The sequence below is a fragment of the Dunckerocampus dactyliophorus genome, chromosome 1 (assembly GCF_027744805.1).
Source record: "Dunckerocampus dactyliophorus isolate RoL2022-P2 chromosome 1, RoL_Ddac_1.1, whole genome shotgun sequence".
NCBI classification, from domain to species: domain Eukaryota; kingdom Metazoa; phylum Chordata; class Actinopteri; order Syngnathiformes; family Syngnathidae; genus Dunckerocampus; species Dunckerocampus dactyliophorus.
The window spans coordinates 9,628,736-9,689,683 of record NC_072819.1 but is presented as its reverse complement, the minus strand read 5'-3'; the positions used below and the strand labels follow the sequence as shown (position 1 = coordinate 9,689,683).

The following is a 60,948-nucleotide window of genomic DNA, read 5'->3' as shown; positions in this document are numbered from 1 at the left end:
CCATTGCCAAACCACTGTGTCTCATATGCTCTAAAACTGTAGTGTTGCTCCAAAGTGGGAATGAGACGCACCATTACGAGACAAAACACAGATAATTCAAGTGTCCACTGAAGTCTGACGTGAGAGCGTGGAAAATAACATTGCTTATAGCCCAGTATGAAAAATAAAAGTCATAAGACATTCATTTACAGCACAGCAACATGCAAATGAGTGTTCACTAGTTTAGTTTACTTTATTTCAAACATGCATTCAACGTTACATTCATGACAGCTAGCGACGTCAGTTGTTTTTACACATAACTTTGATTTTTTTTTTATCATTATTCATAGTTCTTATTGTGTTCTCTGAAATCCTGTCAAGTTTGTACTCTTTGTGAATCACTGACCACACACTCAACATGATTTGTTTTTTCATCAGTGTGTGTTCTTGTGTGTACTTTCCAATGCGACTTCTGAGCGAATCTTTTATCACAAACTGTGCAGGCAAAAGGTTTCTCTCCAGTGTGTATTCTTGTGTGTTGTATCAAATGAGACCGCCGAGAGAATCTTTTACCGCACACCGTGCAAGGAAAAGGTTTCTCTCTAGTGTGTGTTCTTGTGTGTTCTATCAAATATCTCTTCTGAGAAAAACTTTTACCACAGACAATGCAAGGAAACGGCTTCTCTCCAGTGTGTGTTCTTGTGTGTTTTTTTAAAACACATTTTTCAGAGAACCTTTTATCGCACATCGTGCAAGGAAATGGTTTCTCTCCAGTGTGCATTCTTGTGTGTTCAATCAAATGCGACCGCCGAGAGAATCTTTTACCACACACCGTGCAAGGAAAAGGTTTCTCTCTGGTGTGTGTCCTTGTGTGTTCGATCAAAGATATCTTCTGAGAGAAACTTTTACCACACACTATGCAAGGAAAAGGTTTCTCGCCGGTGTGTGTTCTTGTGTGTATTTTTAAAACACTTTTTTGAGAGAATCTTTTACCACATACGGTGCAAGGAAAAGGTTTATCGCCAGTGTGTATTCTTGTGTGTTCTTTCAAATATGACTGCCGGGAGAATCTTTTCCCACATGTCGCGCAAGGAAAAGCTTTCTCTCCACTGTGTATTCTTGCGTGTTCTTTCAAATGTGACGGCTGAGAGAATCTTTTACTGCACACTCTGCAAGGAAAAGGTTTCTCTCCAGTGTGTATTCTTGTGTGTTTCTTAAAATAATCTTTTTGAGAGAATGTTTTACCACACACCGTGCAAGGAAAGGGTTTCTCTCCAGTGTGTATTCTTGTGTGTTTTTTAAAATAATCTTTTTGAGAAAATCTTTTCCCACACACCGTGCAAAGAAAAGGCTTTTCTCCAGTGTGTTTTTTTGCGTGCATTTTCATGCTCCTCTTGTGAACAAAAGTTTTGTCACACTGAGAGCATTTCCAGCGTGTGTTGTCAGTGTGACATGTCACATCAGCTTCAGAGTCTTCATCATCAGTGTCAGAAGAGTGTGACGTTGTGTCGTCACTATCTGATAGTGGAGCTAAGAGGTTGTCTGCTTGTGATCCTCCACAGTGGTCTCCATCAGCTTCTGTTGTCATGTGATGAGTGGAGCTGCTGCTTGGAGGCTCCACCTCTCTCTTCTCCTCACTTTCACCTTTGTCTTCATCATCTTCACTTGTCACAGGGACACCAATCACTGGGAACTCCTCCAGTCCTTCAAGGTGCTCTCCTTCCTGACTGATGCTGTGACCATCTTCTTCCTCTTTAATGTAGGGTGGGTGTGGGTCCTCCTCTTCCTCTTTAATGTTGTGAGGCTGTGGCTCCTCCTTTTCTTCTTTAATGTGGGTGGGCTGTGGCTCCTCCTCTTCCTCTTTAATGTAGTGAGGCTGTGGCTCCTCCTTTTCTTCTTTAATGTAGTGAGGCTGTGGCTCTTCCTCTTCCTCTTTAATGTTGTGATGCTGTGGCTCCTCCTCTTCCTCTTTAATGTTGTGAGGCTGTGGCTCCTCCTTTTCTTCTTTAACGTGGGTGGGCTGTGGCTCCTCCTGCTCCATCCTGGAGTTCCACTCCTGCTGCTCGGGGGGAGATCTTCAATGACGTCTGCAGGACACAAGACGACAAAAACATGCATTAGAAAAAACACCTCATGTGGTGTCCTAAGTCTTTTACATGACTACATGTATTAGTTTGGCTAAGCAAACTATTCTACTCCAACACAGAAAAGGGTGAAAATGTTTCTGAGTGGCTTGTCTTACAACGTTCAGTAGGTGGCATCGTACCTCTAAATAGTCAGAAGCACTTGACAACACAGTGCAAAGGTCATCAAAAGAACGACAATCTTACTCAGGATGCGAACCAAAAAGTAAACAACATGGAACATCAAAATGATCACACATGAACAACGAACTGCCTTTGTAAATGGGTAACGACAACTCAGCGCTAACATCAAACACATAACTTGAAATGTTAGTTTCAAAGAGCTAGCAAGGCATGCCGAGCACTCCAGCAGGAACTTGACGCGACAATATAGTGAAATATTTGCGTTGCCCTTAAGGCATTTTTCTCAATGAATATGTATATGAGTTGAAATAATTAACGCTGAACATATTTCTATGCTGCTAAAAGTGGTTAGAAGTTGTTTAGATGAATAAGTCATGGTTTATTTAAGTCTGTATAAAAAAATATCGCTAAAACTTCATTTTGGTGCCCGATTACATACTTCTGGGTTGCTTCCGGTTTCGCTAGTAGAAAAGATCGCTTGTAAGAGAGCGACAGTATGACAAATAATTAGATGCCATCCACGTTGACTTATCACACAGGGATGCTGTAAGATTAATTATATTCACGTTTATTCACGTAAGTTTGAATATTAAGGCTTACTTGGCCAAAATGTGATTGAATATGCTTGATGCACTGATCTTTGTGTCGTAATGTCTCCAGGTGTTCAGATGGAGTTTATTTGTTTATTTTCTGTCATTACAATTTTCACCGCACAGGTTGAAAAACTGAAAGAATTTACATTTTGCATTGTTGGATGTCAAGGCGGTTCCAAGCAGAGCTCCAAAATGCAAAAAAGAAGAAATGAGCGAGACGATTTTGAGTAAGCATTCAAGTGAAAAAGGCTGTTCAAAAGTTGAAGACCACAGCCTTTAAAAAGCCGAAACCTTGGCGAAAATGTGGATTCAATGTCATTTTCTGTCAGGTATTCACATTGTCGTGATCTCTTGATGGCAAAGGCAAAAAAGCTTTCTCTTTTTGAATGCGGTCGGTAGGCCTGTCACAATTATTTCAAATTATTGCTGATAAAAAAGTATTACTGTCAACATTATTTTTAGACCATTTTTTGATTAATATAATGATAATATGTGGCATAATAATGCAGTTTCACCGTCTCAAAAGCAATAAACTTTAATTTCTCAAGAGTATTTAACATTGTAGTTGGAATGTCAAGAGCTTTTAAATAAAATACATTAAACAAACATGATAAAATAAACAAACAAAAAAAAAACAATGAAAATGAAATGGACTCAGTGTCTTTTAGCTAAAATTGCACTTAAATGAAAATCATAATCAACCACAATATTTCCGATTTTGAATCAGAAATCAAATACCACTTTTGTTATTGTGTCAATACGGACAAAAAAATTGAAAAAGAACCCGGAAATACTCTGAAGTTCACATTTTGTGCCAACGCAGAAGTCAGCTCATTTGCATATACACTTCCTTGATTTGCTTTTAGCAACATTGTGTGTGGAATACGCTGTTTAGGTTTAATGAGGTGTGACGTTTTGGCGGAGTTTGGTCAAAGTACATCTTTGGGAGGCAGCAAAATGCATTTGTTGCACAATGAGCTGTTACTCATACTTGGGAATTATTGAAGCATAAGTTCCAACGTTTTGTATTATTTATTTAATTGTCTTTATCGCAAACTTTTTCATGTTACAAAATGACGACGTGCAACCGGGCTGAAATTGACATCAGATCATGTTTTTTTACACAACAAGCACGAAGAAAGAATTTAACTGTGCAGCACACGGCACACGCAGCTAGCAAGAAGTGTACTTTGCTCGCGCGTAGCGCGCCTCTCACTGGGACAGAGACTGAATGAATGACAGGAGGGTTCACTCATTCTGTTCATTCCACAATAGAACCAACGCACACTGATGTTGAGGCAGATGCACGGAGTGAACGCTCTTGTCTTCCAGCCTGTTTGGTAGAGAGAGGAGGAAAACAATCATGCATGTACATGTCAATATATCGAGGCCGGCAAAATGATCAAATTTGTTTTTATTTATCATGTGGCTAATTGATTTATTGTTTATATCGTGAAAGGCCTAGCGCCCGCGAGCCTAGTGAGGATAGGCGGCAGAGAAGATGGATGGATGGAGACAGGCCTAGTGGTCGGATTGTTGAGCGGCATAAACAAGGCCCCTCGCAGCGCACCATTGCTGCTGAGATTGGATGCAGTAAGACAGTCATTTGAAACTTCTGCAAAGATCCTGAGGGTTATGGAACAAAAAGTCAAGTGAGTCAGTCTTGTATGTAAAGTTTACTACGTTTACTTCCTGACTGACTGAAGGAGTTAGTGAACTTGTAAAGTGACTAAGACAGCTAAATAATTTCGAATTAAAATATTAGGAATTTGATAAATTACAAACTACAGTATGATTTGTTTTCATCTTAGATGGGAATAGCTGCCATAGCTTGCGCAGTGAAGTTGCGCAATGCACATGGGTGCATAGAATAAAGATGGCTACCACGTAAACTGTGTAGTGTCATATCCATTATTCACGGTCTGGAGATCGGGAAGCCGTGGGTTCGAATCTTCGTTGTGCATTTTCTGTGTGGGTTTTCTCCGGGTACTCCGGTTTCCTCCCACATTCCAAAACATGCATGTTAGGTTAATTGGCGACTCTAAATTGTCCATAGGTGTGAATGTGAGTGTGAGTGTGAATGGTTGTTTGTCTATATGCGCTGGCGACCAGTCCAGGGTGTACCCGCGACCATAATGAGGAGAAGAAGCATAGAAAATGGATGGATGGAGTATGAATGAAACTAACCTGCTCTGTGGAACACAACTAGAGGCTTCTTGAAAACAGCGTCCAGTAGTTCACGTTTTCGCTCGTTCTCCTCTTTTGTTCGACAAAGTTCCGCCTCGTACTCCGCTATCGTTCTTTCTCACGCTACAAATATTACAGCTGCAGTTAGTTTCTGACTCACCAACGCTCAGTATTTTGTATTATACACACTTTCACACAATCACAACACTTTGCACTCACACTTGAGCTCTGCTTAGCGACGTCTTGATAACTTCCGGGTCTCTTTGTTCGCAGCTAGCAAGCTAAACTAGCTTTAGAAGCTTCGAAGTTCACCGAGACGAGTTTATCCTGACATGAATTCAACTGTCTCTCTCTGTCACTTAATCTATTTGTCGTTCGCAATGAATATTTTTTTAACAATTAGCAATTAGCAAGTTTTTCTCCGAAGACTACCCGGAAAAAGCTGTGCGCATGCGTTATGGAACGTCCCCGCAACGTCACTTCCTGAATGATTTCTTTTTACTTTAATCAACTTTAAATTATGTGTACAACAGAAAATGGCACTCTGGAAATTTATCAAAATGTATTTATCCTGCTTGTTTTCATGCCACACTACTACAATCCTTAAATATATAAACCAACTCAAATTTCATTGAAATAAAAAACAAAGGCAATATAATCAAAGAATATAAAGAACTGAAGGTAATTGGAGTTTGATTGTTAAAATGATACATTGAAAATGAACTATAAATTATACATGTATTCGTTATAAATTACGAGGCTTAGCTCCAAATATGCAGTACTATGAAACTGGTTAACTTCTTAGCAGGATATGTCACCACGGTAACTCCACTCCTTAGTCAGGTTATATTCAGCAATGAGAAATATTTGATACAAGGTCCGCTCACTGACCAATCACTTGTCTCTGAAAATGACATCAGTGTTTTCCACAGGTCTGCAGTTTGTGTGGCAGAGGGGTGGGGCTCAATGACACCACCTTCTAACTTGTGTGTGGATGGGTAAATGGAGCTTTTTGGCTCTTGTCATAATACGTGTGTGCGACATCATTTCATGTTTTTAAACCTTATTCAAGAACAGAATATGAAATTCTTACTGGTGTTGGCTTCATTTTGTGCAGTGGACGTGCGTGTGCACGCCTTATATTACGGGCACATGCGATGAAAAAACACACCAGCTGTTTCCTGGGCTCCGTGTCAGTGTGCAATGATTTTTAAGAATGAACCTAATATAGTTACCACTGCTGGGAAAAAGCAATGATATAAAACATTTTGGTTAGGACAAATGTATTCACTCATTTTTACTTAATTCTGACTTACATGAAGAGCAATCACACTGTATGACAAATTTATTCAGAAAACCAGAAAATTCCAAAAAGGTAGATACTTTTTCTTACCACAGTGTTATATCAATATAACTGATTGATTTGAGATTTTTACACCGGATGCCCTTCCTGGCACAATCCTGGCTAGGAATCAAACAAATGCAAACCCTTTTGTGTGTGTTTCTTTCATTAAAAGGAAAACTGCACTGTTTTTTTTTTTTTGGAATATTGCCCATCATCCACAATCATCATGTGAGACATGAACGCATGTCTTTCTCTTTACTGTGCATTCTAAAAGATATAAAGACAGATAAAATGAGACAGCTGATTACTGCACATAATGGGACACACTTATTCCGCCTATAAAGCCTTGTCAAAAAGACTCCAAAAAGCTCCAAAAAAGCTCCATTTACAAATAATATGACATGCCTATTAATCAAGCTACATATACTTTATTATTATTATTATTATTAACATTACGCCGATGGAACTAGGTTAGTGCATTGACACTTCGCCACAACACATCGGCTAGCTACTAGCCGGCTAGAGACCAGCTTCACCACACACGCCCGCTCACACAGTGCCTCAGACCACTACCAAAAAGGTAAGGCTACATATTGGAACTGCCGCCACTGCTGCTGTGTTTTTATTTTTGAGTTTGGAAAAGTTCACGCAAGGGTTAGCCGTTCATTTCTATGTTGCTATGTGAAATCAATGTGGATGATTAAATAATTCCAAAAAAGTGCAGTTTTCCTTTCAGGGTAAAAAGTACAATTGTCAAGTCTAAAAGAAGAAGCGTGTTCATTCGTTTTCTATGCTGCTTAATCCTCAAAAGGGTCTATCTCAGCTGACTTTGGGCAACAGGCGGGGTACACCCTGGACTGGTCGCCAGTCAATCGCAGGGCACATATAGACAAACAAACATTCACACTCACATTCATACCTATGGACAATTTAGAGTCGCCAATCAACCTAACATGCATGGTTTTCGAATTTTTTTTAAGAGTAATACTCTTGCTTATTCGTACTTCCCTTTTTGTGTTCAGTCAAGTTTGTACTTTGTTTGTTCTTGGATGTACTTTCCAATAAGACGTCTCAGAAAATCTTTTACCACACACAGTGCAAGGAAATGGTTACTCTCCCGTGTGTACTCTAGTGTGTCTTTTTAAATCACATTTTTTATGGAAACCTTTACCACACACCTTGCAAGGAAAAGGTTTCTCTCCAGTGTGTATTCTTGTGTGTACTTTCAAATGTGACTGGTCAGAAAATCTTTTACTACACACTGTGCAAGGAAATGGTTTCTCTCCAGTGTGTATTCTTGTGTGTTTTCTTAAATCGCCTTTTTGATTGAATCTTTTACCGCACAACGTGCAAGAAAAAGGTTTCTCCCCAGTGTGTGTTCTTGTGTGTTTTCTTAAATCACCATTTTGAGTGAATCTCTTACCACACAGCGTGCAAAGAAAAGCTTTCTCTCCAGTGTGCACGGTTATGTGTAATTTCAAATTTGACATAGCAATGAAGCTTTTACCACAAAACGAGCAGGTGAAAGGTTTCTCTCCTGTGTGCTGTTTCATGTGTCTGTTCAGATTTCCCTTGTTAACAAAAGTTTGTTCACATTGAGAGCATTTCCAGCATGTGTTGTCAGTGTGACATGTCATATCAGCTTCAGAGTCTTCATCATCAGTGTCAGGAGAGTGTGACGTTATGTCGTCACTATCTGATAGTGGAGCTAAGAGGTTGTCTGCTTGTGATCCTCCACAGTGGTCTCCATCAGCTTCTGTTGTCATGTGATGAGTGGAGCTGCTGCTTGGAGGCTCCACCTCTCTCTCCACCTCACTTTGATTTTTGTCTTCATCATCTTCACTCTTCACAGGGACAACATTCACTGGGAACTCCTCCGGTCCTGCAAGATGCTCTCCTTCCTGACTGATGCTGTGATCCTCCTCTTCCTCTTTAATGTTGGGGGGCTGTGGCGCCTCCTCTTCCATCCTGGACTTCCACTCCTGTTGCTCAAGGAGAAGACGTTCTTCACTCGCACCTACAGGACACAACAGGACAAAGACACGCTTTAGAAAAGCCCAGCTTTGCTCCATCATGTGAGGAGGCACTGTCCCGCACAAGCATATTCAGTATTCTGACAATGTCTCTGGGGATCTCAACAATGTCCCTCACAGCAGTCAGTGTACCTCCAGCTGACACGTGGAGTAGCGTAGTATACAGATATGAAAAAACACCTGATGGTGTGTTCTCATGCTTTTATATGACTACACGTGTTTGTCTGGCTAAGTTAACTCTTTCTACTCCTGAACCATTGCACACAAAAAGGTGAAAATGTATGCTGCCTGTGCTATTGCTTTCCTTATTCACATTTCGATGGTCTTTCTGAGTGGCTTGTCTTTACAACTCCGTCCAGTAGATGGCATCATAACTTGGTCAGCATCACTTCAGGTTGCACATGGAAGACACCCTTCAATTTCAAAGCGATAGCTTGACAACACAGTGCAAACAGACAGTCATCACACACTATGACAGTCTTCCTCACGATGAGAACCAAAAACTAAACAATATGTAAATTGGCACACATAAACAATGAACTCCTGTTCTAAATGGGTAACGACAATTAAGGGCTATCAACAAACATAACTTTAAATGTTATTTAAAAAAGACTGCACAAGGCATGCTGGGTCCTCCAGCTGGAACTGGCAGCTACAATATCGTGCCATATTAGATATACAATGATGTGTATATCAGAGCACACTTGCATGGGGCCTGGAAACAACACATGCGTTTTTTTTAATTCCCTGTGCTTGTTATAGGGTGCGCGCACGTGTACCTCCGCACGAAATGAAACCAGCACCTTTCAGTCAATAACTTCTTTAATATTAATTTAACTTTAATATTAACTATAATTTCCCCAGAGACAACTGATTAGTCAGTGGATGGGGCTTCATCAACTTCAAATTTAAGCTGTGACGAAGCAGATTGGCTCGATTAGCTCCAGCTCCAAGTTACCATAGCAACGTATCCTTCTAAAATGTTAAACAGCTTCATAGTACTGCATATTCTGAGCTAATCCTCAAACTTATCCTGGACAAGAAGAAATCCTGCTTTTTGTAGTACAGGCCTCTGACGACTTCATGTTCTGGAACTGTGGTTGATTTATATTGCAACTCGAGCTGCAACAATTAATGAATTAATTGATGGTTAATCGACAACCCAAATAATCGACAACTATTCTGGTAATCGATTTATCGTTTTTTAAAATTTAAATATCCTCTGATTTCAGCGTCTCAAATGTGATTTTTTTAAAAATTGACTTAGTCATCCATGAAAGCAGACCTATTATTAAGTCTGGGCGATATATTAATATTATTAAAATATCAATATTTCTTTTCAGCATGATAGAAAAAAAAACAAACATACAGTATTGTTCATGTGGATATAGACTAGATTTGCGCTGTTCTCTTGTGTGTTGATGCACATATCTCAATCCTGTGAGTGTCAGCGCTCTTGAGCGGGGTGTCCTGCCCCGCCTTCCTCCATGCATAAATCAAGCTACTTTTTCCTGGTGTCGTTGGAGAGTTTTCTGTATTTGGGTAATTTGGGGACTTAAAAGTGCAAGTACATATTCTTGTGCAGTTTGTGTGTTGTCACTGAGCAGCAACGGTTGCTCCTGAGGCATCCACCTCGCCCCCAAAGCAGCAACGAGCCGTCCGTGCAGCCATCAGCTCCGACTGCATAGTGGAGCTCCACGCATCCTCGATGCCACCGGGGTGGATCTCGCCCTGTTTAAATGTTTCTTAATCTTGATTAAATGACTACTCATTACTCTCAAACCTCATTCGGATTCGGTCACTTACCTGTCAGTGTGTCAGAACGTGTAATGGAAGAACATTGTGTGATAAATATACAAGTAGTCCTAACTAGAAGATAAAAGGTAGAGGCTGGAGGTGAGTCTGGATGTAATTATTACGCTGTCTAGACTTTGAGAGGCGCTAGCCAAGATAAAATATTAATATTATTTGATTTTGATGAAGTGATGGCCAATTTTATATAAACAAAGTAAGAATCAAGTGTATTTGTAGTTCCAAACATAGTGGTGTTTTTACTTACTTTTTTGTCTCTCCTATGAGGTCCTGCTTTCCAAAAAAAAAATTGTTCAAAGTGAAGTACAGTCAAACCTGTCTTAGCGGCCACCATTATAGAACGGCCACCTGCCTATAGCAGCCACTGAAAAATCCCCAGCAGCAAATTTACATGTTATAGACCCTGTGTATAGCATTCACCTGTCTAACGCGGCCAGCGGCCACCCATTTTGTCTTCCTTGGTCAATATCTGACTGCATATAGCGGCCAAATTACCAACTCAAGTAGAAGCTTCATGCACGAAAAAGTTTCGTTTTTCAATCAATGAAGCCGTCGTGTGTAGACTTTAATTACTGAGTCCTAGCTCAGTCACAATCATTCACAAGATCCACACAAACTGTCGGTTGTTCCACATAAAAAAAGCCGTCTTCTTTTGAGCTTGCTATTTCCTGGTCAAACATGTAACTTTAAGAGCATTTGCACCAAAACATTACCGCAAAGTAGGCTGGGAACAGGACGTATTCCCAGCGACGCTACAATAAAAAAAAACATACGCTATCATGCATGCGGCAGTGGGAGCAAAACTGAGTTCGGTTGTACTTAATTGAAGTATTTTAGAATGTACTCATGTTATTTTTCATCAATCCTCATCCACAAATCCATCAAAGTCCTCATCTTCTGTATTCGACACAAACAAAGCCGTCTTCTTTTCTGTTCGCTACTAGTCTGTTAACTTCTCAGTGTTATTCAGCTTCGAAGCAAAGAAGGAAACTTCTCCTGTTGCTTCTGCCAACTTTATTTCTTGAACGCGGCCACCAGACAGCAGCTCAGAACACACACACATCTCTCAGCATCGTCTCTCCTTACTGCTTGCCCACAAGGCAAAGGTTAAACAAGCCCCACTACATAGCTGTCCAGCCAATGCCTGTAAAAAATGACACCGTTTATTTCCTGGTGTGCACTGGTCAATACTGTAATGCCGCTTGTTGTGGGGAAGGAGAGACTCACGTCGCCGATGCACTTTAATGGCTTTATTAACAACGGAGAACACTGCAGGACTTTACATCCACGCCAACATAAACACACTTCCCAACTCTCTCCAAACTCACAGCTAGCACTGAGCCTAGCTCTCCTGCTCGAGACGCCCACCGTCACTTCCCGTCACTTCCTGATGAACTAAAGCTGTAATGACACTCTGCCGTATAAAAAGTAAAATATTAAAAACAAGCGTAAGACATTACTAGCACAGCTTTGTTCTGTGGGTCGTGGATATATTCTATCAGTTATTATTAAGCCTCTAGCTTCCTTTTAGTAAGTAAAAACCTTGGCTATGATTGCACTACATTGTCATGTAGACCTACAAAGTACACTTGGAAGAACAAGAGGTGAATAAATGTATTGCAACTGATGTGAAACTGATGAGGGGTAGGATTAAATAAGCTTTGCTTCTTCCTACTCCTTTTTGGACATGCAAAATTGTGAATTGTACTATGTGATGTGCTACTGTTTGACTCATGCATGTTCAGGATTAAAACCATGAACCATGATAATAACAAGCCTAGTAGTGTTGTACAACTTTTATCAGCAGTCCGCAGTGCCCTCTACTGGACAACATTATTATTATTATTTCCCCCCCCCCCCCTTTTTTTCCTCTTCTGGTCAACATTCAAACTGGACGCCAACCTGTCTATAGAGGCCACCTGTCTATAGCGGCCACTTTTGCAGACTCCCTCTAGTGGCCGCTATAGACAAGTTTGACTGTATTTGTGAGTCGCCGCTGACTTTTAAGAATTTCCTTTGAACCGGGGCACTTTATTTCAGATTTTGTTGTTTTGTGCTTTTGCCATTAGCTGAGGATTTGAGCATAGCTAAAGGTTTGTTATAAAGACGATTGACTTTTATATTATTTGTTTGACTTTTATATATTTATTTCAAAAGGAGAATGGACTATTTTATTTTGGCGGCTATTTTTTAAAATTTGAATTAAAGAACTTCACACGCATATTTGAAATTGTCTAATCTCACTTTGTGGAAAAAATATCAGGATAATTTGTTTTTAAATCTGATTCATCGATTAATCAAAAAATAATCAACCGATTAATCGGTTATTAAAATTATCGTTAGTTGCTGCCCTAATTGCAACCATCATGTATTCATAATACTTCTTTGTTTTTGTTTTTTTATCAGGGTGTGAAAAAACCTTTGAGACTGTATTATGCAGTGTATGGACCTATTTTTCTCAGCGTAATAGTTTCCACCGACTGTTCCTGACTCACTGTGTGTGCGTAGTGATATATACAGTAGACTCTATTTCACTCTGTTCAAGTGGCCACCGACTTAGGGTAAACAAATGGTGCTAAAGTCAACTCGGAGTACGTCTATTTTTCCCATTTTTGTATATATTGTTCAAAATATAACTAATTAATTTAATATCTTTATGGGAGCACGGACGCCATGTAACTGTACTGTATGTTGTTTAACGAAAAGGCAATGGATCGTCCTCGTGGAGTATTATCGTGTAGCGGTGGGCGATACTGCACATTTTCGTATCGATCCGATAAAATGTGAACAATTTAACAATACATATGCAACCGTATCTACAGTGCAACAACATAACAACAAAACACACACATTTGTGAATATAAACACAGAAGAGAGTTGAAAAATATCCATCTCGTCAACCGAGTATCTGACAAGATATCGAAACAATGGCTATGTGGAGTTCATCATGAAAATTTACCATCCCGGAGAAAAGCTTTTTATGAGTCGTGTTAATTAACAAACTGAAAGCTTATAAACATGTGAGAGTAAGAATGAAACTAACCTGCTCTGTGTAACACAACTTGAGGCTTCTTGAAAACAGCGTCCAGTAGTCGACGTTGTCGCTCGTTCTCCTCTTTTGTTCGAGAAAGTTCCTCCTCGTACCCCGCTATGGTTCTTTCTAACACTCCAAATATTTCCTCAACAGCCGCAGTTAGTCGCTGATTCACCAACTCTCTCAGCATTTGTATTTTACACATTTTCCCACAACTACAACACGTTCCACTCACACTTGATCGCTGCTTAGCGATGTGTCGATAACTTCCGGATTTCTTTGTTAGCAGCTAGCAAACTAAGCTAGCCTGAGAAGCTTCAAAGTTCACCGAGACGAGTTTATCCTGACATTAATAAAACTGTCTTTCGCTGTCACTTAATCTCTTTGCCGTTCACATTAAATATTTGTAGCAATTGTTAATTGTGTTTTTCTCCGAAGGCTACTGTCATTATACGATCCGTACCGGAAAACCGATCGATGCACATGCGAGAGAACAACGTCACTTCCCCCATTTTTTTACACAGCGCTTCTGTGACGACACGTGCTGTGGTTCTGTTATTTTTTAATTTATAAACATAAATTGTCAATCACAATAATTCATATACGTAATATATAATATTATATTTTACCTTAGTGACTTCTATTACCGCCACTCCGTCCACTGTTTCTATCGTCTTTATTCACCAAGGGTGACACTACGTAAAAACTTACGCAATGCACGTAGCAGATGTCCCACGGACGGAAATGTCATAGTCGGTCATGTATAATAAAATACAGATGCAATAAATCATATAAAACAACACATAAAATGCAATAATATTTGAACAAGAGTAACGCAAGCAGAGTGCAAAGATGGATTCATCCAGACTGGAGGACTCAACTCGAGTATTTTTAACGGAGAAATACCATCCATCCAAACATATCTTGCTCGCAAATGTTTTTGTTTTTATTTTTTCCAGCGTCCCCCTCACTCCCAAAAAAACGTTATTTTTCAATGCAAGTGGATAAATGTTACGCCCACTTTTCCTGTTTTTATAAATTATTTTCTTTTTTCGCCACTGAAAAAATACAGACTCTGTGTGGGAAAAAAGAGAGAGAAATGCTTTTACAATAGGATTGTAAAGGAAATGTTTCGAGTTAGTACAAGTTGCAGCGGGAACGTTTTTCGTGTGACACTATAGCGGAAGAGAGACGGTGCTGGATTGTACCTGCTATAATATTATAAATAAAGTTCAAGTGAGCAACTATATTGCTCTAACCGTCCACTATTTATAGTTCAGGAAGAAACGGACTAGACTGAAAAAGAACTTTCACGAACCGAAAAGGAGAACGAGCGACAAAGTCAACTACTTGACGCTGTTATCAAGAAGCATCAAGTAGAGCAGAGCAGGAGCAGGTTCGTTTCATTCTTACTCTCACACGTTTAAAAGCTTTATATTTTTTTTTACAATTCTCATAAAAATCACAAAAAGATTTTCTCCGTGAAGGTCAGTTTTCTTTATGTACTTCGTATCGATATCAAGGGGTCGAGTCAATGTCGGATCGATACTCGCGTGATGAGATAGTTATTTTTCAATGGTTATCTTTGTTTATATTCACGCAAACGTGTGTTTTTGTTGTTGTATTTTTACATTGTTGATGTTGTATTTATATGTTTTTACAAAATGTAACAATATTGTTGGATATACACTACCGGTCATAAGTTTTAGAACAAACCAATTTCTCTGGAGGAAAAACCTACATTTTAAGTGTTAAAGGGGACCTATTATGCTTTTCCTCTTTTCTGGCCTACAAATGTTGTTCCAATGTTGTATCCTCGTGTTATACGATGCCAACCCGTCAGATAATGAGGTTTGCGCATTTGGAAGTGAGACCTGATAGCAGTTTTGGATGGCTTTGCACGCTGTGTTTTACAGAGTTTTTTTTTAACACCTAGTTCCACAGAGTCAGTGCAACCGGAACTTCCTTATATGGGCATGCCAGGATACGCTGTAGGCCTGCCCCTTCCCCTGCTCTGCTTCGCTCTGCATCAATGCAGACATCAACTCATTTGCCTATACACTTCCTCGAGTGACATGTAGCACCAATGGTTATGGAATACGCTGTTTACGTTTGGTCAAAGTACATGTTTTGGATGCAGCAAAATGCAGATGGTGCACAATGAGGGAATTAGCTGAAACGTAAGTTCCACCGTTTTGTATTATTTTTTTCACTGTCTTTGTCACCAACTTTTTCATGAAAAAATAACGATGCGTAAACGAGCTAAAACTGACATCAGACGGGGTTTTATACACAACAGGCTCGAAGAAAGTATTCCATTGTGTAGCATATGACACACACAGCTAGCGAGTGCGCACAGAGTGTAGGGCCGTATGAAATCCCTTTTATTTTTTTCCAAAATTGTTTTTTTTTTCATTACAAATTTTTGCAATCACTTTTTACCACTTACACTTATTTTACCAGCATAGAGTGTGTGCTTTTTGGGTTAGTGAATAAAACGTCTATTAATTAAATGCAATAATCCTTACATTTATTGATGCAATAAATCATTGGCCAATTTTGCCTTGTAATTCAGAAATGGATGTAGCCTGGCTAACTTTTCTAATGGGATGTCAGCCTCTGCACACATAACTACAAAATCTTCAACAAGCTGTAATGCCCGTGCTTGTGATTAAGGAAGATGTTCCAATTCCAATTGTGTTAGTAATGTAGATGCCAGATGCCAGACACCCTTATTTAGTACACACAATTAGACAAGATGTGGCAAACAGTGCTCTTATTTTAGAAGCCAGAATTGTGTTTTGTGTGTTGAGAATGTCTATTGACAGTTAACATGAGCTGGGTGCAAGAATAAATGAGCCTCTCGCCTTTTTAACTCAGAACCTACACGTCCTCAGCGGACATTATAAAATGCTCGCTTACATTAAAGCGGTAAAACACAACACTCACCCAGTCTGAGTCGCACACAAACCGCTGCCCTAGCATGCTTTGCTAAACTAAGCTAAGCCTGCTAGCTTCCATTCATGCTCCGTAAGAGGGGAGTTTGGAAGTGCTTTCGCCGCAATTTTGACATGTTTAGTTCAGGAGGAGGTGGCTTGGGTGTTTGTGACAGCCACAATTGGGCGGTCCGCCGGGGAAACACTTCCTCTCACGTACATGCATCTCCTCACGATGACATCATTTCATTCACATTATGTCACTTTCCGTGAAATTCCGTGTTTAACAGTAAATTCCGTCTTAATTGTCCGATTCAGTCCACAATTCCGCTGCGGAAATCATATGGAGTAAGAGTGCTGCTTGCAGCCCCTCCTCTCGTCACTCGTCATACCCGACAGCAAGGTTCACTCAGTCCGTTCATTCCGCGTAAGAACCAACGCACCTTGATGTTGAGACAGATGCACAGAGTGAAACCTCTTGTCATCCAGCCTGTTTAGTAGAGAGATAGGAAGAAAACAAACACGCATGCACATGTCAATATATCAAAGCCGGAAAAATGATCAACTTTGTTTTTATTTATCGTGCGATTAATTGATTTATTGATTATCGTGACAGGCCTGCATGTTTCAAATAAACTAAACTAAAAGTTGGACTTTTCCAAAGCAAGTCTTTGTCTTTTTGTGTCATGCAGACATTGGTGAAGAACATCTTCTTCAGCAGGAGTGGAACTTCACGATGGAATATATTAAAAAGGAAGGGGAAGATGTGGATCCACAACCCCGCCGCGTTAAACAGGAAGAGGGGGAGCCAAAGCACCCCCACATTAAAGAGGAAGAGGAGGATAACAGCGTCAGTCAGGAAGGAGAGCATCTTGAAGGACTGGAGGAGTTCCTAGTGATTGGTGTTCCTGTGAAGAGTGAAGATGATGAAGACAAAGGTGAAAGTGAGGAGAAGAGAGAGGTGGAGCCTCCAAGCAGCAGCTCAACTCATCACATGACAACAGAAGCTGATGGAGACCACTGTGGAGGATCACAAGCAGACAACCTCTTAGCTCCACTATCAGATAGTGACGACATAACGTCACACTCTTCTGATACTCATGATGAAGACTCTAAAGCTGAGATGACATGTCACACTGACAACACACGTCATAAATGCTCTCAATGTGACAAAACTTTTGCTAACAATAGAAATCTGAACATACACATGAGATGTCACACAGGAGAGAAACCCTTTGCCTGCTCAGTTTGCGGTAAAAGATTCATTGATAAGTCAAATTTGAAATCACACATAAGAATGCACACTGGAGAGAAACCTTTTCATTGCACAGTGTGCGGTAAACAATTCTCTCGGCGGTCAACTTTGAAAGCACACATAAGCATGCACACCGGAGAGAAAGCTTTTCCTTGCACGGTGTGTGGTAAAAGATTCATTTATAAAGGTGACTTAAAAAGGCACACAAGAATACACACTGGAGAAAAACCTTTTCCATGCACGTTGTGTGGTAAAAGTTTCTCTCAAAAAGTAGTTTTAAAAACACACACAAGAATGCACACTGGAGAGAAACCTCATCCTTGCATGGTGTGTGGGAAAAGTTTCTTTCAAGCAAGTGATTTAAAACGACACTCAAGAATACACACTGGAGAGAAACCTTATCCTTGCATGGTGTGCGGTAAAAGATTCAATCAAAAAGTTGTTTTAAAAACACACACAAGACTACACACTGGAGAGAAACCTCTTCCTTGTACGGTGTGTGGTAAAGGATTCTCTCGACAGTCATCCTTGAAAGAACACAAAAGAATACACACTGGAGAGAAACATTTTCCTTGTACAGTGTGTGGTAAAAGTTTCTCTAAAAAGATATCTTTGATAGGACACACAAAAACACACAATAGATAAAAAAATAAAAAAATCTTGTTCAGTGTGTGGTCAGCAATTCACAAATATTCCAAACTTGACTGACCACATAAGAATCCACACTGGGGAAGTTTTTTGAAAGGACGCTAGGATTTCAGAGCTGGATTTCAAAGAACACAGTACGGGAGCTACGAATAAGCAAGACAGTGTTACCCTTAAAAAAAACTAAATTTGTGCAAAAGAATGACTTAACATTGGTAACTGACACGATGAAATCGTTGCAGTGTTTGTTAAATTCATCACATGTATGAACACACTTTTCTTCTTCAACAAAATAAACGCACACAAGGGGGTTGCATGGGTTTGATTCCCATGGCCAGGGTTTTGTCAGGAAGGGCATCCGGTGTAAAAATCTAAAGTCAATCAGCTAGAATGGTATAATACAGTAGGAAGAAAACGCATGTAAACCTTTTGGAATTTCATGGTTTTCTGAATAAATTTGGCATAAATTGTGATCTGTTCTTCATTTAAATCAAGGGCATTGACAAATACAATGTTTTTTAATTATTATTACTAACTATATAATAGTGTTTATTTTTTTTTCTTTATTTTAAAAAATATTTTCGGACTAACAAAGTGAAAGGGGTCCAGAAAATATAACCATATAAATAAATAAGTAAACCATAAGGGATATGCGTCACAGATCACAGGTACATGTAACATCTGACATCGTCACTGTCCACAGATTTGTCTCATCTTTTCCAATGTTTTTCAACCTTGTGTTGTTGTCGACAAAGATTAAAAGTCATAACATCCATTGTTCTTGTATGTTGTACAAATTGTACCAAAAGAGCAAAAGAGGGGTGTCCATTTTGAGCCAACATTTAATGACAGCTTTTCTTGCAGCAACAAGGATGATTCAAAATAAATATATCGCTTTGACATATTCCCTCTGGATGTGCAGTACGTACACCAAGGAACAAAGTAAAGAAAGACATTTGTAATCGAATACCTAACACTCAATATATTCATTTTGTCACCTTCTTCCAAAAGTCAACAATACTCGAGCATGGCCAAAATATATGGACATGGTCTACCTGGGCAGATACACACTGCGTCAAGCAGAAAAAACAAGTAGCAAAAACGTTTGATTTCCACGCAGGTGTAATAAAGAAACGAACCAGACTTTTCCAACAAAAATATCTCCAGGTACCCGAGTTAATCGTGCAATTTTGAGCATTTCCATGCCTCCAGCTAAAGATCCTCTGAAATCTCAACTTTTAGAACTTTATCCCATTGTTTTTTCACATGTAGATACAGTATGTTTGTGCATCAGTTGAACCTAAAATCCTATAAATCCTTTCTACAATATTTTTACTACTGGATCCTTTATAAATATCTACAAAGATCTGAACTAAATTAGAATTTTAAAAAACAAACAGTCAGAACACTTTGTATTTCATTTGTAAAATAGTGGCAGAGTTGAAGATGTTTACCGAGTCTAAATTTACTCGAGAGATTTTGAAAACTGCCCAACTGACCTTTGAAAATGACACTATAGTAAATGCTGTTATTCCCAATTGTAACCATTGCTTAAATGTAGGGTCATGTACTGTCACATACTGGCCAGCCCAGAGCCTTAATTTGTCTTTGAAGCAGGAGCATCTTTACAACGTCAAGCCATACTCTCATGGATGTACACAAGCAGAAATTCCCGAGCTGTAAAATAGTTTTGGCATAATATATATACAGTCAAGTACTGACTGTAATGGTATTTCCATTTTGCCTCAGAAGACTATTCACACCAAAGTACAAGTGGTCTTAACTGGGCTATAACATAGTAATACCTTCTCATTGAGAATACCTTCTCAATACAGATAAGACTAAAGAGATGATCATCGACCCAAGAACAAGGGAAAAGGAGCCACATAGACCCCTGTTTATTGGTGAGACTGAGGTGGAGAGGGTGAAAACCTTCAAGTTACTTGGCACACACATCAGCGAGGACCTCACCTGGTCTCACAACACCCAACAAATTCTGAAGAAGTCCCAAAGGAGACTGTACTTCCTGAGAAGACTGAGGAAATTTGGCATGTCCACCACAATCCTGAGTTGCTTCTATAGATGCACTATCGAAAGTGTCCTTACCGCCTCCATCACTGTTTGGTACGGTAACTGTACAACACGTGATAGGAAGGCACTCCAGCGGGTGATCAAGACCTCACAGAACATTGTTGGGGCAGCCCTCCCCTCACTGCAAGACATTTATACATCTAGAGTCCTACGCAGAACACACAACCTCATCAAGGACAGCACACATCCACAACACTCATTATTCACACTCCTACCGTCAGGCAGACGCTACAGGAGTTTGAAGTCCAGGACCACAAGGCTGGCAAACAGCTTTTACCCACAGGCCATCAGGCTTCTCAACGAAGCACTCAGACACGCCACACGCAACACACACTCATAGCACTTTATTTATTAATTTATTTATTTGTATTATTTACTTGTATTAATGTCTCTTCTGTTGTTGTTGCTTAATTTCTTGGTATTTATGTATATGTGTTTATGTTTCTTATGTTCTTATTCTTTCTTGTGTTTTTCTTTCTTTTCTTGGGAGAATGAACAGAATAAGATTTTCATTGCATGGTATAACTGCTGTTTTACTATGCATATGACAATAAAACTCTCTTGAATCTTGAATCTTGAATCTAATATTTAAGACAGGGTAAAGCCATACTTCCTCTGTCTCTCGGAAACTAATGAATAGTGTATTTTATTTGTGGCTTTTTTGATTTCCACACAAAACTGGATGTACATTTGTCCTATTCTCTGAATAGTTTTAGAGGAATCTCCACAGGTAGCGCACTGAGTATGTACAATAATTTAGGTTCAATTGCCATTTTAATTAACCAAAATCTTTCTCCGATGTCCAGAGGGAGCAAAGCCCACACCTCCATATGCCTACTGATCTCTTTTGTAATATTTCCATAATTAATAGAAGAAGGGAATGTTTTTTTTGATACAATAGCCCCCATATATTTGATTTTGAAATTTGAAATTCCAGTCAATATCATGTTCTCTTAGTAGATAAATCGTTACACCCTACTAGTGATGAGCGATAACACTGATTTTGTTTCCAATCCTATGCATAGTATCGGTGATACAGTACATCACCTAATAAGTCTAATACATTTCGTAGCGTATTTCGTATCAGAGCATGAATAATTTATTTAATTTTATTGATTTATTAATTAAATAAATTGTTAATTTGAATACATTTATAATTTCAGAACTATAGTTAAGTATACTTAATTACTCAGTAATTTATTTAAACCCTCAAGCATATTGAGTAGTAGAGTCAAAGTAGAGGACAAAACCATATCAAATGTGTGAAAATTGTATTTTACACAATAAAAAAAGTGAAATAATAAAACCTTTAAAATAAATGATTAATTATTATTAACTACCATGAAAATGAACAACGTACTGTCAAATCACACTATACAATCGGTCATCGTTTTAAATTGGACAAAGTTTCAAACATTATATAAGTATCGAAAATATCGCCATTTCAATTTGAGAATCAATTTTAGCGCATGCAGGCTGGTATCGGAAATATCAGTATTTCAGTATCGATCCTCACAACACTAGAGGCGCACACTCGCTGCCAGTTACGGAAATTCGTATCGTCCGGGTAGTCTCTAGAGAAAAACACCATTGGCCATTGTTACAAGTATTTAATGTGGACGACGCAGAGATTACGTGACAGTGAGAGACAGTTTTATTCATGTCAGGACTCGTCTGACTGAACTTCGAAGCTTCTCAGGCTAGCTTAGCTTGCTAACTGCTAACAAAGAGACCCGGAAGTTATCAACACATCGCGAAGCGGAGAGCAACTGTGAGTGTAAAGTGTTGCGATTGTGTGAAAATGTGTAAAATACAAATGCTGAGAGCGTTTGTAAATGCACGATTAACTGCGGCTGTTGAAGAAATATTTGGAGTGTTAGAAACAACGATAGCAGCGTACGAGGAGGAACTTGGTCGAACAAAAGAGGAGAACGACCGTCAACGTCAACTATTGGACGCTGTTTTCAAGAAGCCTCAAGTTGTGTTCCACAGAGCAGGTTAGTTTAATTCTTACTGTGTTTATAAGCTTTTTGTTTGTTTATTAACACTACTCATAAAAAGCTTTTCTCTGTGATGGTCCTTTTTCTTTAGGAACTCCACATATCTTGATATCAAGGGGTCTTGTCAGTGTCGGATCGATACTGATAGCGAGATATGCCTGTGAATATTCCCATTCATCTAGGTTATCGTACTTTCAGGGCATTCAATCGATCGCAACTGGACTATTCAGGTTGTCTAAGCAGACGTTTCGCCTCTCATCCAAGCAGGTTTCATCAGTTCATGCTCAAACACCAGTCAGACTAGATAGGACAGCTCTAGTTCTGAGAGCCTGGTGCAAGATTCAATCTATTTATCCTCTCAAGGAGGAGGCACGTCCAGACAGGAATGGTTGGCTCTTTAGTGGTGTCAAATAACAATAATAATTTGACACCACATATTATTATTGTTATTTGGTGAAAATTTGACACCAATATAATAATTTGATAATAATTTGACACCATTTGACGCCACTAAAGAGCCAACCATTCATGTCTAGAAAACGTATCTGTGCTTGGAAGAGGTGTGTCATTATTTAAGGGGCTTTGCACTATTTATTTATTGTGTATTATTGATTGGGCTGAAGGTTAAGACTTGTGTTTTTTCATTGTTGTATTTTATATGGATGGATAGATTGATGTTTATTGTCATTGCACACAGTATTCAATGAAACTTAGTTTGATTAGTTTCTAGCAAGACATGTTAAAACTTAATTGTTTCAAATTTAACAGGTTTGTAAATACACAGGACGGGGTGGAAACTGTCCTTTATGCCAATAGATGCTAATCACATGAGGCGTGGATGTTGAGTCAGACAATACGTTTGAAAGCCCAACATTTCGGCAAATGTTAGAAATGTTTGACAGACAGTACAAATTGCCTGGGAGGATGTACATGGACATGCCACAAACACCAATTCCTGAACTGTATAACCCAGTGAAAGAAGACATGTTGAACGATATCAGAAACATTGCATTTTACTACGCCAACACAGATATGTGGTCCAGCGCAAATATGACCCCCTACATTAGTTTAACAATACACTACATAGCTGCGTGTCTGTGTGTTTTATTGGAGTGTTTTTTTTTCTTAACAGTCCAGACAGTCCATTTTATGTTCATTGAGGGTTTTTTTTGTATTTTTTAATTTATTTAAAAGCTCTTGACATTCCAATAACAATGTTAAATACTCTTGAGAAATTAAACTTTTTTGCTTTTGATACCATGTATAATTAATTATGCCATATCATGAAATGAAATGAAAAAATGGTCTAAAAAATGTCAATAATATCAATTATCGACAATAATTTGTAGGACAATTATTGTCCAGCAAAATCTGTTATCATGACAGGCCTACACATGTCTAACAGAGCTATGTGGGGACATTAGCATCTTATTGTGTTCTTCTGTCATTTCGTGAATCTGACTTACTCAGATGGCCTTAATTAGAGTCAGGTCACTGTCACGTAGCCAAGCTTTTCTGAGGTGGTCGTTATTTATGCCACAGACCAGCCTATCTCTGAGAAGTTCATCAAAAAGCATAAAGTTGCAGCTTTTAGCTTTGATTCTCAAATCACTTACGTAGGATTCAATGGGCTCACCAGCCTTTTGTTTACGTGTGTTGAATTGATGTCTTTCCATGGTTATGTGGGTTTGGGTGTTGCACATTTCCCTGAATGTCATTTTGAGGCACTCCGGATGCTCTTTGGACTCCGCGGGAATGAGAACACGGCCATCGTCGCCTGGCTCACGCACTTCCGTCGCATAGACAGAGGATTTTTCCCGCTCGATGGCTTCGGGTCTGGCCAGGTTCAAGAAAATTTAGGCTTGAGTGAGTCCATGCTGGCTTGTCCGAGTGTGTCGCAGCAATTAAAATGTGGCGTTACTGTTCAAATATACGCCAGTATGTTGCCATCAAATACCAGTGGGTCGGGTCGTCTGAAGCCGTCCGCCACGTTGTGGGAAAAAAACCCTCAAAAGAAGGCAAGGTAGCACGATGGTCCTGCGTGGAAAATACGCAACATGCAGTAGTTTACGTAAAAAAAAATGTAAGTCCTACGCTTCTGACACTATCTTGTGTGTTGTAATAAAAACAGATGGCGTTGATCAAACTTGGCTGTTATGTAAATTGGGCATTAAGTCAAATAAACATTGCTAGGCATTAGCCAGCCGCCTGCGTTCTGCGAATGCGTAGACCTACGGACATTACACATATTACGGTGTGCACCGTCAATACTCTACAGTTGTGTCTGTAACAACTTATTAAAAACAGACTGACTCGGGCATGACTTCAACAGAGTTTGTTTCCTGCAAGACAGCGGACATTTTGAACAGAGAGAAATATACTGTATATCACGTCAGTTGTATTAGGTCGGGGGATTAGGTCTGAATATGCAGTGCTACAAAGCTGGTTAAAGTCTCAGCAGGATACATAACCTATACGGTGGGGCTAACCTGCTTTGTCACACCTTAAATTCTGTGATGAGAGGTCAGAGATGATAAAAGCCCCGCCCACCGACTAATCAGTTGTCTCTGAAAATGACGTCAGTGTTTCCCACAGGTCTGCAGTTTATGTGTGGGAGGGGGGCTAGATAACACCATGGTCTATTTTGCATAATTGGCCACACCACAAAAATCAGTGTTTGTGTGTGGACAGGTAAAACAGAGCTTTTTGCTCTGTCTTGTAAGAAATTGTTATATAGACATTATCTCATGGGTTTAAATCTCATTTATTTATTTAAGAAGTTATTGACTTACAGGTGTTCGTGTTGCAGTACACGTGTGCGCACCTCATAACACGCGCAGGCAATTAAAAAAAAAAAACATTAATATTTCCTGGGCTCCATGCAAGTGTGCTCTGACTTTAAAGATAATGTACACATCATTGGATATCTAATATGTCACTCTATTGTAGCGTCCAGTTGCGGCTGGAGGACCCGGCATGCCTTGCAAGCTCTTTGTATATAAATAATATTTAAAGTTATATGTTTGTTGTTAGCGTTTAGTTGTTCTTACCCATTTAGAATGGTATTTCACTGTTGATATGTGTTAATTTACATTTGACATGTTCTTTATTTTTGGGTTTGCATTGTGGGTAAGACTGTCATTCTGTTTAATGATCATCTTGTCAGTTTGCACTCTGTTGTCCAGCTAGTTGTGCCTTCCATGTGCAACCTGAAGTGCTTCTGACTGCAGAGTTACAATACCATCTACTGGACGGAGTTCTAAGACAAGCCACTCAGAAAGATGATTCAAATATGAATGTGAGCAAAGGTGATCAAATAGTACCATAATTTTAAAAAATATGTGTATTTGTCAGGAAAAGACTAGCACAGACGGCACAGTAGCGGTGCCATTTCTGACACATGTTCACCCTTTTGCGTGCAGTGGTTCAGGAGTCAAAGCTTAGCTTAGCCAAACAACTACACATAGTCTTGTAAAAGCAGTAGAACACATCCTGAGGTGGTTTTTTTTCACGTTTCTGTATTCTATACTAGTCCATGTGCCAGCTGGCGGTACCCTGACTGCTGGGGGTGGGGAAATAATTGATTCTTAGATGCATTGCGATGCAGACATAACGATTATTAATCCATTCATAAATGTCAACAATCGATGGTGACGGAACAAAAAAAAGGGAACAAAAAGAGGAAGTGCTGCCTCGGCAGTTTATGGTGGTGCACCTAAGTGTAAGATTCTACCAAAATAGCTGAGCGTAAACTCCGACCCGCGCCTGCTGGATTTAAAACGAGCTTCTGGAAGCACTTTGGCTTGCACGTAAGTCAAGGTAAAAATGAGCTGGACAAGAGTCAGACAATATGCAAGCTTTGTAATACAAGCTTAAAATATTTCGGAAACACGACAAATGAGAAACCAAATAGCACGTTTCCACCCGAACCAGGAGGAAAAACTGCCAACTGAAGTTGCTGCCAACCAGAGAACCATCAGCCAGGTGATAACTAATTTTCCACCGAACTTGAAAAAGGCGAAGCGAATCACAAAGTCAATCGCAACTTTTATTGCGAAGGATTTGTGGCCGTATTCGATTGCTGAGAATGTTGGAGATTAAATTCTCCACAACGTCCTAAAGGTCAAAGGACCACTTTGGAAAATTAATTAAGCCAGTTTTACCTCCCCCTTGCGTGCTCTTTAATCTCCAGTTATGAGAAGGAAGAAAGACTCTCACAACAGTTTAGATTTTAAATAAGTCAGACAGGATAGTTTCTGCAGTCTACAGGTACCGTACACCTGGACCCCGTTTGATTTCACCTGCACCCATCTCCTGGCTGCAAATGAAAGAGTCCCCCCCGATCATCCTATAGTCATTTTTATACTTGTTTGCTCAGACCATTGGCGCCAGTCCCTCCAAAGATAACGTTCTCCCAAATTCCTCGACGAGGCTTGTGACCCCAGCAGATGATAGCCGGCTCCTTTGCTGTCCCAATAAGACTTACTGTAGTTGTTGACATAAACAAAACATTCTTTTCCTCAGCCTATGTCAAGGTCGTTTTGTCTACATTCTGGCTGTTTAACCTTTGACACACTTAAACAGATGTTCACCCACTCCGCTAATTATTTAATCAAGCATTATTTCTGGAAATTACTTGTAATCATTCACTAAGTTATTAGACTAATTGATGAAACAGTTCTATTTACACTGTACTTATTTTAAAACACTCAACTATAATTTGATCAGTAGACATCAATGCAGTTATTCTAAAATATACTTGTAATAATTATGTACCCACTCAGTAAATACATTTTTTTCCTATAAGAAGCAGGGCTTTCGTGCTTTGTTCCGCACTTTGGAACCCAGATACAATGTCCAATCGGAAAGTTATTTCACTGACACTGCAATTGTGAATAAAGGCAGTCTAGTTTTTTTGGTTATTCATAATATACTGACGTCTGCAAGCATTATTCTTGTATGAGAGTCGCTGGTACAGAAATCTATATTTTGTATGAAAGCTGTTTTTGACTTTACTATACAGCAAAAATATTATTTTGTCAGAGATTCTGTGCTCAGGAAGTCTTCAAAAGATTTTTTTAAATGTTGGTTACTCAGAATATGCTGAAGTTTGTTTATTTGATACATGCTGCTACTGGTGCACTTTACTTTTCCTGCTGGTTCTGTGCAATGGGAAATATGTTGGTAGATATAACCTTCCAATTATTAAATGATAATGGAAGTAAATTAATCTGTTTCATGTTAATTTTAATTGTCAGTTGTTACAAATATGCTTTGTTTTAGTAGTTAGGGTAAAAACAAATTCTATATAGAAAAAATTATGCATGAAAAAACTGACGATCGCATCAAATCGTGAGGTGGCCAGAGATTCCCATCTCTACTGACTGCAGTAAGGGACACTGATGAGACCCTCAGAGACATTGTCAGAACATATGCTGTTGCAGGACAGTGTCTCATGTGACAGAGCAAAGCTGGACTTTTCAAAAGCATATCTTTGCCTTCTTGTGTTCTGCAGATGTCAGTGAAGAACATCTTCTCCTTGAGCAGCAGGAGTGGAACTCCAGGATGGAGCAGGAGGAGCCACAGGCCACCCACATTAAGGAGGAAGAGGAGGAGCTACAGCCCTCCAACTTTAAAGAGGAGGAGGATTACAGAATCTGTCAGGAGGGAGAGCATCTTGAAGGACTGGAAGAGTTCCCTGTGATTGCTGTTCTTGTGAAGAGTCAAGATGATGAAGACAAAGGTGAAACTGAGGAGAAGAGAGAGGTGGAGCCTCCAAGCAGCAGTTCCACTCATCACATGACAACAGAAGCTAATGGAAACCACTGTGGAGGATCACAAGCAGACAAGCTCTTGGCTCCACTATCAGATAGTGACGACACGCCACACTCTGCTGACACTGATGATGAAGACTCTGAAGCTGATATGACATGTCACCCTGACAACACACGCTGGAAATGCACACAATGTGACAAAACTTTTGTTAACAAGGGATATCTGAAAACACACATGAGACGTCACACAGGAGAGAAACCTTATGCCTGCTCAGTTTGTGGTAAAAGATTCTCTCAGCAGTCACATTTGAAGGTGCATGCAAGAATACACACTGGAGAGAAACCCTTTCCTTGCACTGTGTGTGGTAAAAGATTTTCTGATCAGTCAAATTTGATAGTACACACAAGAATACACACTGGAGAGAAACCTTTTTCCTGCACAGTTTGTGATAAAAGATTTGCTCGGAAGTCACATTTGAAAGCACACACAAGTGCGGTAAAAGATTCAATCAAAAAGTTGTTTTAAAAACACACACAAGACTACACACTGGCGAGAAACCTCTTCCTTGTACGGTGTGTGGTAAAGGATTCTCTCGACGGTCATCCTTGAAAGAACACAAAAGAATACACACTGGAGAGAAACATTTTCCTTGTACAGTGTGTGGTAAAAGTTTCTCTAAAAAGATATCATTGATAGGACACACAAAAACACACAATAGATTAAAAAAAATTAAAAATCTTGTTCAATGTGTGGTCAGCAATTCACAAATATTCCAAACTTGACTGACCACATAAGAATCCACACTGGGGAAGTTTTTTGAAAGGACGCTTGGATTTCAAAGAACACAGTACGGGAACTACGAATAAGCAAGACAGTGTTACCCTTAAAAAAAACTAAATTTGTGCAAAAGAATGACTTAACATTGGTAACTGACACGATGAAATCGTTGCAGTGTTTGTTAAATTCATCACATGTATGAACACACTTTTCTTCTTCAACAAAATAAACGCACACAAGGGGGTTGCATGGGTTTGATTCCCATGGCCAGGGTTTTGTCAGGAAGGGCATCCGGTGTAAAAATCTAAAGTCAATCAGCTAGAATGGTATAATACAGTAGTAAGAAAACGCATGTAAACCTTTTGGAATTTCATGGTTTTCTGAATAAATTTGGCATAAATTGTGATCTAAATCAAGGGTATTGACAAACAATGTTTTTTTTAAATTATTATTACTAAGTATGTTATAGTGTTTTTTCTTCTTTATTGAAAAAAAATATTTTAGGGCTAACAAAGTGAAAGGGGTCGAGAAAATATAATCATATAAATAAATAAGTAAACCATAAGGGATATGCGTCACAGATCACAGGTACATGTAACATCTTATCTGACATCGTCACTGACCACAGATTTGTCTCATCTTTTCCAATGTTTTTCAACCTTGTGTTGTTGTCGACAAAGATTAAAAGTCATAACATCCATTGTTCTTGTATGTTGTACAAATTGTACCAAAAGAGCAAAAGAGGGGTGTCCATTTTGAGCCAACATTTAATGACAGCTTTTCTTGCAGCAACAAGGATGATTCAAAATAAATATATCGCTTTGACATATTCCCTCTGGATGTGCAGTACGTACACCAAGGAACAAAGTAAAGAAAGACATTTGTAATCGAATACCTAACACTCAATATATTCATTTTGTCACCTTCTTCCAAAAGTCAACAATACTCGAGCATGGCCAAAATATATGGACATGGTCTACCTGGGCAGATACACACTGCGTCAAGCAGAAAAAACAAGTAGCAAAAACGTTTGATTTCCACGCAGGTGTAATAAAGAAACGAACCAGACTTTTCCAACAAAAATATCTCCAGGTACCCGAGTTAATCGTGCAATTTTGAGCATTTCCATGCCTCCAGCTAAAGATCCTCTGAAATCTCAACTTTTAGAACTTTATCCCATTGTTTTTTCACATGTAGATACAGTATGTTTGTGCATCAGTTGAACCTAAAATCCTATAAATCCTTTCTACAATATTTTTACTACTGGATCCTTTATAAATATCTACAAAGATCTGAACTAAATTAGAATTTTAAAAAACAAACAGTCAGAACACTTTGTATTTCATTTGTAAAATAGTGGCAGAGTTGAAGATGTTTACCGAGTCTAAATTTACTCGAGAGATTTTGAAAACTGCCCAACTGACCTTTGAAAATGACACTATAGTAAATGCTGTTATTCCCAATTGTAACCATTGCTTAAATGTAGGGTCATGTACTGTCACATACTGGCCAGCCCAGAGCCTTAATTTGTCTTTGAAGCAGGAGCATCTTTACAACGTCAAGCCATACTCTCATGGATGTACACAAGCAGAAATTCCCGAGCTGTAAAATAGTTTTGGCATAATATATATACAGTCAAGTACTGACTGTAATGGTATTTCCATTTTGCCTCAGAAGACTATTCACACCAAAGTACAAGTGGTCTTAACTGGGCTATAACATAGTAATACCTTCTCATTGAGAATACCTTCTCAATACAGATAAGACTAAAGAGATGATCATCGACCCAAGAACAAGGGAAAAGGAGCCACATAGACCCCTGTTTATTGGTGAGACTGAGGTGGAGAGGGTGAAAACCTTCAAGTTCCTTGGCACACACATCAGCGAGGACCTCACCTGGTCTCACAACACCCAACAAATTCTGAAGAAGTCCCAAAGGAGACTGTACTTCCTGAGAAGACTGAGGAAATTTGGCATGTCCACCACAATCCTGAGTTGCTTCTATAGATGCACTATCGAAAGTGTCCTTACCGCCTCCATCACTGTTTGGTTCGGTAACTGTACAACACGAGATAGGAAGGCACTCCAGCAGGTGATCAAGACCTCACAGAACATTGTTGGGGCAGCCCTCCCCTCACTGCAAGACATTTATACATCTAGAGTCCTACGCAGAACACACAACCTCATCAAGGACAGCACACATCCACAACACTCATTATTCACACTCCTACCGTCAGGCAGACGCTACAGGAGTTTGAAGTCCAGGACCACAAGGCTGGCAAACAGCTTTTACCCACAGGCCATCAGGCTTCTCAACGAAGCACTCAGACACGCCACACGCAACACACACTCATAGCACTTTATTTATTAATTTATTTATTTGTATTATTTACTCGTATTAATGTCTCTTCTGTTGTTGTTGCTTAATTTCTTGGTATTTATGTATATGTGTTTATGTTTCTTATGTTCTTATTCTTTCTTGTGTTTTTCTTTCTTTTCTTGGGAGAATGAACAGAATAAGATTTTCATTGCATGGTATAACTGCTGTTTTACTATGCATATGACAATAAAACTCTCTTGAATCTTGAATCTTGAATCTAATATTTAAGACAGGGTAAAGCCATACTTCCTCTGTCTCTCGGAAACTAATGAATAGTGTATTTTATTTGTGGCTTTTTTGATTTCCACACAAAACTGGATGTACATTTGTCCTATTCTCTGAATAGTTTTAGAGGAATCTCCACAGGTAGCGCACTGAGTATGTACAATAATTTAGGTTCAATTGCCATTTTAATTAACCAAAATCTTTCTCCGATGTCCAGAGGGAGCAAAGCCCACACCTCCATATGCCTACTGATCTCTTTTGTAATATTTCCATAATTAATAGAAGAAGGGAATGTTTTTTTTGATACAATAGCCCCCATATATTTGATTTTGAAATTTGAAATTCCAGTCAATATCATGTTCTCTTAGTAGATAAATCGTTACACCCTACTAGTGATGAGCGATAACACTGATTTTGTTTCCAATCCTATGCATAGTATCGGTGATACAGTACATCACCTAATAAGTCTAATACATTTCGTAGCGTATTTCGTATCAGAGCATGAATAATTTATTTAATTTTATTGATTTATTAATTAAATAAATTGTTAATTTGAATACATTTATAATTTCAGAACTATAGTTAAGTATACTTAATTACTCAGTAATTTATTTAAACCCTCAAGCATATTGAGTAGTAGAGTCAAAGTAGAGGACAAAACCATATCAAATGTGTGAAAATTGTATTTTACACAATAAAAAAAGTGAAATAATAAAACCTTTAAAATAAATGATTAATTATTATTAACTACCATGAAAATGAACAACGTACTGTCAAATCACACTATACAATCGGTCATCGTTTTAAATTGGACAAAGTTTCAAACATTATATAAGTATCGAAAATATCGCCATTTCAATTTGAGAATCAATTTTAGCGCATGCAGGCTGGTATCGGAAATATCAGTATTTCAGTATCGATCCTCACAACACTAGAGGCGCACACTCGCTGCCAGTTACGGAAATTCGTATCGTCCGGGTAGTCTCTAGAGAAAAACACCATTGGCCATTGTTACAAGTATTTAATGTGGACGACGCAGAGATTACGTGACAGTGAGAGACAGTTTTATTCATGTCAGGACTCGTCTGACTGAACTTCGAAGCTTCTCAGGCTAGCTTAGCTTGCTAACTGCTAACAAAGAGACCCGGAAGTTATCAACACATCGCGAAGCGGAGAGCAACTGTGAGTGTAAAGTGTTGCGATTGTGTGAAAATGTGTAAAATACAAATGCTGAGAGCGTTTGTAAATGCACGATTAACTGCGGCTGTTGAAGAAATATTTGGAGTGTTAGAAACAACGATAGCAGCGTACGAGGAGGAACTTGGTCGAACAAAAGAGGAGAACGACCGTCAACGTCAACTATTGGACGCTGTTTTCAAGAAGCCTCAAGTTGTGTTCCACAGAGCAGGTTAGTTTAATTCTTACTGTGTTTATAAGCTTTTTGTTTGTTTATTAACACTACTCATAAAAAGCTTTTCTCTGTGATGGTCCTTTTTCTTTAGGAACTCCACATATCTTGATATCAAGGGGTCTTGTCAGTGTCGGATCGATACTGATAGCGAGATATGCCTGTGAATATTCCCATTCATCTAGGTTATCGTACTTTCAGGGCATTCAATCGATCGCAACTGGACTATTCAGGTTGTCTAAGCAGACGTTTCGCCTCTCATCCAAGCAGGTTTCATCAGTTCATGCTCAAACACCAGTCAGACTAGATAGGACAGCTCTAGTTCTGAGAGCCTGGTGCAAGATTCAATCTATTTATCCTCTCAAGGAGGAGGCACGTCCAGACAGGAATGGTTGGCTCTTTAGTGGTGTCAAATAACAATAATAATTTGACACCACATATTATTATTGTTATTTGGTGAAAATTTGACACCAATATAATAATTTGATAATAATTTGACACCATTTGACGCCACTAAAGAGCCAACCATTCATGTCTAGAAAACGTATCTGTGCTTGGAAGAGGTGTGTCATTATTTAAGGGGCTTTGCACTATTTATTTATTGTGTATTATTGATTGGGCTGAAGGTTAAGACTTGTGTTTTTTCATTGTTGTATTTTATATGGATGGATAGATTGATGTTTATTGTCATTGCACACAGTATTCAATGAAACTTAGTTTGATTAGTTTCTAGCAAGACATGTTAAAACTTAATTGTTTCAAATTTAACAGGTTTGTAAATACACAGGACGGGGTGGAAACTGTCCTTTATGCCAATAGATGCTAATCACATGAGGCGTGGATGTTGAGTCAGACAATACGTTTGAAAGCCCAACATTTCGGCAAATGTTAGAAATGTTTGACAGACAGTACAAATTGCCTGGGAGGATGTACATGGACATGCCACAAACACCAATTCCTGAACTGTATAACCCAGTGAAAGAAGACATGTTGAACGATATCAGAAACATTGCATTTTACTACGCCAACACAGATATGTGGTCCAGCGCAAATATGACCCCCTACATTAGTTTAACAATACACTACATAGCTGCGTGTCTGTGTGTTTTATTGGAGTGTTTTTTTTTCTTAACAGTCCAGACAGTCCATTTTATGTTCATTGAGGGTTTTTTTTGTATTTTTTAATTTATTTAAAAGCTCTTGACATTCCAATAACAATGTTAAATACTCTTGAGAAATTAAACTTTTTTGCTTTTGATACCATGTATAATTAATTATGCCATATCATGAAATGAAATGAAAAAATGGTCTAAAAAATGTCAATAATATCAATTATCGACAATAATTTGTAGGACAATTATTGTCCAGCAAAATCTGTTATCATGACAGGCCTACACATGTCTAACAGAGCTATGTGGGGACATTAGCATCTTATTGTGTTCTTCTGTCATTTCGTGAATCTGACTTACTCAGATGGCCTTAATTAGAGTCAGGTCACTGTCACGTAGCCAAGCTTTTCTGAGGTGGTCGTTATTTATGCCACAGACCAGCCTATCTCTGAGAAGTTCATCAAAAAGCATAAAGTTGCAGCTTTTAGCTTTGATTCTCAAATCACTTACGTAGGATTCAATGGGCTCACCAGCCTTTTGTTTACGTGTGTTGAATTGATGTCTTTCCATGGTTATGTGGGTTTGGGTGTTGCACATTTCCCTGAATGTCATTTTGAGGCACTCCGGATGCTCTTTGGACTCCGCGGGAATGAGAACACGGCCATCGTCGCCTGGCTCACGCACTTCCGTCGCATAGACAGAGGATTTTTCCCGCTCGATGGCTTCGGGTCTGGCCAGGTTCAAGAAAATTTAGGCTTGAGTGAGTCCATGCTGGCTTGTCCGAGTGTGTCGCAGCAATTAAAATGTGGCGTTACTGTTCAAATATACGCCAGTATGTTGCCATCAAATACCAGTGGGTCGGGTCGTCTGAAGCCGTCCGCCACGTTGTGGGAAAAAAACCCTCAAAAGAAGGCAAGGTAGCACGATGGTCCTGCGTGGAAAATACGCAACATGCAGTAGTTTACGTAAAAAAAAATGTAAGTCCTACGCTTCTGACACTATCTTGTGTGTTGTAATAAAAACAGATGGCGTTGATCAAACTTGGCTGTTATGTAAATTGGGCATTAAGTCAAATAAACATTGCTAGGCATTAGCCAGCCGCCTGCGTTCTGCGAATGCGTAGACCTACGGACATTACACATATTACGGTGTGCACCGTCAATACTCTACAGTTGTGTCTGTAACAACTTATTAAAAACAGACTGACTCGGGCATGACTTCAACAGAGTTTGTTTCCTGCAAGACAGCGGACATTTTGAACAGAGAGAAATATACTGTATATCACGTCAGTTGTATTAGGTCGGGGGATTAGGTCTGAATATGCAGTGCTACAAAGCTGGTTAAAGTCTCAGCAGGATACATAACCTATACGGTGGGGCTAACCTGCTTTGTCACACCTTAAATTCTGTGATGAGAGGTCAGAGATGATAAAAGCCCCGCCCACCGACTAATCAGTTGTCTCTGAAAATGACGTCAGTGTTTCCCACAGGTCTGCAGTTTATGTGTGGGAGGGGGGCTAGATAACACCATGGTCTATTTTGCATAATTGGCCACACCACAAAAATCAGTGTTTGTGTGTGGACAGGTAAAACAGAGCTTTTTGCTCTGTCTTGTAAGAAATTGTTATATAGACATTATCTCATGGGTTTAAATCTCATTTATTTATTTAAGAAGTTATTGACTTACAGGTGTTCGTGTTGCAGTACACGTGTGCGCACCTCATAACACGCGCAGGCAATTAAAAAAAAAAAACATTAATATTTCCTGGGCTCCATGCAAGTGTGCTCTGACTTTAAAGATAATGTACACATCATTGGATATCTAATATGTCACTCTATTGTAGCGTCCAGTTGCGGCTGGAGGACCCGGCATGCCTTGCAAGCTCTTTGTATATAAATAATATTTAAAGTTATATGTTTGTTGTTAGCGTTTAGTTGTTCTTACCCATTTAGAATGGTATTTCACTGTTGATATGTGTTAATTTACATTTGACATGTTCTTTATTTTTGGGTTTGCATTGTGGGTAAGACTGTCATTCTGTTTAATGATCATCTTGTCAGTTTGCACTCTGTTGTCCAGCTAGTTGTGCCTTCCATGTGCAACCTGAAGTGCTTCTGACTGCAGAGTTACAATACCATCTACTGGACGGAGTTCTAAGACAAGCCACTCAGAAAGATGATTCAAATATGAATGTGAGCAAAGGTGATCAAATAGTACCATAATTTTAAAAAATATGTGTATTTGTCAGGAAAAGACTAGCACAGACGGCACAGTAGCGGTGCCATTTCTGACACATGTTCACCCTTTTGCGTGCAGTGGTTCAGGAGTCAAAGCTTAGCTTAGCCAAACAACTACACATAGTCTTGTAAAAGCAGTAGAACACATCCTGAGGTGGTTTTTTTTCACGTTTCTGTATTCTATACTAGTCCATGTGCCAGCTGGCGGTACCCTGACTGCTGGGGGTGGGGAAATAATTGATTCTTAGATGCATTGCGATGCAGACATAACGATTATTAATCCATTCATAAATGTCAACAATCGATGGTGACGGAACAAAAAAAAGGGAACAAAAAGAGGAAGTGCTGCCTCGGCAGTTTATGGTGGTGCACCTAAGTGTAAGATTCTACCAAAATAGCTGAGCGTAAACTCCGACCCGCGCCTGCTGGATTTAAAACGAGCTTCTGGAAGCACTTTGGCTTGCACGTAAGTCAAGGTAAAAATGAGCTGGACAAGAGTCAGACAATATGCAAGCTTTGTAATACAAGCTTAAAATATTTCGGAAACACGACAAATGAGAAACCAAATAGCACGTTTCCACCCGAACCAGGAGGAAAAACTGCCAACTGAAGTTGCTGCCAACCAGAGAACCATCAGCCAGGTGATAACTAATTTTCCACCGAACTTGAAAAAGGCGAAGCGAATCACAAAGTCAATCGCAACTTTTATTGCGAAGGATTTGTGGCCGTATTCGATTGCTGAGAATGTTGGAGATTAAATTCTCCACAACGTCCTAAAGGTCAAAGGACCACTTTGGAAAATTAATTAAGCCAGTTTTACCTCCCCCTTGCGTGCTCTTTAATCTCCAGTTATGAGAAGGAAGAAAGACTCTCACAACAGTTTAGATTTTAAATAAGTCAGACAGGATAGTTTCTGCAGTCTACAGGTACCGTACACCTGGACCCCGTTTGATTTCACCTGCACCCATCTCCTGGCTGCAAATGAAAGAGTCCCCCCCGATCATCCTATAGTCATTTTTATACTTGTTTGCTCAGACCATTGGCGCCAGTCCCTCCAAAGATAACGTTCTCCCAAATTCCTCGACGAGGCTTGTGACCCCAGCAGATGATAGCCGGCTCCTTTGCTGTCCCAATAAGACTTACTGTAGTTGTTGACATAAACAAAACATTCTTTTCCTCAGCCTATGTCAAGGTCGTTTTGTCTACATTCTGGCTGTTTAACCTTTGACACACTTAAACAGATGTTCACCCACTCCGCTAATTATTTAATCAAGCATTATTTCTGGAAATTACTTGTAATCATTCACTAAGTTATTAGACTAATTGATGAAACAGTTCTATTTACACTGTACTTATTTTAAAACACTCAACTATAATTTGATCAGTAGACATCAATGCAGTTATTCTAAAATATACTTGTAATAATTATGTACCCACTCAGTAAATACATTTTTTTCCTATAAGAAGCAGGGCTTTCGTGCTTTGTTCCGCACTTTGGAACCCAGATACAATGTCCAATCGGAAAGTTATTTCACTGACACTGCAATTGTGAATAAAGGCAGTCTAGTTTTTTTGGTTATTCATAATATACTGACGTCTGCAAGCATTATTCTTGTATGAGAGTCGCTGGTACAGAAATCTATATTTTGTATGAAAGCTGTTTTTGACTTTACTATACAGCAAAAATATTATTTTGTCAGAGATTCTGTGCTCAGGAAGTCTTCAAAAGATTTTTTTAAATGTTGGTTACTCAGAATATGCTGAAGTTTGTTTATTTGATACATGCTGCTACTGGTGCACTTTACTTTTCCTGCTGGTTCTGTGCAATGGGAAATATGTTGGTAGATATAACCTTCCAATTATTAAATGATAATGGAAGTAAATTAATCTGTTTCATGTTAATTTTAATTGTCAGTTGTTACAAATATGCTTTGTTTTAGTAGTTAGGGTAAAAACAAATTCTATATAGAAAAAATTATGCATGAAAAAACTGACGATCGCATCAAATCGTGAGGTGGCCAGAGATTCCCATCTCTACTGACTGCAGTAAGGGACACTGATGAGACCCTCAGAGACATTGTCAGAACATATGCTGTTGCAGGACAGTGTCTCATGTGACAGAGCAAAGCTGGACTTTTCAAAAGCATATCTTTGCCTTCTTGTGTTCTGCAGATGTCAGTGAAGAACATCTTCTCCTTGAGCAGCAGGAGTGGAACTCCAGGATGGAGCAGGAGGAGCCACAGGCCACCCACATTAAGGAGGAAGAGGAGGAGCTACAGCCCTCCAACTTTAAAGAGGAGGAGGATTACAGAATCTGTCAGGAGGGAGAGCATCTTGAAGGACTGGAAGAGTTCCCTGTGATTGCTGTTCTTGTGAAGAGTCAAGATGATGAAGACAAAGGTGAAACTGAGGAGAAGAGAGAGGTGGAGCCTCCAAGCAGCAGTTCCACTCATCACATGACAACAGAAGCTAATGGAAACCACTGTGGAGGATCACAAGCAGACAAGCTCTTGGCTCCACTATCAGATAGTGACGACACGCCACACTCTGCTGACACTGATGATGAAGACTCTGAAGCTGATATGACATGTCACCCTGACAACACACGCTGGAAATGCACACAATGTGACAAAACTTTTGTTAACAAGGGATATCTGAAAACACACATGAGACGTCACACAGGAGAGAAACCTTATGCCTGCTCAGTTTGTGGTAAAAGATTCTCTCAGCAGTCACATTTGAAGGTGCATGCAAGAATACACACTGGAGAGAAACCCTTTCCTTGCACTGTGTGTGGTAAAAGATTTTCTGATCAGTCAAATTTGATAGTACACACAAGAATACACACTGGAGAGAAACCTTTTTCCTGCACAGTTTGTGATAAAAGATTTGCTCGGAAGTCACATTTGAAAGCACACACAAGAACACACACTTGAGGAAAAAAAAACCCTTCCCTCTTCAATGTGTGGTCATCGTGTCACAAAAACTTGACTAACACAAGCCTTGACTGAAGACAGAAGAATCCACCCTGGGGAGTAACTTGAAAGCTTTTTGAAAGTACACAATAAGGGAAGTACGAATAAGCAAAACAGTATTACTGTTTTAAAAGCTAAAGTTGTGCAAAAAAAACCGACTTTCAACGTTGCTGACATGATGAAATGTTTGCAATGCTTGTTTCATCTGTCACATCTATGAACACACTTTTTATTTTACACTTAACAATTATACATTTAACCCTCACTCAAAGAACCACACAAAAAGGGTTTGCATTCGATACCTGGCCAGGGTTACGGCAGGAAGGGCATCCGGTGTAAAAATCTAAAATCAATTAGCTAGAATGATATAATACAGTGGTAAGCAAAAATATGTGATCCTTTCGGAATTTCATGGTTTTCTGGATTAATTGGGCATAAAATGTGATCTGCTCTTCATTTTATTCAAGGTTATGTTTTATTATTATCGGCTCGTAAACCACCTAGAGCCACACTCCTGCATACACTGATAGTTGACATAAGCTTTACTACTGATTTATGGATGTGTGTTGTTGGCCCTGTTAGCTTGCTAGGTCTAACAGCACAGTGGCTGGATAAGGACTTCAGACCGTACACTTTTGTTTGAAAAAAATAAAAGTCCATTTCTAGAAACAGAACTGTTCTGTTGATTTTTTTTTTAAACGCCAAAGCAGAGGAATTGTGCGTTTTCGAAAAGAGTTTGAAATATCCGACTTATCGTTAGTCCATGAATGCGTCTGCGTTTTGACGGCTGATTGGATGAGCAAGGGAAGGCGGAAGGGGTCCGTTTTTTTAGTCAGTGAGACATGAAAAAGACGTCTTGACAGTGTGCTTCCCCCGCAGTTAACTATCCATAACCATGAATACGTCCCTACGTCCCATTTTCAAAACAAGCACTCAGCTTTTTCTGAAAAGTACCCAACTGCAGAGGGGCATAAGGGAGCGATTTCGTAACTACTACGGAAGATTGAGCAGAGCAAACATACTATCAAGAAGTGGACGCCAAACTGAACTATAGCTGCAGGCGTTGTGGCTGCATTGGAGATCGTAAGGAGGAGGAAGCCATTCACCAATGAAGAGTAAATGACAGAATTGTTCATAAAAATACAGCATCTATTCTCTGAAATTACAAAATGAATCCACCCATCTTCTATGCCGCTTAGCCACATCAGGGTTGCGGGTATGCTGGAGCCTATCTCAGCTGACTTCAGGCGAGAGGCGGGATACACCCTGGACTTGTTGCCAACCAATCGCAGGGCACATATAGACAAACAACCATTCACACTCACATTCATACCTATGGACAATTTAGAGTCGCCAATTAACCTAACATGCATGTTTTTGGAATGTGGGAGCAAACCGGAATACCCGATCTCCTGACTGTGTGGCAAACATGTTAATCACTAGGCCACCGTGCGGCCTAAAAAATGAATAATAAATTCTTATTAATTATTCAGATCAGATCAGGACCAACAGAATGGAAACAAACATCACCAGTAGACAAATTGATGACACTCATTCAGTGCAAGCATATTGAATTGCCTGTGATGAGTCAAGTGATGTAAACAATATTGAGCAGCCAGGGCTGCGTCGGGAAGGGCATCCGGTGTAAGAATCTAAAATCGGCGGGAGCTTGGAACACGGCCCTCCTCTTGGCTTTGCACTGGGAACAAGACGGGAGAGGAGTTTGTGAAGGGTAGTACTTGAGGACTGTGCTTTGTCGGAAAGCGGCTTTCCAGGGAAAAGGAAGAGTGCGAGATGAGGAATCCAAGAAGCTTTGACTTTTTATTTGTGAGGTTTGATTTTGAAGTGGACGTGAGTTGTAGGAAGTGGACTGCATAGGTCTCGGCCGACGGCCTATACGGGCCCCGATACGACGGGACCTGTGCGCCACGACCTATAACTAACTAAAACTGTGCAACCAAACTGTACCGTGAGTGTAACAATGGGCTGTAGTGTAGCAGTGATGAAGGGGCAGATGAGATGGAGTACACACATGTAAAAATGGCAAGGAAACAATCATGGTCAGAAGCAAGCAGTGAAAAAGATAATGATGGAAGACAAAGAAAAAAATACTAGCTAAAACAAACGGTAAAGAAGACACTAGTGAAGAATGGAAAGTTATTAGTACAATGAGCAAAGACAAAGGACATTTTCACCCAGTTCATCTGACTAAAGCAATTGAAAAGGAAACAGGGAAAGAAGAAGAACACTTGTATCAACAGTAAATAAAAAAACAGCAAGAAAACATTAAGAAGTTGAAGTACCGTGATGGTGGAGAAAATAAATGTACATATATCAGGAATGGCAGCAGCAATAAGAGGAGTTATATCAAATGTACCGATGGAAATGTCTATGGATGAGGTGAGGAGAGAAATCAGAGGTGGCAAAACAACAGAGGTTAAACGACTCCAAACCAGTAGAGAAGTAAAAAGTAACAGTTTGAAAAAAAAAAAGTAAAAAGTGACAGTTTGTCTGCAATACTTGTATTTGAAAAGGCAATGACAACTGAGCTACATATAGGGTGTATGAATTTCAGGGTAAGGGAGTACATCCTACAACAGCTAAGATGCTTTAAATGTCACAGAATGGGACACACAGGACAGCAATGTCAGTGGAGGCAAAGGTGTGCAAAATGTGGTGGAGAACATGATTATGGGAAGTGTGCTGTATGGCTACGGATCAGTGAGATTTGACAAAAAAGAAAACCAAGGGGGAGGTTGGCCAACATTTGTGAGGGTCGGAATAACATTTAGCAGAATAGCAACGTTAAAAGACATAGAATCTGTGATTATTGAAATACATCAAATAGAAATGTAATCATTAATACAGTATATACAGTATAACCCCTGTAAACTATTAGATCTTGAAACATTGGAGAAGATAATAAGGAGGCATGGTGAAAGAGAGATATGGCGTGGGGACTTCAATGCACATAATAGTCTATAGGGTGGTAAGCAAACAGATCATAATGGAGCAGTTGTGGAAGAATTCATGGATGTCAGACAGTTAGTATGCTTAAACAGGGGAAATGATGGTACAAGAACTGATATACGGTCAAATACAATCTCATGTATTGACTTAACTCTGGTTCCACATAATTTGGCAAGTTCCTGTGAGTGCTATGTAAATGAAAATACAAGTATTGGAAGTGATCATTTCCAGATATATGTTCAATAAATACTGAAATAAATATCCAAGAAATGCCCAGACATAAAAAATGGGATCATTTATGGAGGAATGCAGTAAAGCAGCAAATTTAATCCCAATGGAAGGTGGTACTGAGGAATGTGCAGTCAAGGTTGCAAATAAGATACTAAATGCAGCAGTGAAAAGTATACCTTGTAAGTCAGGAATGTTGGGAGTATAATACAACTAAAAGTAATAGTTTTGGATGGATCATACAAACTAAACAAAATATACACTCCTGATCAAAATCTTAAGACCAGTTGAAAAATTGTTGGAATTTGCATTTTGCACATTTGGATCTTAATGAGGTTTTAAGTAGAGCTAAAATATGCAAAAACAAGAAGGGGGAGTGAGATAAAAAGCATTTGGAGATTGTAATTTAAACAAAAAAAAACCCCAAACTGAAATAGGTTGTTTATCAGTGGATCACAAGTTTAATACCATTGCTCAAAAAAAATAACAAAAAACTCTCCAAACCAGAACAAAAAATGTTCTCAGTGGGACTCAGTAATGAGTAGCTCCACCGTTCTTGTTCATCACTTCAAAAACTGGTTTGGGCATGCTTGATGGGAGTGTTTCCAGGAGGCTAGTGGGAACATTGCTCCAAGTGGTGAAGATGGCTTCACGAAGGGCATCAACTGTCTGGAACTGGTGGCCATTTTTATAAACTTCCCTTGCCATCCATCCCCAAATGTTCTCTATGGGATTTAAATGAGGGGAACATGCAGGATGGTCCAAAAGAGTGATGTTATTCTCCCTGAAGAAGTCCTTGGTCAAGCGAGCATTGTGAACTGCAGCGTTGTCCTGTTGAAGAACCCAGCTGTTACCACACAGACGAGGGCCCTCAGTCATGAGGGATGCAACATCTGCACGTAAACATACGCCGTTTGACGACCCTGCACCACCTGAACCTCTCGCGTTCCACTGAATGAAAAACCACCTCAGGTCATGATGGACCCCCCTCCACTGTGTAGAAAACATCTCAGGTGGGATCTCCTTGTCATGCCAGTAACGTTGGAAGCCATCTGGACCGCCAAGGTTACATTTGTTCTCATCAGAGAATAAAACTTTTTTCCACCTTTCAATGTCCCATGTTTGATGCTCCCTAAACGGGCAGTTTTGAGACGAGGTCTTTGAATTTGCTTTTTGTTTTTTAAACCTTTTCCCGCAGATGCCATCTGATGGTTATTGCGCTGCAGTCGGCACCAGTTAGGGCCTTAATGTGGGTGGAAGACCGCCCTGTGTCTTGATGGACAGCCAATCGGATTCTCCGGCTCAGCGCAGGTGTGATTTTTTGGGGTCTACCACTTGACTTTTTTGTTCCATAATGCTCAGGATCTTTCAAAAAATTAGAATGACTGATTTACTGCACCCAACCTCAGCAGCAATGGCACGCTGGGAGAGGCCTTGCTTATGCAGCTCAACAATTCGACCACGTTCAAAAAGAGAAAGCTTCTTAGCTTTAGCCATCAGGAGGGCATGACAGTGTGAATGTTGCTTTCCCCCCCTGCAAAAAATGTTCTTTAGAATTTTATAGAATTTGATCAGAACAACCTGTTCTATAGAACTTTGACAGTGAAGTTTCTATTGAATTTAGATAGAACAAAATGATTCTTTAGGGTTCTATAGAAAGGTTTGAGGAACAGAAAGTGGCACATTACTTCATCTGGACAGTTCTATAGAATTTGACATGACCAAAAATATGTTCAGCTTGCAGATGTTCCCATAATCATACATACATGTAACATATTGGCACACTGGAGCAGAAACATATTCATTCATTGATTGCAAACAAGCAAGAAAGAAATAACACAAAACTTGGGTGATGTCAATCAAAATGGTTTATTATTACAAATTTGAGTTTATATAACAATAACAAATTATATACAGCAGAATCATATGACAACTGGAAGGCAAAGGCAGCTCATAAATTCTGGAAATTATTTATCAAGTTCCTGGGTTGTTGGTAAGGGAATTATGTGCACTCGGTCATTCTTCTGGTGTCTGAAACATTTTCTGGCAACCTGTGTTGGCTCAAAGCAAACAGTTTCCTAGTTTCTTTGGCCACTAAATAGAAAGCTGTTAGAAGATATCAGCAGTGCCTTTTCTTCACATTCACAGCCATTACAGTAACAAAAAAACTTACCAACAATGCATTTCAAAATAACATAACATTTCCCATTTTTCATCTGCACAGTACTAATACAATGACGGTTAGACTCCTTGAAGTGAATGGAACACAGGTCAAGTGAATTACAAGATAACCTGTTGTATATTGTGTAAGTACAGTTGTTTGGGTTACATCCATACAAGCGATTGAAGGCTGATACTTCAGCTGCTTTGAGTACTCTTGTATGTCCAGTCCCATATACATGAACATTATCAGCATGAACAGACTTTTTTTGTCATATACATCCCAGAACACATTAATCTATTATAGAGAGAGTTTAAACGCATATCACAACCTATGAAGTACTTCAATTGCATTGCAGGTAATACAGTACGCAGCCAAAATGTTTTACAGATCTGCATTGGCACACATTTTGTTCCCCTGACAAGAGATATTATCTGTCCTATATTACTCTCAAAGCGAAAGCATGAAAATACCCGCAGAGGACCCCAATCTCGCACACCATCTGCAATATGTAATAACTGGTGCACATTAAATGTACAATATTCTTGGCCATACAATAAGGGAACTTGTGTAACAAACTGTTTAAACTGTTGATGATTCGCAGAATCAAACCACAGGCCAGTAAATGAACACAGTGCAGGTAATCCGGCACAAAACCTCTAACAATGTTAAAAAGAGGCAAAAATAACAATGACCTTACTCCTTTCATGCCATTAACTGGTTGCGTTTCAGAACTTGCTAAAGCTGACATTATCTCTCTTCTCTGGGGAAGTTTCTAATGGCCTGTAAATCCTAGAAAATCCATTTCCAAGCTGTATCACCTCCCCTTTTTGAAGACACCAATCACACCCGTAATCTCCATTAAGATGAGTTGTGTTACGAAACATGGGTCGAGCACAGGGGTCACTGGTACTGGTCGCCATACGCACAAAAAAACCAACTCGCAAATACTCTGCTCACACACACATTGTGCAATAGTTTGGTGGGTCTTAAATACACAAATTAGCGCCAAAACAACCTGTCAAATCAATGACAGCCACCAATCTGCTTCGAGCTGGAAAGTCGCGCTGTGACGTATGAAGCATCGAACGTAATCGGTCACGTGATGTGTGGAGTTCAATACAAGCTCCAATGTACCATTTTGAAGCAGTGTGATTCAGGAAGTCAGACATAAACTTCGAGGCTACGGATTCATTTTATCATCTCTACAGTTGTTACAAATGGAAAATATGTAATGTGAACGATGCAGAGCTCAAGTGACAGCGAAAGACAAATTGAATCATGTCAGAATAAACTAATCTCAGTGAATTTCGAAGCTTTTCAAGCTAGCTTAGCTTGCTAGCTGCTACAAGGAGACCCGGAAGTTATCAGCACACCTCTAAGCAGAGCTCAAGCGTGGATGTTAAAGTGTTGTGATTGTGTGAAAATGTGTAAAATACAAATGCTAAGGGCGTTGGTGAATCAGCGATTAACTGCGGCCGTTGAAGAAATATTTGCAGTGTTAGAAAGAACGATAGCAGAGTACGAGAAGGAACTTTGTCGAACAAAAGAGGAAATCGAGCGACAATGTCAACTACTGGACGCTGTTTTCAAGAAGCCTCAAGTTGTGTTACACAGAGCAGGTTAGTTTCTTTCTTACTCTTACGTGTTTATAAGCTTCCTTGGACCGATACTGGTATGAAGAGATATATTTTTCAATTCCCTTCTGCGTTTATATTCACAAAATTGTTTGTTTTAGTTGTTATATTGTTACATTGTTGATACTGTTGTGTGTGTATATATTGTTACATTGTTCACAGTGTGTTGTATCGACACCAAAATGTGCAGTATCGCCTTCCGCGACGCTAAATTACTCCATGGAAATGATACGTTGCTTTGTCGTTAAAGGAAATACAGTATAATTGCAGTACATGGCGTCCGGGCTCCCATAAAGACATTACATTTATTTGTTCTATTTTTAACAACTTACAAAAACAGGAAAAACAGACGGACTCAGGCTGGACTTGAATACAGTCTGTGTACTGCAAGACGGTGGCCAAAGACAATGCAGCCCAAGTCAAGGCAACATATTATAAAACTTTTAGCAATGGGGACATTTTCCAATTCATTGTGAAAGAATAGTTTGACAAACAAACTTGGAGAAAACACATTTTTTCATTTGGAGTTCATGACATGAAGCGGAGCCATGAAACAAGTGACTTTTTCTTCTACATAACTCGATGCTACAAGTGAATGGATAACTTTTGTTATAGATATAGGCATCTTACCACTCAATTAGTTTATCCATAATTGGAATAATAAAGATGAAAGTTATATTATCCGTGTCTGACTGCGGACATCTTTCTCCACTTTTTTTTGCCGCCGCGGCACAAGAGCAAATCAGGAGGGGACTTGATGTCAACTGACTGATGTCATACGACATCTACAAAGTGACGGTTATGATGTAGGTGACACGCCACCAACAATACCTGCGCGATCTCCGATATAGCATTTATGTCCATTCATACACTGTACTTGACATTGTTTTCACGTAAAAAAAAAAACCCCAACTCATTTTGGAAGTGTGGCGGCTTTTATTGTAGCACGATCCATTGCATGTAGCGGAAACCCTGCTTCGGAGTGGCCTGGTCAAAATCCTGATCTGAGTCCTATTGAGATGCTGTGGTATGACCTTAAAAAGGCGGTTCATGCTGGAAAACCCTCCAATGTGTCTGAATTACAACAATTCTGCAAAGATGAGTGGGCCAAAATTCCTCCACAGCGCTTTAAGAGACTCATTGCAAGTTATCGCAAACACTTGATTGTAGTTGTTGCTGCTAAGGGGGGGGTCCAACCACTTATTAGGTTTAGGGGGCAATCACTTTTTCACACAGGACCATGTAGATTTGGATTTTTTCTCCCTTAGTAATTAAGTTTAATTTAAAAAGCATTTTGTGTTCAGTTGTGTTGTCATTGACTAATACTTAGTCTATGAATGCATTTGCACTGCGTTCTGACTGCTGATTGGATGAGCAAGGGAAGGGGGAAGAGGGAAGGGATCAGTTTGTTCAGTCGGTGAGACACGAAAAAGACATCTTGACGGTGTGCTACCCCCGTGGTAAGCTATCCGTAACCATGAAAAAGTCCCTAAAAAGGAAAATATCAGAAGAAAATAGGGAATTTACTGAATACATATATTCATTTGCCTTCACTGCCAATGATGCTGGTTTACCCATCCGTGTGCTTTTGAAATTAGCGATTTCGGAACGACTAAGGAATGTTGAATGTTGGAGATCGTGAGGAGGACAATAAATGAACGAAGCGTTCATAAAAATATCACAGCATCTATTCTTCGAATTAAAAAACAAACAAATTATGATTATTATTATTAATTATTCAGAAAATGAAAGAAATACTCCTCTTTGCAAGGACAGTCAAGAACAGGACCAATAGAATGGCAACAAACATTCATTCAGTGCCTGTTATGAGTCAAGTGATGTAACTATTCAGCAGACACACTGATTTGCAGATATGTGAACTCTGATGGGCGTTTTTATGTTAAAGTTGGCTACATTTCCTTATAAGTTTACACAAACACAGGAACTACTCATAAAAGCTTACATAGTTCAGTGTTATTTCAAAATAGGCCTACACATGCACTCTGCACTTCTGTGTGTTGAATTCTGTTGTTGCAACACGGAAAAGTTTGAAAAAGATGAAAGCTTTTAAAAAGTTTATAAGCTGTGTCATGTTTTGCGGCTCCAGAACTTTTGTCTTTACTGGAAGAGGAGGCAAAATGGCTCTTTTGTTGCTGAAGGTTGCCGACTCCTGAGCTATTTGTTGACTATCGCTTACAAATTGAAGCGCGCCGTCCAAATGCAAACTGAAGTGTATGTTTTACAATGCTCAGAAAGATGTGAACGTGAGCAAGGGTGAGCCCATCGCACCATATCTAAAAGAAAAGTAGTTTTAACAAATTTTCACTAGGGGTGCTCCGATCGATCCCACCGATGAGCCTGTGATCAGCATATGCTGATACGTGCCTTATATCGCCGATCACCTCCGCCCCTTGCTATCGCAGCATCCAGCCTGTAGCGACCATCTCCCACACACTTTCCCTTCACACTGCGCAGTCACGTCAAAGCCAAAACAAACATGCCGTGTGGGACATTAGTTTGTTGCGGCACTCGAGAGGTGGGTACTTTGCAGGGTGTGGTGAGTTTTCGTGGCTCGCGATATGTAATGTGATGTATCCAATGTAGCAAAAACGCTGGACACTCGCCTGTGTGTGCGTGGCAATCGGAGTGTGTGAATGTGACGGAGCAAAACTGGACTTTTCAAAAGCATGTCTTTGCCTTCTTGTGTCCTACAGATGTCGGTGAAGAACATCTTCCCCTTGAGCAGCAGGAGTGGAACTCCAGGATGGAGCAGGAGCCCCAGGCCCCCCACATTAAAGAGGAAGAGGAGGAGCTGCAGCCTCCCAACTTCAAAGAGGAAGACGAGGAGGATGACAGCATCAGTCAGGAGGGAGAACATCTTGAAGAACTGGAGAAGTTCTCTGCGATTGGTGTTCCTGTGAAGAGTGAAGATGATGAAGACAAAGGTGAAAGTGAGGAGAAGAGAGAGGTGGAGCCTCCAAGCAGCAGCTCCACTCATCACATGACAACAGAAGCTGATGGAGACCACTGTGGAGGATCACAAGCAGACAACCTCTTAGCTCCACTATCAGATAGTGACGACATAACGTCACACTCTCCTGACACTGATGATGAAGACTCTGAAGCTGATATGACATGTCACACTGACAACACACGCTGGAAATGCTCTCAGTGTGACAAAACGTTTGTTAACAAAGGAAATTTCAAAATACACATGCGACATCACACAAGAGAGAAACCTTTCACCTGCTCGGTTTGCGGTAAAAGATTCTCAAAGGAGTCAAATTTGAAAGTGCATTCAAGAATACACGCTGGACAGAAGCCTTTTCATTGCACGGTGTGTGGTAAAAGATTCAATCGCAAGTCTGATTTAAAAAGACACACAAGAATACACACCGGAGAGAAACATTTTCCTTGCGCGGTTTGTGGTAAAAGATTCTCTAAGGAGTCAAATTTGAAAGTCCATACAAGAATACACACTGGACAAAAACCTTTTCCTTGCACGGTGTGTGGTAATAGATTCAATCATAAAGCTGATTTAAAAAGACACACAAGAATACACACAGGAGAGAAACCTTTTCCTTGCAAGGTGTGTGGTAAAAAATTTTCTGAGCAATCAAAGTTGAAAGGACACACAAGAATACATACAGGAGAGAAACCTTTTCCTTGCACGGTGTGTGGTAAAAGATTCGATAATCAAAGTAATTTAAAAAGACACACAAAAATACACACCGGAGAGAAACATTTTCCTTGCACAGTGTGTGGTAAAAGATTCAGTCAAATAAGCGATTCAATGACTCACACAAGAATACACACTGGAGAGAAACCACTTCCTTGCACGGTGTGCGTTAAAAGCTTCATTACTCAAAGTAATTGAAAAAGACAAGAATACACCTTTTTCCTACACATTTTGTTGTGAAAGATTTGCTCTTAAGTCACTTTTTTTTAAATCAAAGATATTTGTATTAGATTTTGACAAAGTAAAAAACAAATGTACACAATGTTTCCTGAAGCTTTATACAAAGAGCAAGAAAAATAAAAAAATAATAATTGGAGAAAAAACAACAACAAAAAAACCCAACCCCAACACACACAAAAAAAAACAAAACAAAACAAAAAAAACACAAAGTAAGTCACACACAGTCCAAAGAGGTCCAAGTTTGGGAGGACAATTAAATGTAAAACAATCAAAGCAAATGCGTAAGTGAATTAAACAATAGATGATAGTAAACAGGCCAGAGATGGGAAGTTAGAATATTAGGGAGCTCAGGTAAATTTCAAGTTATAGAAATATACTAAGAAGGGTCCCCATACATTTTGGAATTTTTCTTTGGCGTTACAAATTGAATAATGGATTTTCTCCAAATTTAAACAAGACATGACATCCCTCAGCCACTGAGTGTGGGTAGGCGGAGCGGCATCCTTCCACCTTAACAAAATTGCCCGTCTGGCCAAGAAGGAGGCAAAGGACAAACTTCGTGGTCCTGTGGGGGTCAAGCGCAAGTCGGGTTCACTTGTGGTGCCAAACAATGCTATTAAAGGGTTGGGTTGACAATTACATTAAGTCACATTTCAAAGTACACACAAAGAGCACACACTTGAGAAAAAACTTTCCCCGTTCAATGTGTGGTCAGCGATTCACAAATGGTACAAACATGACTGAACGGAGCTTTTTCAAAGAACACAAAAAGGGAAGTATGAATAGGGAAGACCGTGTTACTTTTATGTTGCTAACTGACATGATGAAACGTTTGCAATGTTTGTTTCATATATCACATGTATGAACGCACTGCTACTTTAGACTTGACAATTGTACGTTTGACCCTCAATAAAAGAAACATACACAGGTGGTTGCTTGCATGGATTCTATACCTGGCCAGGGTTGAGTCAGGAAGGGCATCCAGTGTAAAAAATGTAAAATCAATTAGCTATGATGATGTAATACAGTGGTAAGAAAAGTAGATACGGCACAAACTCACCTAATGTCTGGTAAACTTAGAAAGTAGTGTATTTCGTATTTCATAGCACAAATAATTATATTGTATTAATTTTTTAAATTTAATTATTCATTTGAATACTTTTAGAATTAAATTATTAATTTGATTACATTTACAATTGAATAATTACTTAAATTACTTTTATTTATTTATTTTAAGCCCTGAAATATATTAAGGTAGGTAGAAAAAACCGGGCAAAACCATAGAAAATACATGAAAATTGTATTTTAAACAATAAAATAAATGGTTTATTATCAAGAATTACTACAAGAATGAAAAATGTATTCACAATTCACACGTGGCTTCGTTTGCAATCGGTCAAACAAAGTTTCAAACATTGCGTCAAATAACTGAGGTATCAAAACTATCGCTCTTTTGATTTGAGAATCAATTTTAGCGCATGAAGAGTCCGTATCGGAAGTATCGATATTTCAGTATTGATCCGCACAAGCCTGGCATGCGCACACTGGCCGCCAGTTTTGGAAATGCGTGTCTCCAGAGAAAAACACCACTGACAATTGTTCCAAATATGTGTATTCCCAGAGATTAAGTGGCAGTGAAAGACAATTTTATGACCATTTAGGACCTTCTTAACTTGCTGGTTGCTATCACAGAGACCCGGAAGATATCTACACATCGCTAAGCAGAGATCACGGGGTGCACGTTCACATAAAAGGGGGCGTTTGACGTCATATTATTCTACTTAGCAAGTCGTTATTATGGAACGTTATGAGGAATTCAAAAAGATTATCACTGCCAAAAGCAACATTGTTGCCGCCAAAAGGGCGACGGAGGACCGCTGGCAGAATATTGCTGACCGTGTAAATGTGCAAGTTAACACTGATTGTTCTACTAACTATACCCGACTAGTCTTCATTTATCAACGCTCAACATTGCACAACTTTGACGTACTAACACTTATCCATTAAAAAAAATAAGTACATTGGAGCAACAACTGTCTTTTTTCATCTTTGAAATGTCTTTTATTTTCATATTTTACGGCTATGGAATACAGTAATCACAAACAAAATACAGGCTGGGGAGAAACCTTTTCCTTGCATGGTGTGTGGTAAAAGAGTCAATCGAAAAGGTGATTCAATAAAGCACCGCAGAATACACACTGGAGAGAAACCACTTCCTTGCAAGGTGTGCAGTACTAGGTTCAATCAAAGTGATTTAAACAAACACACACTGGAGAGAAACCTTTTTCCTGCACTGTTTGTGGAAAAAGATTCGCTCCGAAGAACACACTCTAGAGAAAAAAACTGTCCCTGTTCAATGTGTGGTCAGCGATTCACAAATAGTACAAACATCAGCTCTTTTGCGTAATATTTGCAGATATTTCCCGTGACCATCAATAAATCAATTAACTGCATGATAAATAAAAACGAACCGCACGATAAATAAAAACTAGCTAGATCATTTTTCCAGCTTCGATATATTGACGTGCATGGGTGTTTGTTTTCCTCCTCTCTCTCTACCAAACAGGTTGTATGACAAGAGGATTCACTCTGTGCATCTGTCTCAACACCTGGGCGTGTTGGTTCCATAGCGGAATGAACGGAGTGAGCGAACCCTCCTGTGAGTCATTCAGTCTCACTACATGCTAGCTGTGTGGGTCATGTGCTGCACGCTGGAATACTTTCTTCATGCCTGTTGTGTATAAAACACAATTTTGATATCAATTTCTGGTTTGGTCATTTTGTGACATGAAAACGTTTGAAAAATAAATAATAAACAGTGGGTGGAACTTAGTTTCAATGATTCCCAAAGTATAACACCTGATTGTGCACCACACAACGCATTTTGCTGCATCCAAAACACATACATGTTCAAGTGTGTTGCTTTTGATACGGTGTACTTGCAATGTTATGCCTTCTATTATCATTACATTAATGACAAAATGGTTTCAAAATAATGTTGACAATAATATCGTTTATCTGCAATAATTTGTAGGATAGTTATCATCCAGCAAAATTTGTAATTGTGACAGGCCTATTTTCAGAACTCATGTTACCGGCCGAGTGGTTAGCATGTTGGCCACACAGTCAGGAGATCAGGAAGACGTGGGTTCAAATATTTGCTTGGGCATCTCTGTGTGGAGTTTGCATGTTCTTCCCGTGTGTGTGTGGGTTTTCTGGTGCTTCGCAGTTAAAAAAAACAAAACTGTGGAGCAGTAAGGAAGAGGCAAAAGGATTAGTTGTCGCCAGCATAAGTGCAGTCTTTATTCTGCATATGAAAAATACACTCCTGATCAAAATCTTAAGACCAGTTGAAAAATTGCTAGAATTTGCATTTTGCACATTTGGATCTTAATGAGGTTTTAAGTAGAGCTAGAATATGCAAAAACAAGAAGGGGGAGTGAGACAAAAAGCATTTTGAAAAAGTAGTTTATTGAAAACAACAATTAAACTGAAATAGGTTGTTTATCAGCTGATCAAAAGTTTAAGACCACAGGCTATAAAAGCCAAAATCTGCTCAAAATGTTCATTTTCTGTCAGGCATTCACACTGTCATGCCCTCCTGATGGCTAAAGCTAAGAAGCTTTCTCTTTTTGAACGTGGTCGGATTGTTGAGCTGCATAAGCAAGGCCTCTCCCAGCGTGCCATTACTGCTGAGGTTGGGTGCAGTAAATCAGTCATTCTAATTTTTTGAAAGATCCTGAGCATTATGGAACAAAAAAGTCAAGTGGTAGACACAAAAAAATCACACCTGTGCTGAGCCAGAGGATCCGATTGGCTGTCCATCAAGACACAGGGCGGTCTTCCACCCAAATTAAGGCGCTTACTGGTGCTGACTGCAATGTGATAACCATCAGACGACATCTATTTATTATGATTGTGGAAAAACCTTGACAACTATATTACCTTACATTATACATAATGTGAATAAATGTACAGCAAAAGATGTGGAACTGTTACTTGTATGCGTGTCCAAATAAAATGAAACCATTACCATTACCAAATTACACTCAGAAAACCAAACTATGTCTATTCAACACATGTACTGTAACCAATCATTAGGCCATATGTATGTGCAACATCACAAAGCCAACATGACATATGAACAGTGTCTCATCTACTAATCTAATCTGACTGTGTATTCACACAATAAATCAGAACAAAAGGCATGTTAGAGTGCTTTAGTTTGAACTAATTCATTGTTAGTTTCCTATTTGTTAGGAAGGGAAACTGCACCTTTTTTTTTTTTTTTACATTTTGCCCATCATCCACGATCCTTATGTGAGACATGATCACACCTTTCCCTTTTCTGTGCATTCTAAAGCGAGAAAAACAGTTAGCATGAGGGAGCTAACAATGCACGTCATGGGACACACCTGTTTAAACTATAAAGCCTCTAAAAACCTCCAACAAGGTTTTATAGTTGTATATATGTACATACTGTGACCATGCAGTAACGGGTACATTCGTGATAATAAGCAATACTTCCAGTATTTTGATCATTTTAAACAGTACTGGAACTTCTTTCCTGGGTGCATTGATTTCACATCTACCACTACTTCCGTCAACAACAGCTGCTGTCAAGCTACTATCATGGCAGACTTTGGGAGAGCCGCCGCCACCTCTTGACTCCTTCTGGATAAATGAGGATCCAGAAGCTTGTCTACTGGAGCATTTCCTCACAGACTTATTCTTGTCCAACGTGTGATGCTCCAGCACAGGATGTTCTTCTACTTCTTACAATTATTCCAGTATAACTCACAATCCAACATACATCATATAAAATAGCACCGTATCTCCACATTGCAACAAAACGACTGTTTCACAGTTATAAGTGCACTTCATCATCAACTATGATACCGAGTAGCCATATCCATCACCCTCGTTCATAATCGTTAGCTTAGCTTAGCTAGATTCACTCGGTGTCATTATTTGTCATTGCACATGCAATCGATGCGGCTAAACGGTCAATATTCACACACTTACATCACTGATGCTACTCAAATATATAATGTACGATTAACTATCACCTGTAACAACAGAAATAGCGCATTAGCCTTTTGGTATTTCGTCAGACACTCGTTCTTCTCCATCATGTGATACTCCAGCACAGGATGTTCTTCTTCGACACTGAAGCGATGCACATTTGGAGAGACACACCTCCCCTTCTTCTTCTTCTTTTAGTTTAATGGCGGGTTGCAACCATGACTTAAAAAGGTGCATACCGCCACCTACTGTACCGGAGTATGTAACATGGGCCATATACAGTATCTTACTTTATGCTATCTTAGATAGTGAGGAGAGTACTTATACTACTAACAATAATACTCCTAATAATAATACTTATACTAAAATATTCTAATACTTATCTATATTCTATTATATAATCCTGTGTCCTTCAAATATTCTATCACTGCCCTCTGTATATCTCTTACCCCCTCCCCACCTGTTCCTAAGATACCCTCAATGCTCCATTCCCTTCCTATCTTCTTAATTCTTTTCCTTAACGTTACACGTTCTTCCCTATATCTCTTGCAGTGTAGTAATATGTGTTCTACGTTCTCTATACTTTTGCATTCCATACATACTTTTGATTTACATTTCCCTATCAAAAACATCTTGTCATTTAACCCGGTGTAATTGAGCCTCATCCTAGTTAACACTATTTCCTCTTTTCTGTTTTTTTTCTTCACCCCTTGTGCACTGATAGATTTTTGTACTTTATAATACTTTCTCCCGCTACTACTCTCATCCCACCTATTTTGCTTCTCCATCATTTGTTTTTTGATTATTGCCTTTACTTCGCCTTTACCAGCAGGTATATCTATCATTTCATTCCTTCTAATTCCCATTTTAGCCATTTTATCTGCCACCTCATTCCCCTCCACCCCTACATGTGCAGGCACCCAGCAAAATCTTATGTCTATTTTTAACATGTGTAGTTGGAATAAGTTTTGATGTATTTCTAATAATAAATCCTCTCGACTTGATTCCATATTATTAATACTATATAATGCTGCCAGAGAGTCCACACAACATACCACTCTATCTGGTTTTATTTCCTCTATCCATTGCAAGCCTATAATAATTGCCATCATTTCTGCTGTATAAACCGAGAGCTGGTCAGGTAATCTTTTAATGATGCTATAATTCATTGTTGGTACATAGATTCCAATCCCCACCTTCCCTTCTTCGCTTTTTCATCCATCTGTATACATATCTAAGTAACCATAATATTTCTTTTTAATATATTGACTTGCCTTATGTCCTTTTTCACTATCTTTCCATTTATTTTTTTAACTCTGTTATATGTATATCTACTTCAGGTTTAGGAAATAGCCAGATAGGAATATTGCTTATGGGTGTAGAATTATTAATATGTATATTTTTTATGTTATATTTATCTATTTTATCTTTAATTACCCACCCAAAGCTATTACTTTTAGTTGTATTATACTCCCAACATTCCTCTATCACATTCTTGGCCAGATGTCCATGCCTACATCCTTTAAGTCTACTCCAGTATGTTAACATAAGTTGATCTCTTCTCAGGTCATACGGTACTTCTCCTAACTCAACCTGCATTGCTTTAATTGGTGTTGATATGATTGCACCTGTACATATCCTAAATGCTTTGTGAATATTTCTTTCTATTTTCATTAAATGTGTTTTAGCTGCAGCTCCATATACAAAACTTCCATAATCTATACTTGCTCTCATCAAAGCTCTCTATATATATATTAGTGACTGTTTATCTGCTCCCCACTCCTTACCTGGAACAGCTCTCATTAAGTTTATTATCCTCTTACATTTCTCTTCTACCTTTTCCACATGGGTCTTCCATGTGCCTTTCTGATCTAGCCACATACCAAGATATTTAAAATGATCTACTTTTTTATCATACCTCCCCTTGTGGCGAAATAGTGCTACTACATTCAATTAGTTATTTGCGTGCAGGTTTTTGGAGAACAGTACATATTTTGAGAATGCAACTGTTAACTTTACAATCTAATCACAAAATGTGGGGGGGGGGCGACTTCTCTTATCCTTGCATAAATGTGGAGCTTGTCAAGCCATGCTATCACCATGATATTGATTGTGATACATGGGCACATATAGCGCATGATATCACAACACAGTCCATCTAGCCGAGAATAAACAAAATCCATGTGGGCTAATACTTTACAGATAATTCGGTTTTCTGTTCGTAGTTGTTCATGTGCTTGTTCTTGTTTCCTAGTCAGTACAGATTGGTGTGACACGTGACATGACGCCTGGACGCGTCGCTGTGTGTAGAAACGTATCAAACAGTCGTATTTTAACACCAAAAACGTCATTGTTATATTCACAACTGAATGGAAATTGACTGAAAATCATAGGTGTGTATTTTGCTGCTCGGTAATAAGAATCGTCAACGTCAACAATAACACGTGGGTGGATTGGATAGAAAATATGTGAGAAAGAACATCCACGAACAACATCTTTCGTAATACTTTATTTAGTAAAGTAATACTGGACTGCCCATATACAACTTAGATGTAATCGACATGTAATCCAGCAATTAAAGATACTTAACCACGTAGCAGAAAGTTTGTATTGTGTTGTACAGTATAGTGTGCAATGTACAATAGCATTTTGTTTCTATGCCTCTGATGAGCACCACGACCACAACTGAAGCAGATGTCATTTAAACACACATGAAAACATTACCGACAACACGAAAGAGTTGCATAAAGTTATATTATCCGTTAGCGCGACGGGTTTAGTTCACTGACAGTCGCGTGTCGGCTTCATCTTCTTCGACACACACACACACACACAGCCATACCATGACCACAATCACCCCTTTGTTTTAAACCTATTTGCCTTCCAGATTAACCCATCACACAATTTTTCCAGAGAGGAACGGACAGGAATAGGAGTGCGTTGAGCTGGGTTTGAATTGTAGTGAAGGGAAACAAGTACAAAGTTACACTATTAACAGTTGGACATTGTTTTGACACATTTGGTAAAGATTATATATCAAGAGATACATATCTTAAATTGAAAAAAGTAATTCAAATTAATTAAAAGTAATTAACATTTATTACCACATAAGCACGTACTGATTCTCAGGTACCGGGCAATGGTTCCCATCCTGTGTGTCTATTTAAAATACATTTTTGACAAAAAGGTTTCTATCCAGTATGGATTTTTGTTCTTAAATCACCTTTTTGAGAAAATCTTTTACCACACACACCGTACAAGGAAAGGGTTTCTCTCCAGTGTGTATTCCTGTTTTTTTTTCAGCAACATTTCATTAAGAATATCTGACCATACACCGAGCAAGGAAAGGGTTTCACTCCAGTGTGTATTCTTGTGTTTTTAAATCACATTTTTGAGAATATCTTTTGCCACACACTGTGCAAGGGAGAGGTTTCTCTCCTAAGTTTATCCTTGTGTCTTTTGAAGTGAGATTTCTGAATGAATATTTTACCAAAAACTGCATGCATATATTTAAATATTTTTGTGTATTTTTAAATCAGCATTTCGAGAAAATGTTTTACCACACACTGAGCAACGAAAAGATTTCCCACTTCTACTGTGACCTTTCAAATGTGACCGCTGAGAGAATCTTTTGTCACAAACTGAGCAGGCGAACGGTTTCTCTGCCGTGTCATGTGTCTTTTCAGAGTTCCCTTCTTGGCAAAAGTTTTGTCACTTTGAGAACATTTCAAAGGGCCCCTGTCAAAAAATAGGTATAAATTAAAATATGATTTGGGTTGAGATATTTTTCAAATATATCCATGAAACAATCTCGTTCTCAGTTGCTCTCAGAATCCCTGGTGGCACCCCTGATTGAAATATTTTAGTTAGCGCTGTTCACACGTTACATTTGACAGTCCAAGTTCATACCTGTGAGAGATGAAACAAACATTGCGGACGTTTCATCATAATGTCTGTTTGCAACATGAGAAGTCATTATTAAAAAAAAAAAAACAAAGGTAATACTCTCTTGCTTATTAGTACGTCCCTTTTTGTGTTCTTTGAAATCCAGATGGATGCATCCTCAAAAAAAGTTTTGAAGTTACTCGTCAGTGTGGGACTTTTACCACAAACTGCTCAGGAAAAAGGTTTCTCTCCAGCGTGTAGTTTTGTGTGTCTTTTTAACTCACCTTTAAGGTAGAATGTTTTATCACACACTGCGCAAGGAAAAGGTTTCTCCCCAGTGTGTATTCTAGTGTGTTTATTTAAATCAGTTTTTTGTGAGAATTTTTTACCACACACCGAGCAAGGAAAAGGTTTCTCTCCAGTGTGTATTCTCATGTGTACTTTCAAATGTGACTGCCAAAAGAATCGTTTACCACAAACTGAGCAGGTGAAAGGTTTCTCTCCTGTGTGTATTCTTGTGTGTGCTTTCAAGTTTGATTGCTGAGAGAATCTTTTACCGCAAACTGAGCAGGCGAATGGTTTCTCGCCAGTGTGTATTCTTGTGTGTACGTTCAAGTGTGACCGCCGAGATAATCTTTTTCCACAAACTGAGCAGGTGAAAGTTTTCTTTCTTGTGTGTACTCTTGTGTGTTCTTTCAAATTTGACCACTGAGAGAATATTTTACCACAAACTGAGCAGGTGAAAGGTTTCTCTCCTGTGTGATGTCTCATGTGTCTGTTCAGATTTCCCTTGTGAACAAAAGTTTTATCACACTGAGAGCATTTCCAGCGTGTGTTGTCAGTGTGACATGTCATATCAGCTTCAGAGTCTTCATCATCAGTGTCAGGAGAGTGTGACGTTATGTCGTCACTATCTGATAGTGGAGCTAAGAGGTTGTCTGCTTGTGATCCTCCACAGTGGTCTCCATCAGCTTCTGTTGTCATGTGATGAGTGGAGCTGCTGCTTGGAGGCTCCACCTCTCTCTTCTCCTCACTTTGACCTTTGCCTTCATCATCTTCACTCTTCAAAGGGACACCAATCACTGGGAACTCCTCCAGTCCTTCAAGATGATCTCCCTCCTGACTGATGCTGTGATCCCCCTCTTCCTCTTTGATATGAGGGCGCTGTGGCTCCTCCTCTTCCTCTTTAATTTGAGGGCGCCATTGCTCCTCCTCTTCCTCTTTAATGTGGGGGAGTTGTGCTTCCTCCTGCTCCATCCTGGAGTTCCACTCCTGCTGCTCAGGGGAAAGATGTTCATCACTGATGCCTGCAGGACACAAGAAGACAAAGACATGCTTTAGGAAAGTCCAGCTCACGTCACGTCATGTCAGGTGAGGCATTGTCCTGCACCAGCATATGTTCTGAAAATGTCTCTGAAGATCTCATCAGTGTCCCTACGGCAGTCAGGAGACCTCCAGCTGACGCGTGGAGTACGATAGTATACAGACTAGAGTTGAACAATTTTTTGGAGAAAAAAAAATTAAATTCTGATTTTTCTGGCAGATATTGTCACATTATTGTACATAATATATAACTATTGCTGGGTTGCACATTCAATATGGCCACATACACGCTCAGTATCTTTGTACAATGTTTGGCAGATGAATGTGAATAACCGCACGTCATTGAAATGATTTGCTCCAACTGTGTGAGTGTGCATGGTGTGTTGCATGAAGACATGAAATAGTTGAAAACGAGGCAAAAGCTTTTCTTACACGTCAGACCTAATGAATGCAGATGAAAATAATGCTTCTAACTTTTCTACCTGTGTTCTTACACCAAGTCAGTCTGCATTAATACATTCTGTTTTCATTGTTTCTCTGTGTTGTTTTCCCATTGCGGTGTAGCGTATGAGCATTAATAATAAATCAATTGTCATAAACAATTCGATCGCGACCCTGTTAAGCTGCTCCGTGTCCGCGTTCGTTCATTCCTGCTTGAAATGCCAACTTCTCAATAGCCTCCGAGACTGTGAATGTGTCCTGACTGCTGATTGGATGACTAAGGAAAAGAGAGGTGA

At 39.3% G+C, this 60,948-nt stretch overlaps 7 protein-coding genes across 7 annotated transcripts in view; 4 read left to right on the top strand and 3 right to left on the bottom strand.

Annotated features, from left to right (window-relative positions):
* Positions 1–236: 236 nt before the first annotated feature.
* Positions 237–5,462, bottom strand: LOC129192683 (gastrula zinc finger protein XlCGF57.1-like). The gene is made up of 2 exons (XM_054796993.1): positions 5,027–5,462; positions 237–2,066 (listed from the first exon to the last, which is right to left on the bottom strand). The coding sequence occupies exon 2, from the start codon at positions 2,018–2,020 to the stop codon at positions 356–358; it is 1,665 nt and encodes a 554-aa protein (XP_054652968.1). The 5' UTR covers positions 2,021–2,066; positions 5,027–5,462; the 3' UTR covers positions 237–355.
* A 175-nt stretch (positions 5,463–5,637) lies between these two features.
* Positions 5,638–13,719, bottom strand: LOC129194333 (zinc finger protein 350-like). Its single transcript, XM_054799530.1, has 2 exons — positions 13,260–13,719; positions 5,638–8,388 (listed from the first exon to the last, which is right to left on the bottom strand). Exons 1-2 carry the CDS (start codon positions 13,453–13,455, stop codon positions 7,481–7,483), a joined length of 1,104 nt encoding a protein of 367 aa, XP_054655505.1. The 5' UTR covers positions 13,456–13,719; the 3' UTR covers positions 5,638–7,480.
* A 713-nt stretch (positions 13,720–14,432) lies between these two features.
* On the top strand, positions 14,433–18,739 carry LOC129194266 (gastrula zinc finger protein XlCGF8.2DB-like). Its single transcript, XM_054799420.1, has 2 exons — positions 14,433–14,646; positions 16,879–18,739. The coding sequence occupies exon 2, from the start codon at positions 16,923–16,925 to the stop codon at positions 18,084–18,086; it is 1,164 nt and encodes a 387-aa protein (XP_054655395.1). The 5' UTR covers positions 14,433–14,646; positions 16,879–16,922; the 3' UTR covers positions 18,087–18,739.
* A 2,954-nt stretch (positions 18,740–21,693) lies between these two features.
* On the top strand, positions 21,694–31,157 carry LOC129195061 (zinc finger protein 510-like). Its single transcript, XM_054800803.1, has 2 exons — positions 21,694–22,174; positions 27,693–31,157. Exons 1-2 carry the CDS (start codon positions 21,979–21,981, stop codon positions 28,475–28,477), a joined length of 981 nt encoding a protein of 326 aa, XP_054656778.1. The 5' UTR covers positions 21,694–21,978; the 3' UTR covers positions 28,478–31,157.
* A 1,572-nt stretch (positions 31,158–32,729) lies between these two features.
* LOC129168215 (zinc finger protein 25-like) lies at positions 32,730–39,687 on the top strand. The gene is made up of 3 exons (XM_054753261.1): positions 32,730–32,742; positions 35,912–36,053; positions 38,261–39,687. The coding sequence occupies exons 2-3, from the start codon at positions 36,038–36,040 to the stop codon at positions 39,022–39,024; spliced, it is 780 nt and encodes a 259-aa protein (XP_054609236.1). The 5' UTR covers positions 32,730–32,742; positions 35,912–36,037; the 3' UTR covers positions 39,025–39,687.
* A 5,878-nt stretch (positions 39,688–45,565) lies between these two features.
* LOC129193047 (zinc finger protein 501-like) lies at positions 45,566–52,085 on the top strand. The gene is made up of 2 exons (XM_054797678.1): positions 45,566–46,044; positions 48,774–52,085. The coding sequence occupies exons 1-2, from the start codon at positions 45,822–45,824 to the stop codon at positions 49,934–49,936; spliced, it is 1,386 nt and encodes a 461-aa protein (XP_054653653.1). The 5' UTR covers positions 45,566–45,821; the 3' UTR covers positions 49,937–52,085.
* Positions 52,086–57,519: 5,434 nt separating this feature from the next.
* The window catches only part of LOC129194039 (zinc finger protein 771-like), a 7,051-nt gene continuing 3,622 nt past the window's right edge, over positions 57,520–60,948 (bottom strand). Inside the window, exon 2 of the mRNA XM_054798973.1 lies at positions 57,520–60,195. Coding sequence (XP_054654948.1) covers positions 59,120–60,195 — 1,076 coding nt within the window. The 3' untranslated portion in view covers positions 57,520–59,119. The remainder of the gene's footprint in view (positions 60,196–60,948) is intronic.

Excerpts from the sequence above, each read along its gene's own strand:
- LOC129192683 (XM_054796993.1), bottom strand. The coding sequence starts at position 2,020 with ATGGAGCAGGAGGAGCCACAGCCCACCCACGTTAAAGAAGAAAAGGAG.
- LOC129194333 (XM_054799530.1), bottom strand. The coding sequence starts at position 13,455 with ATGTGTAAAATACAAATGCTGAGAGAGTTGGTGAATCAGCGACTAACT. Across the intron at positions 8,389-13,259 it reads AGTTGTGTTACACAGAGCAG|GTGCGAGTGAAGAACGTCTT; the intron begins GTTAGTTTCATT and ends TGTGTCCTGTAG.
- LOC129194266 (XM_054799420.1), top strand. The coding sequence starts at position 16,923 with ATGGAATATATTAAAAAGGAAGGGGAAGATGTGGATCCACAACCCCGC.
- LOC129195061 (XM_054800803.1), top strand. The coding sequence starts at position 21,979 with ATGTGTAAAATACAAATGCTGAGAGCGTTTGTAAATGCACGATTAACT. Across the intron at positions 22,175-27,692 it reads AGTTGTGTTCCACAGAGCAG|ATGTCAGTGAAGAACATCTT; the intron begins GTTAGTTTAATT and ends TGTGTTCTGCAG.
- LOC129193047 (XM_054797678.1), top strand. The coding sequence starts at position 45,822 with ATGTTAAAGTGTTGTGATTGTGTGAAAATGTGTAAAATACAAATGCTA. Across the intron at positions 46,045-48,773 it reads AGTTGTGTTACACAGAGCAG|ATGTCGGTGAAGAACATCTT; the intron begins GTTAGTTTCTTT and ends TGTGTCCTACAG.